Genomic DNA, 72,089 nt, shown 5'->3' on the forward strand with positions numbered 1-72,089 from the left:
TCACCATTCACTACCTCTGTCACTTTGTTCCCCCTTCCCCCGAAGTTCCGCATGCCGCAGGTGGAAATCTACGACGAACCTAAGGCTCCCCTAGATCACCTAGAGTCTTTCAAGACCCTAATGCACCTACAAGGAGTAGCGGACGAGATCATATGTAGGGTCTTCCCCACTATACTGAAGGGCCCTGCAAGGATTTAGTTCAGCAGGTTGACACCCAACTCTATTAGTACCTTTAAGGAGTTAAATGCCCAGTTTGCCTCACACTTTATCGAGAGACACAAGTATAAGAAGTCCACTGCATGCCTGATGAGCATTAGGCAACAGGAGGATGAGACGCTGAGGTCTTACATAACCCGCTTTAACAAAGAGGCCCTCTCGATTGATGAAGCTGACAACAAGATACTCGTGGCTGCATTCACAAATGGGTTACAGAAGGGTAAGTTCCTATTTTCTTTATATAAGAACGACCCGAATACCATGTCGAATGTACTTTACAAGGCCACTAAGTACATGAACGCGGAAGACGCACTGCTAGCCCGAAAAGAGAAGCCCAAGAAGAAGGAAAGATAAGAGGACACAAGGTAGGATAGAGGGCAGAAAATGGCTAGGATCGGAGAACGGGGGGACATGTGCTCCAAACCCCCCGCCAAGAGATTCCCAAGCTTCACCCCGCTAACTACCCCAATCGACCAAGTCCTAATGCTGATCAAGGACAAAGGAGCCTTGACATTTCCCGACAAATTGAAGAGGGATCCCAATAAGAGGTCCAGAGACAAGTACTGCCGCTTTCACCATGATCACGATCATAACACATCTAACTATTATGACTTGAAGCAACAAATAGAATCTCTTATCAGACAAGGAAAGTTGCAGAGGTTCGTCAACAAGTTCCCCAGCAGGAGAATGAGCGTCCTACGCTGCCCATAGGAGATATAAGAATGATTATGGGAGGTACTGCGACCTCTAGCTCATCCAAAAAGGCCCAAAAGACTTACCTAAGGATGGTTCAGAACGTCCAGCTGATGGGCTTCATCCCTAAGATAGCATGAATCAACAACCCCATCATCAAATTCTCAAAGGAAGATGCTCGACATCTCCACCACCCGCATGATGATGCACTCGTCGTTAGCATATGGGTAGGAGACTACAACACACACCGGGTCCTGGTTGACAACGAAATCTCTGCTGACATCCCTTACTACCTGATGTTCCAACAGATGAGAATTAATAGAGAACGGTTGGTTCCAACCAATGCCCCACTCGTTGGGTTCGGAGGGACAAAAGTATACCCTCTCGGTGCAGTCACGTTGCCCGTAACGGTTGGTGATTATCCTCAGTAGACCACTAAGGATGTTACGTTCCTTGTTGTCGACTACTCGTCCGTCTACAACGCCATCCTAGGACGACCTACCCTCAACTCGTGGAAGGCCGTAACTTCAACCTACCACCTGATGATCAAATTTTCCATCGAGTACGGAGTAGGAGAAGTACGTGGAGACCAAGTGGCTGCACGCGAGTGCTACATAACAATGTTGGAGATGGACGATCATCTACAGACCATGAACATAGAAGAACAGCAAATGGTGGCAAAGCCCATTGAAGGACTTAAAGAGATACTTCTCGATTACTCCAAACCAAATCGAACAAATAGGATTAGCACCCTCGCCAGTCTGCTGGTCCACCAAGCACTCACAACTTTTCTCAAAGAAAACTAGGATGTATTTGCCTGGAGCCATGAAGACATGCCCGGGATCGACCCTTTAGTCATGGTGCACAGGTTGAATGTGTTGCCCACCTTTCCACCTATTCGTCAAAAGAAGAAGGTGTTCGCCTGAGAACGAAATCGAGCAACCCCCTCTCGTAGGTTGACGTCCTAGTAGACTCTAAGGCTTAACACCAGTTACTGAGCTTCATGGATGCTTTTTTTGGATACAACTAGATCAAAATAGACGAAGCGGATCAAGAGAAGACTCCGTTTGTCACCAGCCAATGCCTTTTCTACTACAAAGTGATGTCATTCGGCCTCAAAAACATGGGTGCAACATATCAGAGGCTCATGAACAAGATGTTCGCACATCAGATTGGAAGAAATGTCCAAGTCTACGTTGACGATATGCTAGTAAAAATTGAAGGGAGGATGATCATTTGGATGATCTTAGGGAAACCTTCGACACCTTTCGCTCTTACAACATGAAGCTCAATCTGAACAAGTGTGCATTTGGGGTGATGGCTAGGAAGTGCTTAAGGTTCATGGTGTCTCAAAGAGGTATCGAAGTCAACCCAGACAAGATCTGGGCCATAATAAAGATGGCACCCCTAAAGAACGTGAGAGAAGTACAAAGTCTCAACAGCAAGGTAGCCGCACCGAACAGATTTGTATCACGGGCAACGGATAAGTGTCTACCTTTCTTTTGCACACTGAAGGAATCTTTTGAGTAGACGACCGAGTGTCACTAGGCATTCAAGGATCTGAAGGCCTACCTCTTTTCCCCACCATTGCTGAGTCCCTCCAAACCAAGGGAAGAACTGTACATCTACTTGGCTATATCCCCAGCTATTGTCAATGCGGCCTTGGTCAAAGAAGAAGACAAGGTACAAAAACCTATGTACTACACCAGCCGAGCACTTCATGGTGTAGAGGAGAGGTACCCACCGATGGAGAAGCTCGCCCTCACTTTGGTTATAGCAACCCGCAAGCTCAATCTGTACTTCCAGGCCCACACGGTGGTTGTCCTGACTGACAAGCCCCTACAACGAGCAATGACCAATCCTGAAGCCGCCGGACGAATGGCACTATGGGTAATAGAGTTGAGTGAATTCGACATACAATACCGCCCGCGTACTGCCATTAAGGGATAGGTGGTCGCTGACTTCATTGCGAAGTTCACTAACACGGAAGGTTAAGGGGCAAAAGAGTATCCTCGGTGGAGTATCCACACGAACGAATCATTCAACAAACAGGCTGGCAAAACGGATATTGTACTTCGTTCCCTAGAAGGGGACAAGATTGAATGCATGGTACGTCTCAACTTCCCTATGACCAACAATGAAGCGGAGTACGAAGCTCTAGTTGCAAGACTAGATCTCGCTAAAGTAGCAAAGGCCACGAGTGTGGTTATTCATTGCAACTCCTTGGTCATCATAAACCAAGTGAATGGTGATTATAAATGTAAAGGTGAGAGGATGAAGAAGTACTCGGAGCAAGTAAAGAAAAGGATGAACAACCTATAGGCCAAGATTGTTCAAATCCCAAGAAGAGAGAACAAGCAAGTCGACCATCTCGCCAAGACCGCATCAGCAGAACAAATGATCATCCCTGGCAAGGTACTTTCCTTTGTTCATTTTTCACCATTAATAGATCTCATTGATGTGCAAGAGATAGGTTCCAAAAGCAACTGGACCACACCTTTAGTCTCCTAATTGAAAAATGGCACACTACCCAATAGTAAGGAGGTCGTAAGGAAGCTAAAGGTCTAAGCAGCACGATTCGTTCTGATAAAGGACATCTTGTACAAGATAGGCTTCTCCCGCCGGTTCCTAAGGTGCTTAAGCCCCGAAGAAGCGGAATATGTGATAAGAGAAGTCCATGAAAGGATCTGCAGGAACCACTCTAGATCGCAATCGTTAGTACACAAACTGATTCAAGCAGGATACTACTGGTCTACTATGCAGAAGGATGCCCAGACATATGTCAAAGCCTACGACAAATGTCAAAGGTTCAGCAACATCATCAGACATCCAACAGAAAAGCTCATCCCAATGACGGTCCCATGGTCTTTCGCTCAATGGGGTTTAGACATCATGGGCCCATTCCCAATAGCAATGAGACAGTTGAAATTCCTAATAGTCGACATAGACTACTTCACCAAGTGAGTAGAAGCTAAAGCCCTAGCCACCATCACAAAGAAGAATGTGCGAAGCTTTGTTTGGAGGAACATCGTCTGCAGATACGGGATCCTTAAAGCCTTGGTCTCAAATAACAGGAAACAGTTTGACAACGACTCTTTCAGGGACTTTTGCTCACAATCGGGAATCAAAAACCACTACTCTTCCCCCACCCACCCTCAAGCCAACGAACAAGTTGAGGTCACGAACAGATCCTTACTTAAAATCATCAAGACTTGGCTCGAGGGGGCAAAGGATATATGGTCAGATGAGTTGCCAAGCGTACTATGGGCATATAGGACAACAACCAAAACACCTACAAGAGAAACGTCATTTCAACTAGCATATGGAAGCGAGGCAATTATCCTAGCTGAGATCGAGCTCACAAGCTACAGGGTGGACAATTATGATGAAATAAGGAATGGCTAGACCATGCGTCTACATCTTGACCTAGTTGACAAAGTCAGGGCGGTAGCTAAACAAAGACTAGCACGATACTAGGACCTCATGGCTAAGCACTACAACTCCAAAGTCAGGCGTAGAGACTTCAATGTCGGGGACCTCGTCTTGAGGAAGGTAACAAGCGCCACTAGAGATCCCTCCCAGGGAAAGCTCGGTCCTAACTAGAAAGGATCCTACTACAGAATCACTTCATGGCAGAGGAAAGGCACCTACCACCTAGAGACGCTAAACGGACAGAAGTTGCACCATCCATGGAACACCGAGCATTTCAGGAAATACTACCAATAGATGACAACATAAAGAGCGACACTCCTCATTTCCAATTTATTTCTTTTAGTTAATTTTTACCTACAGTACTTTCTAAGCCCAAAGGGAAGGTTTTTATCCTTTTTAAGAAAAAAAAATTTACTTATGCACACTTTTATCATAATAAGAGGAGTTATTCAAATATGACCTGTGTATATGTTTGTCTCTACAAAACTACTTTTGTAACTAAGTCCACAAGTGGAAGGGTGTATTACAAAGCCCACAAGTGGACAAGTTCATCCCATGAGGATGCCTTGAGATTACTTAAGTCCACAAGTGAACGAGTTCATTATTAAGCCCACAAGTGGATGAGTTCATCCCATTTAGGATGCCTTGAAATTATTCAATCCACAAGTGGGCGAGTTCATTATTAAGCCCACATGTGGACGAGTTCATCCCATTGGGATGCTTGTCCACAAGTGGACGAGTTCATTATTAAGCCCACAAGTGGACAAGTTCATCCCATTGGAATACCTTGAAATTATTAAGTCCACAAGTGGACGAGTTTATTACAAAGTCTACAAGTGGACAAGTTCATCCCATTGGGATGCCTTGAAATTATTATGTCCACAAGTGAACGGGTTTATTACAAGGTCCACCAACAAAGTGGACGAGTTCATCCCCTAAGGATGCTTTGAAATCACTTAAGTCTACAAATGACCAAATTCATTATCAAGTCCATAAGTGGACGAGTTTATTATTAAGTCCACAAGTGGACGGATTTATTATTAAGTTCTCAAATAGAGCCAGTTCATTTTCATGCCTAAAGGAGGATGAGTCCACCAAAGCGGACGGGTTCATCCTAGTTATTTACCAAGTCCTTTAAGGGACAAGTACATCCTAACATATAGGCACAAGAATGGATGGACATACGCATATCAACAAATAAATATCAACACACATGCTAAAAAGCGACGGATATAAAATAATACCATAAATAAAGTAAAATCTTTACAAACAAGGCCCAAAACATAGAAGGGCAATTAATATTGTGTACAAATTCGACAAAATACATAACAAATTATCATTAAAAATAAAAAAGCTAAAATAAGGGGGGCCAGACATCCTGAGGGTTCTTGTCATCTTTGGAAGGAAGATTGTAGGCATCCTGAGTAGAAGGGTTTTCAGGGTCTTGAGGAGCTTCAATGGATGGGATCAAAGAAGTGACAGGTTTCTCCACAGCAAGTTGAGCAAGAACAACACCATCATTTTTTGGATCCCACTCTGACTAGGTGGAGTCTTTGGTCTCCTCAAAGATGGTGTCACTAGCTAGGGTTGACGGCAGGGGGTTGTCCATGGTGACCTTGGATGGATCCAAGTGTGGGTAAACAGACTTGACCTGCTTTAGGCAGTTCTTAAACCCATTACCATAGTAGATGGCACAGGAGTCAATGAAAGGCTGTAAAGCCTTGAATTCTGATACAGCGTCAACCCTAGCCATCTTTACTTGCCTGAGAAGAGCCGTTAACTCCTTCTCCAAGGTTGCCTTGGCCTCTTGCTCCTTTTCCCACTAACAGGTCTCCTCCTTTAGCTTCTCATTCAATTTCGTCACCTCCTTGTTGAAAGTACGGAGGGCATCCTTGTATTGATCCTATTCGTTGGTCAAGGTTTCATTACACTTCCTAAGACGACTAATTACCCCCTCCTCAACAACACACCTATCTTGGAGCGCCTTCATGTGCACCAGTGCCTGAAAATGGATTACAACCATCAACTGACAAATAAAAAATAAAGTAAAATTGTCTAGGAGAAGAACATATCCTGGAGAGGTCAAAAACACCCGACGCTCACAGGTCCTCTGTCTCCTACTCGGCACAAGGATCCACGTCTGTCTCCTTGATGATTGATTCAACCATCTTAACGGCGTATCCTTTGTGCGTAAGAAGACGACAGGTTCCCTAGGTGACAGGGCCCGACGCCATCATTAAGCCTTTGCCAGTTCCACGGCTCGACTTGGGAGGCGACGGCTTCTTGGGTTGCTTCTCCCCAGGGGTAACTAATGCTTTCTTAAAAGGACGATCGTCCTTCCTGTCAGTTTTCCTTTTAGGCGCCCCCTTCCCGTCGACCTTAGGGGCTGGCAAGGACGCTCCTTCCTTCCCTTTGTCCTTCTTCTCCTCCTCCTTTTTACGCAACACAACTGACACCCTCACCAATGCCCTCATCCTGGCTACCTCCATTTCTGTAAGGGACAAATGACGGGAGTTAGACATCAAGATGACAAGGAAACGACGGAAAGAAATAGGTAATGAAGGAAGAACTTGCGCTGACGAGAGTAAGTATTCAACCTACTTGCAGCAGGCGTCAGCTCTAGGCCACCACAATAGGTGTGCAACATATCAAGAGTGATGAGGTCCCTACACTTTCGTTCCTCAAATGGGATCTCAAGAACCCGACATATAAAAGCCTCCTGCTCGTCAATTATGGGCGAACAAAAAATGGCTGAAAAAGAGGAACGACGACATTAAATACTTAACAAATAAACAGAGAAAGAAGTAAAAGGAAAAAACTGACGGCACTGAACCTGAATCTTTGACAATACCCCAAGTATTGTCAAAGTCATGGGGCATTGTAACCCATTTCTCTGGACTACATACCTAATCCGTGAACAAAGAAATATATGCCCTTCCAATTTCTATTGGAATCAGGCATATCTGACACAAGCCTAAGCTCTTTCTTCCGCGCAGCAAAGTAGTATATCCCTTGGGATGAGACGATATGTTGGGGTCTATAGCACCAAAAGAACTTGTCCAGCGAAAGTTGATGATTCCTACCACTTAGACAACCCCATAGGATCTCAGCTCCAATGAATATCCTCCAAGTCTTGGGAGTAACTTGGTTGATGGATAATCCAAGAATATTGGCCAACTGACAGTGCAATGCCGTCAGTGGCAACCTCAGTCCTGCTGTGAATATGGCATCATACATGCCGACGTCTGTGGTTTTCTCCGAGTAGCACTTCTCAAACTTCCCAATGAGACAAATTGGGATATGGTTAGGAATTTGGTAACGGTCCCCATAAATTCTTAAAGATATTGGCCGTCATCGTTGGCTTAAAGTCATTGACAGTCCACATTTTGGGGAGAATAAATGGATAAGTGTGGCCATCCCTGGGGCTTCCTAAACTTCCTTCTTTAGAGGCTCCCCATCAACTTCACCCTCATCCCTATCATCCTCTCCCTCCTCTTCTCCTTCATCATCCTCATCCTTACCCTCTTCTCTTTCTTCCTCACCTTCCCCTCCATAACTTTCCACACCGTCGTCAGGAGAATGGGCAGATGTTTCCCTCTCTGACGACCAGGAAAAGCCCTCCTCGAGCTCGTGACCTGACTGGAAGACTTCATCGTAGCCCGCTCCCTCACGAACTAACAACTGTTCACTCGTTGCTTCTCTAAACATCTATTCACCTACAAGCAACGGAGGTACCCTAAGAACCTAAGTTGATAGCCTCTCTAAAGAATTAACAACCAACTAGAAAAATGAAAATAAAAGGTAGAATGAAATAAAAGAAAAGAGAAGGACTTACGAAGTTAGTAGACAGTTCCTTGAGAAGTGACGGCCTCGACAAGATGATGGCAGCAAAGACTACGAGATCAACAAGTTGATGAAAGCAAGGTAGACAAAATGGTGAGCTCTCTCTCTTAAGATCAGCAAGGATGAAATAAGAGGAATGAGGGGATGAGGTGAGATATATAAGACGAAAAATGCACGGGAGATGAAGCAACACCCTTGTTCAAAAATGAGGCCAACTAGCTTGTGCCACATGTTTTAGCATTTAATAATGGCTGCTCAAGGAATCATCCATAAATACCCCTTTCTTTTTTCCTAAATAAACAAAATAATAATAATAATAATAAAGCTACAAATCAAACTCCATAACCCGTCAACTAGAGCAGACGGAGCTATGGAGTAAGGGGTAGTTGATAAGGGTAATTCTGAATGTTTGATAAATTCATTCACATAAGGCAAAGCTGACGGTATTAATGAAGCCCTCGACCTTACTTGTGCATTCATCAACATAAACAATGATATCATAAGCCAACAGTTCCACCTCAAGGCCGATGACTGCATCTCGAATGAGACGACCAGAATGCAGATGGGATAAGAAGCTGATGGAAGGAAGCTGAAGGGGATAAGTAAACCTTTGACAAGTCTGACATGGCCTTACTTGGCCTCCATGCATAAGTATATAAGGAAACATCTTGTGCCCCATGACTAACCACAATCAAGGGGATTCCTACAAGGAAAGGATCCTGCAAGACACACGTATTAATGAAGATCTTCCCTACAAGGAAAGGCCCTTTATGCCAAGGAACAGATGTCAACCCTATGCTACTATAAAAACCACAAAACCCTCACAAACCAAGGTATGCATAATTTACCCCAGCTCTGGCACTCTAGAGTTGTGAAAAGTTCTCTAACTTGACCTTCGGAGGGTATTTGGCCGATACCACATCAATACTCTTTACAAGGTCTTCCTTGTTTTTATTTCGCAGGTGTTGTCTTGAGCACTTGAGGACTATGTAACTTACTGATGATTTTTGGCATCATCAAAAGCCATGTTTACCCTGCACTATATTTAATTATGAAACTTCTAGAGTATATCATATATTTGATGGCTTATTTAAATGATTTCTTAACAAAATTTTGTTTGAATAATTTGATAAGTTGTTATATATCTTTTTTTATAACTAATGGTAGTTTAAACTTATGTGATAATACCTTTATAAGAGCATTCATGGTGGTGGTCCTAAAAAGTTTAGCTTTTAGCAACTCAAACTCCAATTTTACAATATAATACACCTAATATCAATGGTTCTATTTTTGTTTTTTTTTTACCACTTCATTTATATATTCTTTCTTTATTCTTTTTTAATTATTCATATATATTTCTCTCTCTCTCTCTCTCTCTCTCTCTCTCTCTCTCTCTCTCTCTCTCTCTCTCTCTCTCTCTCCTTTGAAGCAATAACAACTAGCAAGAAGCCAAGAACAACCACCCACAACCACCACCACCATGCACAATCCACTGCCAGCAAATCCAGCCACCATAAACCCACCAACCATACCACAAGTACACCACCACCAACTACCACATCACAACCCAGCAACCCAAATCAGCCAAAAACCACCATGCAAACCATAAGTCAGCCATACCAAGATCCAATCAACAACCCACCACACCCACAACCCACAACGTGACCCACCAACCCAACCACCATAACCCACAAAATATAAAGGCAAGGAAGAGATGAAATAAAAAAATATAAAGGCAAGTAGCAACTTGCTATAGTGAACAGTTTCTAGTTGTTAAATATTTTTAGATATGACACCATCATTGTAGCACAATTTTTGTTGTTTGTGGTGCTAAAAATAACTTTTTAGCATTTTAACATCATCATTGTGAGTGCTTTAATAAATAATTTGATATACAACTCTATGATACAAAGATATATAAGTTTGCCAAGATATGAGTGCAATAAAAACTCACAAATAAAATATAGACCATCTCGATCACCAATTAGGACAACCACCAACAAAAGATGCAATGTAAATGAAGTACTTTAGGTTTCAAATTGTACCTTAGGGTTTGAGAGAGCAACATCAAATTACTCAAAATGAAGAGAAGAGAAGAGAGATGTGACTATAAGAAAAAATAGGATGAAATGAAGAGAGACAGTAATAGAGAGATCAGATTTTAAGTGAGGAAGAGTAACGGTGACAGTTAAGGCTTTTTCGGTGAGAGGAGAGTGAAAGTTCAATAACGTGTACAAAAACACTTTTGAACGTTTAGACCCCCAAATACCAATTTAATCAACACACGCAATATGTTAAACAACTAGTGTGCGGAAACTTAACATATGCTATAACATGGAATTGATTAAACAACTATCTAAGCCACAACAAAATAAACCACAGCAGATAATGTAAAGGCAGAGATAGAGAGGAAGGAAGATGCAAACACAGCGATAACACCAGATATGTTATCGAAGAGGAAACCGAAGACCTCGGCGAAAAACCTCTCCGCCGCCCTCCAAGCGGTAATCAATCCACTAGAAAATACAGTTGGGATACAAGGACAGCAATAGACCCTCCAAGCCTAATCTACCCAATGCACCTAAGCCCTCCAAGCTTCTTGCTCCAACGAGGTTGCGCCGAACCTTTTTCTTTTCTAGCTTTCCGGATTCCGCTACTACACCGTAGCATCAACCAATGAATATTGGCTCCTTCCTAACTGCTTCCCAGAACTCCAAACGTCTGTCTCACAGGGATGATAATGGTGAGAACCAGGTTTGGTATAAAGGCCTCTCAAGGATTTGACAATGGAGAGGAAGAGAGTGAGGGATTTTGATGAGACTCTAAGGTAGAGATTGTGGGTAAAACAATCTGGTTTTTCTTTAGGGTTTCTCTCTCAAAATTCTCTCTGGAAGCTCTCTTTCAATCGTGGGTTAAAAGGGTATTTATACTGAAGAGGAGTGGAATGCGAAACGTCAGGTTTTTCCAAAACAGGGGTGGCTCGCGGCTTGACCTCGCGGCTTGACTAAGTCGCGAGTTCCAGTCGCGAGTTAACCGTATGGCCAGTTGTCCTGTTTTGTCCTGTAGTGCTCCAGCTAGCATGACTGTTCATCTTCCAGCATGCTTGGCACGTGTGCATCTTCTGGCGGGTTGAAGCCGTGAGTCCAGCCGCGAGTCCCAGCCGCGACTCTCTGTTTTCTTGCACACTCTTGAGCAATCTTCACACTATCTCACTCACTACCCTTACAACAATCCCACCTAAATACAGGGTTACTAAATGCTGAATTACAAGCAAATTTGGCACGGAATAAAGCCAATTAGATGGTTGAATAAATTCAACCTTACAATCTCCCCCTTTGGCTATTCCGTGACAAAACCCTAAAACAGACTCTAGACTTAACATGTGAGTTGGGAACAGTTGATCAAAACTCACTCACACCTAATTCTAGAAGCTGTGAAGCACTTGAATCATATGAACATAAACTCCTGAAACACAACAATACACCATGATCATTGTAAGCAGAAAATTATTAATGCATATGAAACAGGCAAAAAGAGATCAAGCATAAGATGGAGTTAATGAACAAACCATGGCTTGATCAACCAAGTGAACACCACAAAGTAGTGATCACAGTGTTCATTCACACTTGGAATGAACACAAAGACATACAAGTTAACAAGCACAAGGCAAGACACTTGTATGCTCAACACTCAACCAATGCATAGCACACATGGCATATGCATCTAGGAACAATCCTACAAGGGCACAAGAGTGACAGTACATAAACCACAATGCAGAACATTTAGATTTAAAATACTGATTTCACATAGCATAAAGGCTGCACTTAAGCATGGTACATACCACAAGGCCTACAAACTATGCATAAAACATAAACCCTCAAAGCTTACAAAAGCATATGGGTACAAACCAACAAATACCTGAATAACATCATCAAACATATATAAAAGTTTATCCAAGAATATATGAAAAGAGTTAGAAACAGTTATACACCAAAACCCAGTGTATTAAAAACATAAAAACCATAAAAACACTAATTACTCCCCCTCAACAAATTACTCCCCCTCAAGAGCTGCTTTTCTGCTTCAATTATCAATGAACTTTCTCCCCCTTTTTGACATGGAATGGCCAAAGGGTCACTGGTCATGCTGAGTTGTGAAGCTGTCAAGTGTAGCAGCCAAGACATCAATCTGGTCTTGCATGGCTCTCATTCTGTCAGAATGCTCAGTCTGAACTGCCCTGATCCCATCAAGCCTTTCCAGAATGATCTGGAAAGCATCTGGAGGTGCATCTGCAGAAGTTGAAGCTCTGGACCTCTTGCCACTCCTCCTTGGTGTTGAGGTGGATGCATGCCCTGCTGCCTCTGCATCAGTCTCCATTGGGACTTCCTCTCCTTCATCACCTTCATCTTCTTCTCCTGGAAGCCTAACACTGATCCTTTTGCAGGTAAGTTTGTTGATTGCAGAGGGTGTGGACATGTGACTGATGTCTTGAGGAATTTGAACACCCTTCCTTCGAAATATCCTCATTAGGAGACTGGGAAAGATCAGTTTTGGTCTAGATGTTGTTCTTGTCTCATCCACAATGATGTCAAAGATGTGGGAACTTATATCTATGAAGTTCTTCTCTTTGAGATCCATCAGAAAAATTGCTCTAGCACAATTGATTGTGGTCAACTTCCTAATAGGATAAAGGTTAAACATCATGATTATGGTTAGAACCCTCATGTCCACTGGAAAGGCAGTGGTATTCAAACACTTCCCTTCTCTCTGCCCACCTATTCTCTGTTGAACTGTTTCAATAGAGACACTCCTATCCTTGAAATTGACAAACTCCTCATCATCCAAACCCTCAAGCCCTAGTACATCATCTATGACATGTGCATCCAAGATGAATTCTTTCCCTCTAACCCAGCAATTTAACTCATTCTCCTTTATCACAGCATTTGAATAAAATTCTCTAATCAGAGGTTCACACACCAAAGGGAAATCACTCAAAAGTTTGTCCCATCCTCTTCCTTCAAAACAACTGGGAATAAAAGTTTGCCTTAGATCGTCCAAATCCACAAATCTCTCTTGAATGATTCCTGCATTCAAGAAGTTATCCTTGTATCTCTCAAAATGGTGAACTGACCTAAACAATCTAGGATCCATCTTAAGGCTTTTGTCAGCCTTCTTCGCAGTAGATTTCTTCTTCTGAGGTGAAGGAGCCATCTGTGAACAATCAGAAAAGGCCACAACAACATATAACAATATATGCGCATAACCAGTCAGTACCATGTAGTTAACAGAGAGAGATATCAATCAAACAAGTGAACTTCAAACACTTAAACAGCAAGCAATTTAGTTCAAACATATGGATAAACCAAGCCTAGGATAGGAAACACATGAACAACATGGTGAAGCTATCCTGAAGGCAGATGAAGGACATTGAGGCAGATTTAAGAAAAAAAATGATATGACAAACAAACAATATATTGAACCTAACAGAGTCTTCCCACAGAATATCAAACTAGGACATGCACATCTTGCAAAGGAAAACTCACAACCTCAACAGAACCAATAGTAACATCTCAACAGCTCAAAGTTCAGATTGAAATGAAAGGAATACTTAGCTAAGCACAAGAGCAATAGGACAATGACTATCATTAACACAACCTATAACAACAGAATCCACAAGCTAAGCAAGAACAAAAAGCAGAGACCGAACCACAAACCCATTTCAAAAACACAATCAAATGCGAAAAATCAAGGGTAAAAGCACAAAATCAAGTAGAAAAGAGTGAAAATCAGAAAACCCATACCTGGAACTCGACGATTTTGGGCTATAAGGATGCAACACAAGAGATTGGAAAAGGGAGCACGGAGTGTTTGGGAGGGAGAGTGTTTAGAGAGAAGATGAACAGTCACAAAAATTCGAGGGAAAAACTGAAAAAGTTTAAAAACTGCTCCTGTTTCTGTAAAACACGCGATTTTCGCGACTGGTTCAAGTCGCCACACAGTCGCCAGCTCAAGCCGCCAAAGCACTCAAGAGGAAAATTTTGAAAAATTTTTCTAAGTGTTTTTCGCGACTGGAAGGTCTACCCGCGAGTGAGTCGCGATCTGAGCCGCGAAAATCTCTGAGTGAATCTCGCGACTGGACCTTCCACTCGCGAACAAGTCGCCAAAACTGACCAGCGAAGATGCGACTGAAACTCGCGACTTGACACACCCGCGACTGAGCCGCCAAAACAGGGCAAAACTGTATTTTTGAAATTTTTCAGATTTTTCAGCAAAACACTTTCCAAAAACACCTAAAACACTCAAAAATCTTTTTGTGCTTGAATTAACAAAGATTGAGTATGTGAAAACACATTTTATCAAGTACAATCACACAAATGAATATGGCATTTATCAAGCATAAACTTGTGTGTTGTGTGTGGATATCAACAATGAAATAGTCCTTTGTCTAATGTGAAGCTTCAATGATCAATTCAACCAAGGCATACACAATTAGCACTAGATCATGTGACCAATCTCAATTATAGAAATATGAATATATGACTTCCCACACAACTTGATAACATAACTTGGAGCCTTTCATTTGACTCCACTTTCAGCCATAACATTTGATCTTTTGAGGCAATCATCTCTCATTGTGAGAGGGATAGACAACATTTTTCTTTGAAGAACAGGCCTTTGGCCTTTTTGAAAGAAATTTCACTTTTGATATAAGGTCGCTTACCCTTTTTCCTAGTCAAATACTAGAATGTGCGACAGGCTTTTGCAGCTCAATATCTCTTTTCATTTGGAGATTTACATTTAGTGAGCTCTTTTTAGCAAAAAAAAATAAAAATGGGAAGAGATATAGACACAAGTCTATGCAAGTTTCAAGATCAACATAACCATTCACTAATCATTCATGACAAGTTTGAAGATCTATTTACAACAATCACATAGATTTCAAGATTTTTCCCATAGTGATATGAGTGCATGAAAACAAGTAATGTTCGAAAATGCACAAAGCCATTAGCACAAAGGTACATGGCAAAACGAGTTTTAAGACAAAAACTCAACAAAGTCAATCAAGCCTTTTGATTTTCAAATTTTTATGTAATTTTGGATTTTTGACTCAAGAAACAAAAAGATTGATAAAACACAATTAAGAAAAATTCACAAACAAACAAACAAAATCAAAAACAACAAGCATATCAAACAACCATAGTCACAAAGCATAGGAAGTATTAATGCATGGACATGTTGTAATGCTTATGCATGAGTACCCCTTTTCACCCACACGACACTTGCGTTTGGGGTGATTTCCTTAGAGGATTGGGTACGGGAGTTAGGGCTTTCAAACCTTCGTGAGAAGCTTTCCAAGCAGTTGGTGAATGCACCAATCATCTTCATCACGTTCATCATTCCGGGATCTCCGTTTTGCTCTCTAGGTTGATCCCCTGCCCACGTTCTCCTATCAACTCTTGGTCCTCCTGACCTTTGAGGAGTAGCACTGTTCTTTGCTCTCAGCTTTTGGCAATTTGGTCGAGTGTGCCCTTGAAGTCCACAGTAATGGCACACATACATTCCTCTAGGACCTCTTTGTGGTCGAGGACGTGACTTGGCACGAGACTCAGACCTGCCCACATACTGATTATGATGATTCAGCATCCGTTGGTCCACCACATTCTTCTTCTCCTCCACCTCGAGGTTCACACTAGTAGAGTCAGCTACAACTGGATCTTTGGACTTCACAAACTTCACTTCTTTAGTGACATTTCCAGTTGAGCTACTTCCTCCGGTATATCCCAGTCCGGATTTGTCTGAGAAGCTCTTTTGAGATGATATAACATCATCAAGCTTCTTGGTGGTGACCCTCTCTATTTTTGCATTTGCTTGAACAACCTCATTCTCAAGGAATCTCACTTTAGTGTAGGCTTCGGACAGCTCACCATTAAGAGTTTCAATCTCGCATTTGGCCTCCCTATACCGGATTAGGAGACTTTTGTAGTCCTCCTCAGCCTTCTTCATCTTTCTCACAGCAGCCTTGGCTACCCTTGTGTATTCACCAGATTTCTCCAAAAGTGAGTTGTAATTTTCTTGAAGAGTTGCAGTGCATTCTTCTTCTTCAGCTTCCGATTCTTCAACAATTCCTAGTGAGTCATCCTCACTATGTTCTCCAAGGTCTTGAACAAGCAAATTCAATTCATCCGAAGACTCAACATGAGCAATAGTCATGAAAGCTGAGTAGTTCCCTTCTCCATCACAGCTCTCTTCAGATTCTGAGTCGGACGAGTCTGAATCACTCAAGGTCGTGGCATACACCTTGCCTTTTGATTTCAAATAGTTAGGACATTCCCTCTTGAAGTGTCCATGCCCGTTGCATTCAAAACAAGTAACACCTTGTGTGGATTGGGATTCTTTTCCATCTTTCCTTTGGAAATCCCTCTTCTCCCTTCCAGAATTTTGGAATTTTCTCTTATCATCAAATTTTCCATTGTTTTTGAATTTCAAAAACTTCTTGAAATTTTTAACAAGATAGGCTACATCCTTGTCCACCATATCTTCTCCCGAAGAGCCTTGATCTTCCACCTTCTCATTAACAGTCTTTAGAGCAATGGATTTACCCTTCCGTTGATTTGGCAGCGACATTTCATAGGTTTGTAGAGAACCAACCAGCTCCTGAACCTTGATGTCGTCAAGATCCTTGCTCTCTTCAATGGCTGTTACTTTGGCACGGAAGCTTTCCGGCAATGATCGAAGGATCTTCCTTACAATCTTAGAATCCTCCATCTTCTCCCCCAAGTTAAACTTGCTGACAACCACTTCATTTAACTTCCCATAGAACGAATCGAAAGACTCATCCTCACTCATCTTGAGCTCCTCAAACCGAGTGGTCAGCATTTGTAACTTGGTATCTTTCACCTTCTTCGTGCCTTCATAAGTTGTTTCCAGAATCTCCCATGCATCTTTGGCAATAATAATGTGAGAAATCCTGTGAAATTCATCTGGAGACACACCACAGAAAATAGCATTTAGTGCTTTACTGTTAGCATTAGATGCAGTAAGTGCTGCCTTATCCCATGTGGATTTGGCTGCTTCAGGTTTGGTCCAACCCATCTCAACAGCATCCCACACGGATTCATCAATAAAGCATAAAAAGGCTCTCATACGAACCTTCCAAAATGCATAATTACTTCCATCAAAATATGGAGGTGCATTAAGGGATTGAGACCTATCCATCTCAAAAAGAAAGGGAGTCAAGGATCACACAATGGTAATGAAACCAAACAGATGTGTACCCGCTCTGATACCAATTGAAAGTTCAATAACGTGTACAAAAACACTTTTGAACGTTTAGACCCCCAAATACCAATTTAATCAACACACGCAATATGTTAAACAACTAGTGTGCGGAAACTTAACATATGCTATAACATGGAATTGATTAAACAACTATCTAAGCCACAACAAAATAAACCACAGCAGATAATGTAAAGGCAGAGATAGAGAGGAAGGAAGATGCAAACACAGCGATAACACCAGATATGTTATCGAAGAGGAAACCGAAGACCTCGGCGAAAAACCTCTCCGCCGCCCTCCAAGCGGTAATCAATCCACTAGAAAATACAGTTGGGATACAAGGACAGCAATAGACCCTCCAAGCCTAATCTACCCAATGCACCTAAGCCCTCCAAGCTTCTTGCTCCAACGAGGTTGCGCCGAACCTTTTTCTTTTCTAGCTTTCCGGATTCCGCTACTACACCGTAGCATCAACCAATGAATATTGGCTCCTTCCTAACTGCTTCCCAGAACTCCAAACGTCTGTCTCACAGGGATGATAATGGTGAGAACCAGGTTTGGTATAAAGGCCTCTCAAGGATTTGACAATGGAGAGGAAGAGAGTGAGGGATTTTGATGAGACTCTAAGGTAGAGATTGTGGGTAAAACAATCTGGTTTTTCTTTAGGGTTTCTCTCTCAAAATTCTCTCTGGAAGCTCTCTTTCAATCGTGGGTTAAAAGGGTATTTATACTGAAGAGGAGTGGAATGCGAAACGTCAGGTTTTTCCAAAACAGGGGTGGCTCGCGGCTTGACCTCGCGGCTTGACTAAGTCGCGAGTTCCAGTCGCGAGTTAACCATATGGCCAGTTGTCCTGTTTTGTCCTGTAGTGCTCCAGCTAGCATGACTGTTCATCTTCCAGCATGCTTGGCACGTGTGCATCTTCTGGCGGGTTGAAGCCGCGAGTCCAGCCGCGAGTCCCAGCCGCGACTCTCTGTTTTCTTGCACACTCTTGAGCAATCTTCACACTATCTCACTCACTACCCTTACAACAATCCCACCTAAATACAGGGTTACTAAATGCTGAATTACAAGCAAATTTGGCACGGAATAAAGCCAATTAGATGGTTGAATAAATTCAACCTTACAGAGAGCAACAGAGTGAGCAAGAGTAGGGGATTTGGGAATTTTAGTTTCCAGTTTCCAGTGAGGGGGGAGTTAGAGAGTGTGAGAGGTTTGAGTTCCATTGTGAGATGACTGAGGTAGGGAGTGATAGCAAGGGAGAAAGTCAAGAGTGAAGGAGAGAGAGTGTGAAAAACAAATTTTCTATTAACTGATATCCGAGGTTTTTCTTTTTTTTGTTAAAACTCATTTCAATGAAACTCGATCTCCATAAAATCAAGTTTCACTTAAAATTTCTTTTCCACATAAGAAAGTTAAGTTCCACTTAAGTTAAACAAAGTCACATCAACCACTACCATGTTGGCCCTATTCACATAAAACTTGACTTTGGCAAAGTCAAGATGCAAGCAAAACTCAACTTTACTAATGTCGAGTTGCAAAAGAATGGTATATGCCTATAGGACATGGCTTGTGTCCTGTGCACTGCAATGGACACGTTGAGATTTAAACACGTGTCCAGTTTTGGACATGTGTTCGAATCTCAATGTGTCCAGTGCACTAATACACTAGGCACAAGCTTAGTCCTATGCTTATATAGTTCAAAAATGGGGTTGTTTGGCTACATATTTCGGGAAAAAATGGCTAAATAGCCATTTTCCCCAAGAATTTTGGGCTTAACTGACTGCAGTTTCTTGGTTTTGAAGGAAAAAAGATGTTAGGCTTAGGTAGTGATCGAATTAAGTAGTTTAATGTGGATGGCTTGAGTATATTTGAGTGGCGTTTATAGTAGGCAAAAAAGTAATTTCAGTGATGAATTCAAATTAAAACCAGTAATAACTTAACGTCTAAGATTTGTTGTGAAAATATGGTGAATTTAGCATTTCTCAAAAAAAATAATACACAAAAAATTTCACAACATTTTTCACAGCAATTAAGTTGGCAAACTTTTATCGGTTCTCATCTAAATCCACTACTAACATCATTTTTTTTTTTTACTTACCATTATCGATCTGTCACATCAACAAGTGTAAAAAGTTTTGTCAAATTTTTGTCTATAGACTTTTAAAAATAAAAATAAATTCTATATGATTTATGTTAATTAGTAATTTTGTATCTAAAACAAAATAATAGAGTTTAAGTAATATTTAAAATATAAAAAAATTAAACAAATCATATTTTAATATATAAAATGTCTCAATTCCATTTTCCCCTTATTCTTCCGTGCTCTTTCTCTGTATGATTAGCAATTTAGCATATATTATCCCTAAACAGAGAAAGGATGTCATTGGGCTTTGAGCCCAGTGACAATAACAATAAAATTAAAGGAAAATAATCTGACTACCATGACAAAACAACAAAAATTAGTAGTTTCCTATCAACAACAAAAATACAATAGTTCTTAGTTTATTACAAAGTCAAATTATTAACTGACATCATGATTGAAACATGACCAACGAAAGTGGTTCCTTCAGTATAATGAAGTTTCAAGGTTATTCAGGAAAGAGAAAAAATAAATAAAGATAGAAGGAAAGAAAGTGGCTGTTTTTTTAAAAAAATAAAAATAAAAATACTAAATATTTTTAACAAACATGTGAAAAAAAGGTTTTTAAAGGTAGTGGCTGTGTATTGGTTATTTATCAACTGCTACAAACCATACGAAATTTGTCAGGTAAGAAGTCAGTCAAAAATTTTAATTAGTATTCATATAGAAATGTGAAGTCAAGTAACCAACAAGATCTCATTGCGTCACACTGTTCAGTGTACTGTTCAATATTCACAAATCCTCGCACTCACCTACTATACTCTTGCGAAATTGTGCCGTATTAACTATCATTGTGAAAGTCATAAATAAAGAAGACCTGGGTCTTGTAGTTTTTAGTCAGTAAAAACTATGCATTTCCTTGGATCATACTTTTAAATCAGGGGTTGACTATAGCTTCAATCACCTAATCTAACTGCTAAAGCAGCTATAGAATATACAAAGTATGTGTTTTTTTTTCTTGGCATTACAAACCCTTACGATTGTTCTTGATTAACAATCATTAATTCATTCGTTGCCTAGTATCATTTTTCTAAAACTCGTTCATATCCTTTATTCATACATGGTGAAAGAGACCAATTTGCAGCATAGTTATGTCCCTATTTAGTGTTTGATTCTTACCTGTACTCATCCTAAGATCAATTTGAATTTAATGAGTTATGACAATGAGAGTTTGCCGTGTGACTACTGATTAAGTTGTAAAGGGATGCACTTTGTTATGGGGTTCATGGCGATAAGTCATTCGCCAATTCCATCCTTTACATGCAAACCGGCATGATTGCCGCAAATTGGTTAGTAACTTATTGACGAAACTACACTATTGGTCCCTGAAGTTTATCCTGTATGCGCATTTGGTCCCTCAAGTTTGAAGCGAGCACAATTAGTCTCTTAAGTTTTAAAACTGAATTGTATTGGTCATTTTACTAACTGCTGTTAACAGTGTTACTTACATGGCTAACAGAACAAAGACTTAACTTTTTTTTTTTAATTAAAAACATGCCACTCCATTAAATTAATTAAAAACATGATTTGTTTTTAATATCAGATTTTGTTTAATTTGTAACTTCTCGTGCGGCGGCAACATCTCGTCCTTGTCCAAATCGTCCTCGCGCCACAATCTCATGCGGTGGCAACATCTCATCCTCGTCCAAATCGTCCGCCGCCACGTCATCGGCAATCATCCCGTTCGGATTCTTCGCTGCCATCACCTTCAACAGCACCAGAACCTTCATCGGAGCCGACTGCCGGTGAAGCTACAGGTTCTCGTTTTGCTCGTTCTGGAACTTCCTGTTGCAGTTTAGAGCCTAAGAGAGCTCTCTCTCCAGCGGCCTTGGGATCGCCGGAATCGCGGAGATTGATGGCTTCCGACACAGAACTGGTCCGTCTCGGAAATTCCGGGACCGGTTATCGGTTTCCTGCAACGCCACGAGGATTCCCAAGCTCATTGATTTCTATAACTTGTTAGCTGATCATGATCGTAGTGATCGTCGTCCGTGAAGTCATTGGTCCAAAACACTTCAGCTTCGTTGAGCTCATCTCCACTGCCTACGTTGACGGACAACGATGGAGAGAAAGAGAACACAGTGAGAAATCGGTCGCTCGACGGTGACCGCCGGTGACGATAGCTGATAGATTCCATTGTTGATTTGGATATCAAAGAGTCTTTGAGACTCTGTTTTTGTTAAACAAATATCAGATTTTTTTTTTAATCCAGCCAATATGATTTTTCAATTTCATCTAAGAACTATTTTTTTTTTAATTTTTTAATTAAAAACATGCCACGTTATTAAAAAAAATGCCAAGTCATTGTTCTGTTAGCCACATAAGTAACACCGTTAATAACAATTAGTAAAGGGACCAATACAACTCAGTTTTAAAACTTAAGGGATTAATTGTGCTCGCTTCAAACTTAAGGGACCAATTGCGCACACAGGGTAAACTTCAAGGACCAATAGTGTAGTTTCACCTATTATAATGGTCTTTAGTCTTCACAACCTTCAGAGAACTCTAGGACAGGGGGTTTTCATGTTGATTCTTTTTGGTTTTCTAAGATCAAACGATTAATAAATAATAAGTTAAATAAATGAATTTTCAGAATAAAAAATGATGTTTCTTAAAGTGTGAATTACTTAACAATGACATGATATTCATTAAAAAAAAAATCATGCATAAATAAGTAAACAATCAAACATTGATATATATTCCCAAATTGAATCAAACTATCAACCACCATGCATCTAAAATTAGACGCAACTATTAGATTTTTTTTTTAAATACTGAATTATGCAATAAGTTTTCAAAATTGAAAAATTTTTATATGTTTTTATTCTTTATCAAAATAGCTTATCCAAGTTTCTAAAAAAAAAAAAAAAAAAAGCTTATCCAATAGGGCATTTGTAATTATGTTTTCTGTTTTGTGACGTTGGCGTTGTATGGAAAATGGAACGTGTGTTTTTTAATTAAATTTTCCAATGTTAGATGAAAATCATTTGTATAATTTTATTATTAATGAACAAGTATCAATTTTTTATCTGAGCTATTTCTTCACATGGGTGAAACCAAATTAATGCATTTCACACCAAATAATTTATTGCATGACTTATTAAGTGGCAAATATATGTGAAAATAAAATCATGTGAAAAAAATATGAGTCAACCTAAACCCAACTTGACTTAAAACCCTATTGACCCAATCCATTTCTAATCTGTTTTTTACCCGAACTTGATTAACTTGACTGACCTAACCTATTTGCTACGTCTAGTTAGAACATACATATTTCAAAATTTAATATGACATTACTCCTATAATAAGATTTTTAGTAAGCATATCATAAAATAATTTTGATTCAAAATATATGATCTATTCTTTGAATTTCCGATGCCTGCAAGTGATGCTCATAATAGAAATTATCTAATGTGAATATGTGGAATATATTATTTGATCATTAATTTGTTTGGGGGAAAAATCCAATTAATCTAAAACTGGATTATGTTCAAATGAAAAGAAAAGGCAATCACACGTGTATTTGAGTTTAATTCACTTGGTTTAGAACCTTATAGCTCAATTTGTTGTCATTTTTTTTATATTTCCAATTGAGATATTCAAAATTCAAATCTACCCTCCATTGTAACCATTGAATTATAAAAATAAAAAATTAATTCATTTGAAAATTAATCAACATTCATTATGATCATAAAAACAAACACACACAAAAAAAATTGTTTATAGCCCAATATTGTAACTATCAAATTATCAAATCTCTCCTCCTCTGTTAACTGTTGTAAAGTTGTAAGTTGTAACTATGGAATGATCAAAAGAGAGTTTAATATACGTGAAAATTAATCAAAATCTATTAGGATAATAAATAAATAAGTTCAAGCGTACATCAAACCAAAGAAAAGGTCAAATTTTGAACTTTTTGAGTTTTTTTTTGGTGGTCCCACACCCAAAAATAATAATAATAATAATAATTTTCCTTTCTTTAGTAGTACTTGCAATAATTAAACAACCAGCAAAAAATATCGAAACGCATACAAACGCGTATTTTAAATTGGTTCTAATCACTTTCAAGACAGTGATGATAATGCTTACTAAAAGGTTAATGGTCATCGGGGCTAGTCGCAATCCAGCACATGGTATTAGTTTTCCATTGCAGAATAGATAATAAACTTGCCAACTATTCAAAATGGGAAGTTTCTTGGAATAATCCCCTCTTGATTTGCTACCCATTTCTTGCTTTTTGTTGAATTCCATTCTATTTTCTCTCTCATCATCTGTTTTCCTTTTATTTTTTCTTTCATTTCTGTACTTTCAATAAATAAACAACCAACAAAGGATACTCAAATTCAATTCTCAAAACCACGCGTGCAAGGAAAAGAATCGTTTGCCAGATGATCAACTAAATAAATTAGAAATTTAGAAGTTTGAATGACTAATTCCAATGGAATATCTCTACATTCCTTACCTGCAAAATGACTCGACATGTTTGAATTACTTGAAGAAATACTTCATCTCTGACTTTTTTTTGTTAATTTATTGTTATTAGATTTTTTATTTTAGAATTCAATCATTTTCTAGAAAAAAGGAAATTGAGTGTACCTTTTTTTTTTTTTTTTGGAGAAACAAACACACACAAAACGATTGAATTCAATCATTTTCTAGAAGAAAGAAAATTGAGTGTACCTTCTTTTTTTTTTTTTTTGGGGAGAAACAAACACACATACAAGGGAGAGAAAAGGGGGTTCTAACATAAAGACACACCACAACTTCACTCAGAAGTCATAGTAAAATTGAGTGTACTTGAGGTAATGAGATGGATTTAATTACACTTATCATATAGAAAATTTTTAATCTAGCATGTTGAGAAGAGTTGGACTAGCCAATTCTTCACAAACAAAAGCCCCGTTTGGTATATGTATTTAAATACATGTTTTCAGTTTTTAAACAACATTACACGTATTTTCATACACTTTTTCACTCACATATATTTTCAAAAAAACTGAAAACTGTTGTTTAAATACACGTACCTAACAAACCCAAAAACTTGGAAGAAAAAGCAAACTTGTAGACAATCAAAATGACTCATTCTTCCTGGGTATAATAGTCATATTACTCTCCTTGAAAATTTGATGATAACTTGATAAGATCTCTTCACGTTGCTCTCCTATAGTTTCGTTGTTGATTCTGTCAGAGCAGAGCCATGACCAAATTACAATTTATAAATTTTATGGTCTTCTTAATTTATTAGATGTGCTTAGCACCCGTAGGCTCATAGCAAAATGATGTGCCGCACTGAATTGTGAAAGTCCATATACTAAAGACAAAGAACTAGAGTCCTTCGAGGAATTTCGGAAAATTCGATGTGTATTCTATTCTATATATTCAAATTAGTAATAGTGCCTAGGACGAGAAAATTTCTAAATAAGGTTCCTATAACAAACAAAATTGGAATTTGTAGATGAGAGAGAACGGAATGTTATTCAAAGTTTGAAAAATGAACAACTGCCAAAGACAGACAGCTCATTACTTATTAAAAATTGCAAGCTAAGTTAGCTAACAAAAGGGCCACTTTAAACCCTTTTTTGTTCCATGTTTGATTGCAACTTGAAAATGAGTTTTTTTTTTTTTTTTTAATTCACATGAAAATTTATTTATAATTTTTGTAATTTCAAATAATTTATATAAACAAAAACTTTCAGTCATGGAAATGTATCATAAATAGAAAAATGTTTTCTATTTTTTGGGTCATTTGGTTGTCTCAAATGGGAAAACAAATTCCAAATTCTTATTCTACTAAAAAAAAATGAGGTAGGAAAGGGATCAGTTTGAGCAAAATAAGTCATTTGAAACACACACACTAAGGATCCGTTTGGATACAGCTGAAAATTGAAAACTGAAAAACACTGCAGCAAAATAATTTTTAAATGTGTGAATAGTATCGTGGGACCCATTTTTAATGGAAAAAGTTGCTGAAAAGTGAAATTTGTGGGTCCGTGAATAGTACACGATGTGCTGTGATTGGCTGAAACAAATTAGAAAAGTCAAAATTTGCGGTTACTGTTTATTGAACAGTATATGAACAGTAACCACAGCACTCAAAAAGCTCAAAATCGCGTGAAAAAAAAAAAAAAAAAAAAAAAAAAAAAAAAAAACGCAGACGCAAACGCAAACGCCCTCTAAAAAAGGTCAACATTCGGGTCTGTGGAAGAGAGAAAAATAAAGGGAGAAAAGTTACCATTGGGAGAGTTTTTGCAATGTAAAGCTTTTCTTCTTCTTTTTTTTCTTTTCATTTTTTTTTTTTGGAGGGGTGAAGTAATGTGGAGTTTTTTTGTATTGGTATGTTGAGTAGGTAACATTCTGGAAAATATTTTCACAATTTATAGAGAAAAAATCATTCAACACTATTGGATTTGTTTCCCATCAACCACAAAAAATATGATTCATTTGAATGCATAAAATATAAAATGTAAAATTTAATATCAACAAAATACATTTTTATTGTACCAAGCACTAAAAAATGTATAAAACATTACTAAAACAAACGAGGCGCAGCAGCCATGTGGTAATATGCTTTTAGATTATTATACTTTTCTTTTCTAAATCAAGAATACCATTATAGAAAATATATTTAAAACCGATAAGTTTAACGCATACCATTTTGTAATACATGTTTATTGTTCAAAATATTTAGCTCAAAAGAAAAAGAAGACTAAAGTACACTTTTAACTTTTAAAGTTTAAATTTTTTTTTTTTTTTTCGTTTTGACCTTTTATATTTCAAAATTTTTATTTTGTCCCTTTATGTTTTTTATTTCATTTTTATAGTGGCACTGTCGTTCAAGTTCGTTAATAATCTAACCGTTCATAATATGTTTTACTTCTTACGAGGATTAAATTCTATGTATTCTACAACATTTTAGAGCTAATATTTTATATCAACAACCACGCAACACAAAGAGAGAGAGAGAGAGAGATATCTAATATTTTATTGGGAAATGTTAACGAATGACCTAAATACATTGGTATAAGAAGTACTTTTAGAAATTGTTTATGAAAAAAGAAAAAATGAACTAACTTTTTTACAATTTTTTATATTTCTTATGAAAATGGTATTAAAAGTTCCTTAAAATAGTCTATTACCAAATGTCTTAAGGACACCCTTTAACCAAAACCTATTTTATATATAGGAAATGCAAATTGATGCCCTTAGGACAATGGTTAATAATCCATTAAAGAAAAATTTTATAAGAAAAAAAAAAAGTAATTAATGTTTTGACAGCTTTTTCAATTTCCCACAAAAGTGGTGTTAAAACTTTCCTTAAATGGATTGTTAACTATTACCCTAAGAGCACCTGTTAGCATGACCCTTTATATACAGTTAAACATCATTGTTAGGCATTTAATGTCATATTACTTACTGAAATGGCGTAAAATCTCCTTTTTTTTCTTTTCTTTTTTTGCTGTAATTAATAAACACTCATTCCTAAAAATGTTGTCATCATTATTTCTTGTCTATAAATAATTTAAGTCCAACATCCCACAATTTAAATCAAGATCTTAAAGACCGTACAAATTTAAAATTTTAGATCTGAATTGTTTTAGGGTCTGTTTAGTTGGGAAGATAGAAAAGTGTGAGGATAGAAGATAGGAAGAGGATGGAAAAATGAGAGTATAGAAAAAATTTTATTTTCCCCCATTTGTGTTTGGTTAGGGGAGTGGAAAAGTGGGGGATAGGAAATATAGTTTGTCTAAATTTACTCTTATGTCCTTATTTCATTATATATAAGAAATACATTTCTTTTTCATAAAATATTACTTATTTATCAATTAAAATTAATAAAATAAGATTTTATAAAAATTAAAACTTTTTTTTGAGAAAAAATTAAAACATTATACCTATTATATTTTTTCTCTTTATTATTATATTTATTACATTTTTTTATAAAACAGTAGGAAAAGAAACGGGAAAAGAACAAGCACAAAAAGACAAAAAGAATGGGACAAAGAACAAGAGAAAAATATTAAAAGAGAGATGAGTTGTCCAACATAAAGAGGAGGTAAATACGAAACTCTACAGTTAAAACTTAGCCACCTGAGTTTTCTCTTCAAATTAAAGAGAAAAATTTTTGATGGGTTCGAAATAAAAAACACTTGAATTTCACCAAAATCCTTCTAACTTTTCACCTTCAAGGCTCCAATCAAATAGCCTCAAAATCACTTTTCTTTTCTATTTTATCTCCTTTATTTTCCATCCCCTATTTCATCCTTACCAAACAGACCCTTAAGTTATTTAAATATTAAAATCCTACTCTTTTAAATCTAAATCAGGATTTTAATTCTTCTCAAAAAAAAAAAAAAATAGTAAATCAGGATTTTAATAACCAATTAACCTTTACCCACCCCTCTATAGTATTATTGTCCACTTCCATGATTCCATGTAATCCGAGGACTACCATTTGAAGTTGAACAACAATAAAATATTATTAAAATAGTAGAAAGTTCAGGGAAATTTCACTCCTCTAAAAGTCCGATCGTCTAGAACCCAAAAACCCTATATATTTGTCCGTTAGCAACATTTGTCTTCCATAAAATCTAAAGTTTTCCTTCATTCATCTAAATCATTACTTAACCTTACCAGAAATTGAAATCCTAATACCTGTATTAAGACCCTTCTGCCTTTTCCATAGATTAAGACCATATCTGTGCCTTCTGTGTGGGTAGAATGTGGTTTTCACAGGTTGTTAAGTCCCTTTTTCTAGTAGTCCTCTTGGGTGGAACTCTCACTCAAGTAGGGTGCTTTAGTTTTAATTATCCAGAGTTCCAAAATGGAGATTCTCAACTGATTCTGTCGAAAAATTCATATATTGTGATGAATGCTATTCAAGTTACACCAGATGTTAGTAAAGCTTCTATTGAAAATCTTTCTGGGCGTGCCTTTTACTGGAAGCCATTCAGATTATGGAGCAAGAGCAAAAGTTTGACTACAGCAAATTTCAGTACCACTTTTGTACTTAGAATCAGTCCTCACACAACTCCAGGAGGCGAAGGCTTGAGCTTCATATTAGCTGCAGACACCACACTTCCACAGAACAGCGAAGGTCAATGGCTTGGGATTGTAAACGCAAGCACAAATGGATCCGCTAAAGCTAATGTGGTGGCAGTTGAATTTGACACAAGACAGAGCTTTCAAGAAGATATCGATGATAACCATGTTGGCTTGGATGTAAATAGCATCTACTCATTCAAACAAGTCTCTTTAACCAACCTTGGTGTCAATCTTTCTTCAGACTCTGATATAACGGCAACGGTTCAGTATGATGGCAAAAACATGACTGTGTATGTTGATTCCAAGCTAGTATTTTCTCTGCCTTTTAATCTCTCCCAGTATCTTCCGGAGGAGGTTTTTGTGGGATTCTCAGCTTCAACAAGCAATGTCACCGAACTCAACTGCATAAGATCATGGAAATTCTCCGGTTCGGATATTGATGATGATGATGATTTAGAGTTGCTGTGGTTATGGATCACAGTATCAGCTGCAGTGCTTGTGTTAAGCGGGATTGTCTTTTACTTGTATTGGCAGAGGAAACAGGCTTTATATGCAGAGGATCCATATCCAGGGCTAGAAGACCAGATCAAAGGGTCCTCTATGGCTCCAAGGAAATTCCTACTAAAAGAGCTGAGAAAAGCAACAGGCAACTTCAACCCCAAAAACAAGCTTGGAAAAGGTGGCTTTGGAACGGTCTATAAGGGACTATTGGCAAATAAGGAGGTAGCTGTCAAGCGAGTCTCAAAGAATTCAAGTCAAGGCAAGCAAGAATTTATAGCAGAAGTCACAACAATCGGCAGCCTCCATCACAAGAATCTTGTGAGATTGATCGGATGGTGCTATGAAAGGCGTGAGCTCCTTCTCGTTTATGAGTTCATGCCAAACAGTAGCCTTGACAAGTTTATATTTGGCGATGAGAAACTAGGCATGGAGGAACCAACACTCACCTGGGAGAAAAGGCACATCATAATTCATGGGGTAGCTGAGGCACTGGATTATCTTCATAACGGATGTGAAAAGACAGTGCTTCATCGAGACATAAAAGCTAGCAATATTATGTTAGACTCAGAGTTCAATGCCAGGCTTGGAGATTTTGGACTAGCTCGTACTATTCAACAAAGGGGAAAAACGCACCACTCAACAATAGAGATTGCAGGAACACCAGGATATATGGCTCCAGAAACGTTTCTTATTAGTAGGGCAACTGTTGAGACAGATGTCTATTCATTTGGTGTTCTTGTACAAGAAGTTCTCTGTGGAAGGAAGCCAGGAAATCAAATTGAATTGGCCGACTACAACAACAGCATTGTGTATTGGCTATGGGAACTTCACAGTAAAGGAAGGATCCTTGATGCTGTTGATTCAAGATTGAACAAGGAATTTGATGAGGAAGAAATGTCATGCATGCTTGTTTTGGCATTGGCCTGTTGTCAACCAAATCCACACAAGAGACCCTCCATGAAAACCGTTTTACAGGTACTTACAGGGGAAGTGCCTCCACCGCTGGTGCCCACAGAAAGACCTGCTTTCGTGTGGCCTGCCATGCCTCCTTCATTCAAAGAGGACTCCGGAATCTCTTTCTCCAAAAGCCAACTTTCCCCTTTCACAGAACTCTCAGGGAGATGAACCTTGCCAAAGGCTAGATTAAGAAAAATGTCCACTTAAAGTATCTATTGTTTTTATTTGCATATGTTTGACCTGTCTATACAGCATTAGTTTCCATGGCAAGAAGATTGTGATTGCATCAAAATAGTACACTTTTTTTCGGCCCTGTACATATAGGTCCCAGGTTTCATGTAAAAAGAATGTAAATTAGGATGTGAAGAAGCTTGTAATATAATGGCACTGTCAAGTTCTTATGTAGGAAAATAAGTGTCGTACTTTCTTGTTCTTTTTTTGTTTTTTTTTTTTTTTTGATGAACTTACTTTCTTGTAAGATGCCATGTTTATGGCAACACCTTTTTTTCCTAAAGTATCTAAATAAATAAAATAAGTTTCCCTTGATGAAAGAGTGTACTAGTAACAACAGTGTAATGAGCAACGACGATACTAAACATTAGTCCAAAAGAAAGACATTGTTTCACACTCATTTCTACGTCGTCCACAATTACACGCACGATACACACAATTATTGATACCTTCATTTAAAACATGAAATGGGGTGATATGCACCAACGAAGTGTGAGATAATTAATGTCATCTCAATTCACAAGCAAAAACTCAAAGGCCTTAATGAATCAACTTGGTAAGCCTCTGGTTAAATCTATCCTTCAAGCGTTTATTTCCAATTAAGACTCCACTTTGTAACTACAGGGTAATGACGCTGGTCCTAAATAATCTATTAACCACTCAAAAGTACACAACAACCAGAGCATCTACCATGGTACTAGAAGGCTCCATCCAGCCACCCAATGGAAAACGATTCTTCACCTTACATTCTCTAGAATTTCCAGAATTTAAAAAGAAAACGCATCACATAAATTTTATAACCATTAAGATATTGATGGTCATATCTTGAAATCCCTGAATATGTACAGACATCGATAAATCGAACTTGTTCTTCTCACACAGGTAAAATAGGCTTAGGAAGGCAATGTGATGAGAAGAGTTTAGATCTGGGGTAAAAGAAGAGCTTACAAAGAAATTCCAGGAACAAACAAAACTTAAAGAAAGGAGAGAGAGATAATAGGATTGAATTTGGGACAATTCAAACAACAATCTATAGGTTCAAAGAGCTCAAGAATATTCAAATCGAAAATTTCATAAAGCAGATAAGTGCCATCTCCAATTACTCAAAAGATGGTATTTATAATCACCAGTCTTGTGTTTTGTTTAGAAATTAAACTCTTCTACCGAAAGAAACCACACTATGTTGTGTGACCTTAAGCTACTTTTGAGAATTCAAATATCAATACTTGATGATTAGAGTAAACCACATATTCTTGATATGCCAAGTAGTGTTGATTGCTCACACCTAAGCATAAAAATCCAAGTCAATACGCTGAATAACATCGTTTAGTATCAATTAGTTTCTCACTAATAAATTACACTGGCCTTCCTTTCTTACAAAGAGCAGCCCCTATTCTTGTGTGTGAAACATCACATTGCACTCCACAATAAAAAGTTTCCCAAAGTTTGGTAGGGCAAGAACTGGAACTTCCATCATCAATATTTTGATCTGCTCAAATCTCTTTTATGCTACTTTAGACCATTGAAAATCAACTCCCTTCAAGCACTCAATGAAAGGACTCGTGATATAGCTGAAATTTGTTCATACAAAACTTCTCTAAAATGATGCTAATACATGGAAACTACAAATATCACCCATGATTGTGGCACAAGCCACATTTTGATAGCTCGCACCTTCTCAGGCAAAATAAAGCCAAGAAACTCAACCTCATGGCAAAATGAAGAGCATATCCTCAAACTTACAAAGAGTTTCTAACCTGTAACACTATGCAAAAATGATATAAATGCTCCTCTAGTTCGACTATATATCAATATATCTCAAAATAAACAGTTGGATATGAGCTCAAGAAAGGTTTATATCTCTATCGTAACTCATATGAAAGCGCTTGGTACGTTAGAGAGTCCAAATAGCATTACTAACCACTCCTAAGTCCATCCAATGCCTTATCATTATCCGATTTCCATGAGTTTAGTTTTTCCATATAACTTTTTAGCTTATTTAGCATTACTAACCACTCCTAAAGTCCATCCAATGCCTTATCATTATCCGATTTCCATGAGTTTAGTTTTTTCATTTAACTTTTTAGCTTATTTTATCTTGTGTAAAGCTTCTAAAACTTTTTTTTTGAAGTACAAGTATAACCCACTTTTGACAAAATGGATTAGACTTGAATTCTCTATGGTGTGGGAGGGAGGTGGGGCAGAGGGGAAAGGGAAGGGGAAGTCCTGGTGGTTCAAATGTTGGTCTATCAAAGTATGGAGGCAATCCCATTTCAGATACCATTTTCTACATCTTATATCCAAACACCCTTCAGGTATTTGACCTCTTCCTAAAGGATTTTAATAGTCCAAGGTGATTCAGTGAGAGATAACTATTTGACCTACAAGGTAGCCTGTATATATGAAAGAAAGATGAAAATAATCTTCATAGAGAAACCTGACTAATTTTTCCAATTACTTGAAATGAAGACAATTACAAGAATCACTTATCCCTACAAAGAGCCATCATTTACTGTCCCTTTTACTGGCGATACACCCATTTGTGATGACAAGTCAACAACCAATAACATTTCCTTATAAAGGACTTCCAATCTACAATTAATCTCATGTACCACCATGTTATAAACCAGAATCAATGTATCTAAGGCCAACAAAATAATCATACAAAAAAGAATATAGGAAATCTCAGACATCATCAGTTTGCAGGGTCAATTCCTGTATACCCAGATCATGGTACAAACCATGCACGAATTGGAGGACTGCACGATCATCCATCTCTTTCTTCACCTGTAAGTTGTCATCCAACAAATGAAACCACTAAATTACAGATTCAAATGCCCTACCAGAGTGAGAAGAACAATCAATGTAATGATAAACTGATTTGTTTTCATCTTGTTTTTCTTTATTAATAACTTAATTTCATCCAAAAAAAAATCAATGTAAAGGAAAATAGTAACTATACTACAGGGCAATAAATTGACTTCCATAAGACCAATTATATTCAAAAACTCACCTGTATTGAGACAGAGCCAACAACGTGACCAGGGACTAATTCCCAAAAACGAGCTTGAGAAACCTCCGATACATCTTCGTGGGTAGTAATCTAATGTCAAAAAATTAATACACTTCAATGAAAAACGTCTTTTTTCCTTCTTTTTTTTTTTTTCAGGATTTGCACTTAACTAAAACCCAGTGATCTAAAAGAATGGAATCACCTGTCTCCAGCATTTGCTCAAGGCTGAAGTTGGAATACTAAGTGGTGCCATTTGAAGCAAGATGCCTCCAGTTGCTTTAAAGAGTGGCATGACAAGCATAAAAACTGCAACTGAAACTAGTCCCAAACACAATACTTCCGCATTCTGAACCCTGAAAAAAAGTAGAAAAACAGAAATTACGAAGGATATAAAAGGGGTCAACACAGGGGAGAGGGATAGATTCCAACTTTGGGAGATTTATCTTTTCGAAGGAGGGGCAGTCAAAAACTAAGCATGAAGAAGTAATTACCCAAGGGACAAAAACCAAGACGCCAATATCAAACCTGCACTGAGAGACAAGCAGAGTAGAGCGGCTTAAGATGGCCATAAATAAAAGGAAAAAAAAATAGAAATAGAGCAAGGGTGTGTGCCCACATGCAACCATATGTGTATAATGCAAGAGAGAGAGCATATTATACCTGCGAATGGAATCTGCAAGAACATGCAGGCAAACTGAGTGGTAGTTCATATCTTCTGCATTTCTGTAGACTGCAAGCAAGTGTTATAAGAAGAAACCCTTTTTTCCTTTTCTTTTTGATTTCTAACCATGTTCTTGAACATAATGCATTAATACACAAGTAAATATATTCCAAGTTAAATCAGGGGAACAAAGCATAGAAATACGTAATAACAGAAACATGTAGCATACTTATGGGCAGCTATGTATCCCCACAAACTTAAACAAAATTTGAGCCATGATAACCTCAAAATAAATCTTCAAATGCAGCAATACTTACCAAGATTTCTGCGAGCATAATTCCGGAAGAACCAAACACCAATGAGGTTCACCAATAAATTTGTCACCGCAGAAACAATCAAGTAATGCCTATAAGCAGATGGTTAGCAGATGTACCAAAAAAAAAAAATTTCATATCTAGGGTCCATTTGGGATCCGCTTATTTTGCTGAAACTGAAAATTTTTTGCTAAAAGTACTATAGATAAAGGTAAAAGTTAACTAAAATAGTACAGTAGGACCCATGAATAGTACCCAAAAGTGCAGTGGGGCCCATGAATAGTACCAAAAATAAGTTAACTAATAAAATAAGCTGCCTTTTTTAATTTGGAGCCAAACGCACACCTAAATAAATACAAACACGAAAACAGGAAAAATGAAGGTAGGTTCAATATGTAGGAAGCAAGGATTGGATCATAGGATCACATCAAAATAGATTCAAAATGAGAGAATGACAAATTGAAGATGACGATAAAATTGTTTGGTAATCTTATCAAATCAGTGTTAAAAGAGTTTCTTTTTCAAACCCAAAAACAATAAGTGTTTAAACTGTTTTAGTGAGCTTACTTTTTTAAGCAAAACAAGCTCATCCAGACACACTAATGTGTGGCTGTAAACCCCAACTCTTAGTAAGTTCAGGGGTCCAATCCCCTGGCCTTCCAATATGAGTGTCCGACTTACATCACATTAACTACTGTGGTACTTTATTTTAGTAATAATAATAAATAAAAGAAAGGACTGGCAGTGCCAGCTGATCTATGACCACCATTACTAGTTTGGCGTAATCCTAACACATTTTTTTGTAAAAGATATTCCCCTTTCCAAAGATTGAGATAACAATTTTACAAAAGAATCACCGCAACATTTAGGTAAAAAGAGCTTGTCATCGAGCTCTGTCTAAGACAAGCTAGCTAGGCCTCATTTTGTAATATTGCATAAAGTTTAACAAGAAAAGATACAATTTTTTACATGAGGATATCCTGCTTAGAAAATGAAGTAGACTACAAGGACTCTCACATGCCTTATATAGATAACTAACATGCCATGAGAGATGGCAAGACCATCTCATCTTGAGACACAAGTTCACAATGGAAACATTCTAAATAGACAAAACCTTGTAATCATATAGCACATGAGCTGATATACAACTGTATGACACAAAGAAAAAAAAGTCCGCCAAGATATTAGTGTAATAAAGACAAATAAAATATAGACCATCTCGGTCATCAAAGTCTGCATAATCGACTTACTTGTGCTCAGATTCATCTTGGATGAATGCATGAAGTCCTTCCACAGCTAAGGAGAATGACATAAACAGAAGAAACAGCTGTCTACATAGGCAGCAGGACAAAAAAACATCCGCATGTTAGCCCAGATAATGCAGCTAACAAGAAAAAGATCAATTAATATTGTGATAGAAATTCCCATTTTACGAACGCTGTGCAACTTATAAGAGATTTAATTTTAGGTAACAAAAAATAATGTGTCTACAGTTGCCATTCTGGACAAGTTTCCATGTTCTAAAGCAATGCTTGCATACAACTTTATCTCCACCTTTGGGAACTATATTATACACTAAAGATAGGGTTTTTTTTTAATTGGTAATCTACACCTATGACCTGAACCTCAACCCATTCTGTGGAGGAGGAAGAGCCATTTGAGCCAGGTCATTTTCACTTGTTAACTATTTCTTCTTTCTTGACATTGAAATACAGTGCTTACTAGCAACAAAATCCTCACTGAACCTCTATTAAGTGACAATTACCTCTCCATCTCCTCCTAGATGTTGTGGTTCCAAAGTACATCTTTCTATACCATTAATAACATTATAATCATGTCAACCATACTTAAATCACAGGCTTAGCATGTATCAATATATGGCATAGACATGAATTATTAAACTAGCAGCTTTGGTACATAAAATACTGTAAAACCAGTCTCAGTGTCCAAAACCAGTGTCAACACAATTATTCGTGCATAAAACAAAGCAAAAGACACTGCAATTCAAGTGCACTTAATATTTTAATCTTATGAAAGAATCATTATGTAATAAAGATTTTTTTTTTTTTTTGGGTATGATTATGCAATAATGTTTAAAACTGCAATGCAGTGGGTGAAGTCAAATACTTACAGCATTTGTAAAAGCAGATAAGACTTCTAGCCTCTTGTACCTGATAGAGAGAAGAATTACAATGAATCAAATTCATTTCCATCAAATCAATTATATATAGTCTAGATGACATTATTGGAACATAATATGATGAATTTCCAAAATGTACATATTCCAGGGGGACAATTGGGATGAACTCATGAAAGAGAGGAAGAATGAATGGTCCAAAACAACAATTTACAGTCAACAGTTCTTGGCAGGAAACACTAAATAGATTAGATGAAACAACCACCCTACAAAATTCTCGCATCCATTCCAGTAGAAGCAAAAGAGTGATATCAACAAAGTGACAATAAATGGCTTTATTCAGCTAAATCAAAAGGTTCAATTCAGGTTGATTTTCTTGGTATGATGACAGTTTTTTTTATCTCACCCATAAGTGTAAACTCCATCTGGTTTATTTCTTGAGGCAGCCATTGCAAACAATGAAAATGTCAACAGGCCACAGCCAAAAGTTAAATGAAAGGCATCAGAGACCAAACCTGGAAAGACACCAACAACCAAGACAAGGAAATTAATATAGAAAATACATTTAAACTTATAGATAAAATCATAAATAGAAAGAGAACTACAAAACTTAAAATCAACAGAGAATTCTCTATTGACCCCAGGTGATTTGAAATAGCCTAACCATTAACATCTCATGTAGAATTTAGAAATGAAACAAAAAGAACACTTTAGAGACAGCTAATGAAGTTATAACGAAAAAGGAAAGAGAAAAACTGAGAGACAACAAAAACATTACAGAATGACTGAAGCAACAAGCTCCTTATAAAGCTTAGGGGACTCTTTGGAATAACACAAAACAGACCAGCCACATATATGATCTATCGGGGGGGCAGTTTAAGTTTAGTAAACCTAATAAAGCCAACTACATGGTTCTGCTTGTTCTAGTTTAGGACCTAAAACTGGATTGAGTACATAAAAAATTTAATGCTATTGAGCACGAGGAGAATAAATCATAAGAGAGCAAGGGAGAGGAAGGGGAATAGTTTTTTTATATAAATAAAGAAAATAATTATTAATTAAAAATTTTATTAGAAAAAAGGGAAGCTCATCCCAAGCCCAAGAAAAGGAGCGCTGCAGTAGGTTGACAGCCAGCATAAAATTTAGTCATTCTATTATGAATGGAAAGTAGAAGTAATAAAAAAAGACATGTCAATTAAGGAAATAACAAGGAATATGACTTAAAATAGAATAGAATGGAGGAAAAAAAAATACATGTGACTGACCCTAACTAATCTATTGAGGATCCATAGCCAACCCCAAAATTTTGGGACTTAGGCTTTGTTGTTAATGTTATTGTTATTGTTCTTCTTCTTCTGTTGGATTAAGTGGAGGTGGGGGGATTTGAACACAGGTTCTCTCCAATTTCTCCCGATGGAGAGAACCAGGCAATCATAAATCCAAGCAATCCATGAAATCTACTGAAGAATACATAATTCCCTCAACTTAATCCAACATTCAAAAATCACCAAAATAATATACTTGATCTCAATAATAGATCTCTCATTGTCTTCAAAGGTTCAATTGTTTCATTCTCTCTGAATTGTCCACATAAGGCAGTGTGAAGTTCCATTCGGAATAATTCTATTCGTAAGCCTCCCATACATCCCCTTCAAACAAGAGTACACTTCAATTTCCTTCTTTGGCAACACCAATGAACCCAAAAGCCAAAAACACAGCACCACATATCATGAGCAAAAGAGTAATGTAACAAAAGATGATACACAGTTTCAGAGCTACCCTTTTACATATAAGGCAAAACTACAATGTTGGTCCCTCAAGTTTACCCTATGTGCACAATTGGTCCCTTAAGTTTCAACTGAGCACAATTGGTCCCTCAAGTTTAAAAAATGAGTTGTATTAGTCCTTTTCCTAACTGTCATTAGTGGTGTTACATATGTGGCTAACGGAACAATGACTTAGCATTTTTTTAATAACATGGCATTTTTTTAATTAAAAAAATTACAAAAATAAATTCACAAGTAAGAAATTGACAAACCAATACCAAATTAAAACCAGTATTACAACTTATTCTATAATTCACAAACCCACGCTTCAGAGAAAAAAAAAATCACAAATCCACCACAATAGAGAGAAGGGGAAAGAGTGAAGAAACCCAAGCACTAACCCGCCGGAGACTCAAGCCCTAGCTGCTGCCAGTGACAGCCACTGACCGGCAACAACCATTGACCCGCATGCACGTTTGTCACCTCTAATCTTGCATACATAGCTTATGAGGTTTAATTCTTTAGTTTGTGATGGACCATCCAAGATTTGGATGCAGCAAGTTGAAAATCCAACCTAAGAAGAGTGTTATCAAGAATATGAATCTGGATGATATATAGTAGCTATCTTTTGAATCTTTTAGTGAGCAAAATTGCTTGGCCTCTGGCATTGGGTATGTCTTTAGGTGCAATCCAAGAGTCATGTAGCTTTTCTGGATGCATTCTAGAGAATAATAGTAAATGGTTTAAAGCTTAGAAGGGGATTTACATTGTCATTGGTGGAAGTATTAATTTCATGAGATCAATCCAATGCAGCATCCATATTCATAATCTGCCCAACAAATGTTAATTTCTCTGTAAGCTTCACTAAGGAGTTGCAATGGATTGATGAATATGGATGCTGCAATGGATTGATCTCATGAAATTAATACTTCCACCAATGACAATGTAAATCCCCTTCTAAGCTTTAAACCATTTACTATTATTCTCTAGAATGCATCCAAAAAAGCTTCATGACTCTTGGATTGCACCTAAAGACATACCCAATGCCAGAGGCCAAGCAATTTCACTCACTAAAAGATTCAAAAGATAGCTACTATATATCATCTAGATTAATATTCTTGATAACACTCTTCTTAGGTTGGATTTTCAACTTGGCATATCCAAATCTTGGATGGTCCATCACAAACTAAAGAACTAAACCTCATAAGCTATGTATGCAAGATCAAAGGTGACAAACGTGCATGCGGGTCAATGGCTGTCAACAGCGGTAGCTAGGGCTTGGGCTGTCGTCGGCGGCGGCTAGGGCTTAAGTCTCCAGCGGGTCAGTGCTTGGGTTTCTTCACCCTCTCCCCTTCTCTCTCTCGTGGTGGGTTTGTGATTTTTTTTTTCTTCTAAAGCGTGGGTTTGTGAACGACAGAATAAGTTGCAATACTGGCTTTAATTTGGTATTGGCTTGTCAATTTCTTACTTGTAAATTTACTTTATAATTTTTTTAATTAAAAAATGTAATGTCATTAAAAAAAATGCCAAGTCATTGTTCCGTTAGCCACGTAAGTAACATTACTAATAGTAGTTAGTAAAAAGACTACTACAACTCATTTTTTAAACTTGAGAGACCAATTGTGCTCAGTTGAAACTTAAGGGATTAATTATGCACACAGGATAAACTTGAAAGATAAGAATCCTATTTTGAAGAAAATGGAGAAGAAACTTTTTGGGTGGAAGTGTCTCTATTTATCTAAGGGTGGTAAGCTCATGTTACTAAAGAGTACTCTCTCAAGTCTCCCCATGTATTTTTTATCTCTTTTTACTATTCCTAAAGCTGTAGCGGCTAGATTGGAAAGTATCCAAAGGAATTTCCTTTAGGGGGGTCTTCTGAGGAGTGCTTCAAATATCCTTTGGTGGCTTGGGATAAGGTGTGTTTACCCGTTGAGATGGGTGGTTTGGGGATAAGAAATGTGGTGCCATTTAATCAAGCTCTATTAGGGAAATGGCTATGGAGATATGGTCATAAAGTTACCCATCTATGGCGGCGTGTTATCTCCTCAAAATACGGCAAGGGTCAAGGGGCGTGGAGTACTAATGTTTGCAGGAGGTCTCATGGGTGTGGCCTATGGAGAAGCATTAATGAAGGATGGGAGAGTTTTTCTAAGCATCTGTCTTTTGTAGTGGGTGAAGGTACTCGTGTCCGCTTTTGGCATGATAGGTGGATTGGTGACACTACTCTAAAAGATCTCTATCCTAAGCTCTATGTGCGTTCAACGGTCAAAGATGCTTGTATCTCTGAGGTTTTGTGGATTCCTGAAGGGGGTACTATTAGAGTGTGGAATTTAACGTTTTATAGAGCTTTTGAAGATTGGGAGTTGGCTGCATCGTATTCTCTACTTCAGCTCATCCAAACTTGTATTCCTCAAGGTAATACGAGAGATACCCTTTACTGGCGACTTAAAGGGGATGGTAAGTTTGACACTCGGTCTTACTACCTTGCGATCCGAGGAGCTTCGAATTCTTTGTTTCCTTGGAAGAGGGTTTGGAAACCAAAGATTCCTAAGTGTGTGGCATTCTTTTTGTGGACTGCTGCACATGGTTGGACCCTCACTTTGAATAATCTAATGCTTAAGGGTCGCCCTTTGACTAATTGGTGTTGTATGTGTTGCTGTGATGGGGAGTCAGTAAACCACCTTCTTCATTGTCCTGTGACCCATTCCCTTTGGACTTTTATGCTTCAGGCCTTTGGTATTCTTTGGGTCATGCCAGGATCAATGGCAGATTTGTTATCTTGCTGGTATCAGTGGCATGGGAAGCATAACTCGAACATTTGGAACTTGGTTCCAGGGTGCTTAATGTGGATTGTGTGGTTGGAACGAAATCGTCGTTCCTTTGAGGACAAAGAGAAGACGTTGGATGAGTTAAAGCTTTTATGCCATCGTAGTCTTTTGGAGTGGTCTCGTTGTTGGGGTTTTACTGATTGTTCGTCTCTCTCTGAGTTTTTGTCCTCCCTTAGCTTAGTTTCCTGATTACCCTTGTTGTTCATCATCATGAACTTCTTGTATTTCTCTTTTTTCTATCATTTATAAAAGTTTTCTGCTTACCTATCAAAAAAAACATTGTAGTTTCGCCTACATATAACACCAATTGACCAGCACAACTTTCCCTTTAATAAGATTGTCCAATCAAAAGGGGAGAGGGCACTGGAATAGTTCTTTTTAAAAAATAAAAAGACAGAAAGCAGTAGGCATCCTTGCTCTTCTCCTCTCCTCTCCTCCAAACATAGAGTGTGGTTCCACTTCTCTTCCTCTTTTTAATATCTTAGGTATTGGACTCACCCTAACTCTACCAAGAAAACCAGCTTTGCAACCTAAATTCAAAACCCATATACAACTTGTTGGATTTTTCTGAGCAGCCATGTTTACATGGCAAGAGAAATTCACATTATTCTCTTTAATTTTTATAATTATGACACCATAAGTGAAATGGCTAATTACTCTTTCTTCACTTCCTCGTTGCCATAACCACAGGGGATTCGATTCAGATTTTGTCTTATGCTTCCCCTACATTTTCTTGTCTTTTTCTAAGAACACTCTTACATCTGTGAAAGTTTCCATCACTCTAGCTTGGCATTCCCAATCAGTTTGCAACGAGTATATGGACAAACTTCTTGTTCTTCCAAAAATTGTTAACAGCAACAATTGAGAAGTTGGAAATAGAGAAAACATCAGCAATAAATAAGACTAAGGAAGGTTTATACGAAACAGCATTTACAATAGAACTAGAATCTCAACAATATTTTGAAACAAACAGAAATCAAATTAAATGGTATCCCCAAGTAGATTGACCAACAATTGAGAAAATTGTTAGACTATTCTATAAAGTAACAGCAAAAACATAAACATATTCAAAGTTTTAAACTTTTTAAACCCAATTTCAATTGCATTGGATTATCATATTTCAGCTAAACTCAATCAAATTCATAGCTTATAGGTACATAATCTAAAAAATCCAAGTACCCAACAGATTTATCATGTAGAAATTGCTATAGTGAATTGAAAAAACAAGGATTAACGTTGAAAATTCTTACCAACACGCCCCGTAAAGAGGCCGATAGCTAATTCCGAGGTGGAATACGCAACATTAAGCGAAATCATGAGGAACAACCTCTTCATGTACCTATTACCAGTCCTTAGGATCCGAAAAACCGAGGAAACGAACAACGAAGCCGAGAATTTCTCCGCCGGTCCTTTACTTTCACCGTAAAAGTTGTCGAATCCAGGCGGAATGTCTATGCTGGAGACGCTACGAGAGAGCAGAGGCTTCGATTGTGCGAACGAAGCTTGACGCGAAAACGCCAATCTCCGATCGGTTGAGCCGAGTCCGAAATCCGAATTCCTTGAATTCTGGGAATCCTTTTCCGATGATGTGTAGTACTTGAACGAATCGCTCTTGTCCATTTTCTCAATACCCCCAAAAAACCTAATCAATTTTCTTTTCTTTTCTTTTCTTTTCTTTTCTTTTACGAGAAAAACTAATTCACCAAGAGAAGGAAAACTGTGACTTATTAAGGACGTTGGAATTTTCAAATGATTGACTTGAAGATTTTAAAAGACCGTGATTTTCCAAGCTTCGTAATGTTTATAATTCCTTTTTTTTTAAATGTGTATGAGATTGAGATTTGTGGATTTGAATGGAAAAAAAAAATGTGAAGCTGAAATGAAACGAACGTAATTGTGTTATTGTGATATGAAATTGAAATAGAAATTGTACGAAGGAAAGTGGTTGGGCGAAGTCAAGTAAAGGAGAGTGTAGAAAGGTCAAAGGTGTAAAGAGGTTTTATATATATATATATATATATATATATATCAGAGCCACCCTAGTCGTAAAGTGAATTCTTAGGACCTAGCTGTAAGGCCCGTTTGAGCCAAGAGAGGGCGTGTAGGGCATGAGAGGTATGAGGTTGGTTAGGGTATGTGTTACGAAATGCAACGGTTGTGAGAAAAACATGATAACTGAGTGTTGATCCTAGGATAGTATGGATAAGTTGTGGAGATCCAACTCCTCTATCAGCTCCAGGACTAGTTGTCCTCCTGATATTGTAAATGAAGAAGATCACACTATTGATGATAATGAGGTGATCCCTGATTTTAGTAAGTGGACTATTCCTAAAGTCGATACTAAAACCATTTATAAAACTAGTTTTGTTGAAAGTGTTTTTCATTCTGCTTACAAAGCTAGAACTGTTGAACAAATTTTCTCTATTTCGAGAATTCATGAAAAATGTTGTTTGTTTACTAAAAAGAATATTAATGACTTCCTTGCTGCTAAAAATTTCAGTTATTTGCATATTGGTATGGTTCAAGTTGCTATTAAACCACTTACTCGAAAGGGTATTAATGCTTCTGTTCTCATGTGTTTAAGAGATGCTAGATTTAAGATTTTTAAAGATAGCATTCTTGGAATGATCACTGCTTCTTTGTATGATGGTCCTGTTTATTTTAATTGTTATCCTGATCTTACTCTTGCTTTGGATGATCCTAATATTGTTAAAGCTTTAACTTTGAATATTGCTTCATCTGGATATCACATGGAAGAGGGTAGTAAGCCTTTTGCTTTGATTTATCGCATTTATTACAAACTAATGGGTACTCAAATGAATCCTTATGCTATAATGCCTAGAGAACCTTCAGGTAAAACCATGTTAATTAAATGTTCAACTCCTGATGCTAAAATCCAAGTTCCGAAGATGATTCAATGGCAAGATGTTAAACTTCCTAAGGATTGGTTGTTAGAACAAGAAACCCCTCCTGCTAAACCTATTTTTGATGAGCTTGATCTCACCCATATTCAACAATATCTTGATGGTACTGTCAAAATAAGTTTTCAAAACAATCCACCTTTGAGGATCAACGAAGGAAGACATTCCTTTGCTGGATCTGAAACTATTTCAAAAAGAGACCACGAGATCAATGAATTTTTGAAAAAGAATTTGGAAACATCCTCTGATTTAAAGCTAAAAGCTATTTCAAGTGATAAATCCCAATTTAGCTCTGTTTACTATTCAACTAAACCTGAAACTTCCACTCCATTTAGTAAAACTGCTAATGAAGATGAGGAAGATACTGTTTCTGTTACTCCATCTGATCTTGATTCTCCTATTGAAACTCCTCCTGTTTACCAAAATCAACTAAGAGTTTTGACTGCTTTAAATGATGATTTTGAAATTGATTGGGATTCTTTGTACAATGAGTTTATGCTTGCTTCAAACAAAACCAAGAGAAAATATTTCCAAGATAAGTTTGCTCAGTCTGATAAAGACCGTGTTAAAAGAAAATGGTTGGAAATGATGAATCAATTGAAAAAACATATTTTGTTTTTTGATTTTCTTGAAAACCATTATGTTCCAAATAATGAGATTTCAAAACAACATTTGAATGTGATAAAGAAATCAAATTTTGTTAAGATTGATAAAACCATTGTTAGGTCTAGTCATCCTCCTCTTGATTCAATTTTGATAACTACAAAAAGAGATGAAGAGGAAGTGAAGGCCTCTCCTTTCAAAATTGCGGATGATCAAACTCCTATTGATAGCCTTATTGAACAAAACAATTTTACTAATCAATCTTTGCATATTATTGGTCAACAGCTTGACCGCATTGAAGAAAAAATTGTTGAAAAATCTGAGAAACCTTTGATTGATTTACCCAGTCAAGGAGAAAAAGTTGTGTTCAAGACTTCTCAGTCCAAGACTCTTGAAATTGTTGAAAAAATGCTTTCTGATTTAAAAGTCAAAACTGAGGGCGCTTCTACAAGAACTCCAACTGCTCTCACTATTTCCAAAAAAGAAATTGTTTCTGAAGAAATTACAGATTCTGATACTGTGTCCTCTGTTTCTTCTGTTCCTGTTGATGAACTTTATGAATGGAATATTGATGGTTTGTCTGAACTAGAAATTGTTACTAAAATAATTCACATGTCTATGGTTGGTATTGCTTATCAAAATAACCATAATCTTGATCAACCGGATGTTATTAACTTACTTGTTACTGGGTTTTCTGGTGCTCTTCGTGGATGGTGGGATTCATATCTCACTGAAGAATCCAGAAAGTTTATTAAACATGCTGATAAAAAGAATGATGAATGTTTGCCTATTTTTGATGAAAGTATTGCTTGTAATGGAGTCAATACCTTGGTCTGTACTATTATCAAACACTTTGTTGGTACTCCATCCAATATTTCATCTCATGATTATTTAAATAATTTGAGTTGTCCAACTATGTCTGAATACAGATGGTATCAAGATGTTTTTATTTCCAGAGTAATGCTCCGGAAAGATTGTCTTAAGTCTTATTGGAAAGAAAAGTTTATTGACGGTCTGCCTCCTATCTTTGCTCATAAGGTAAAACAAGAATTAGTGGGTAAAAATGATTCTATTGATTATAATAATTTAACCTATGAAGATATTTTTAGTACTATTAAAAAACTTAGTACCAATAGGTGTAATGATAAAAAATTGTTAAAACACCAACTAAGGTACAGATATAACTTTGCTAAACCTAATTATTTCTATGCTAAGAAGAGATTTGTTAACTGTGGAAAATCTGGATACTTTAATAAAAATTGTAAAAGAAAACCTAGAAATTTAAAAGACAAATCCAACATATTAAATATTAATAATTCTTCTGATATTAAAATTGGTAGTAGAAATTCTTGCTGCAATGTTATTAAAACCAATGTTCTCATTAAGAGTAAAGAGGATAAAACTTTGGAAAAATTTAATAAAAAGAAAGCTAAAGAACTAACTGTTAATGATTTACAACATGAAATTAATATTATTAAACAAGAGATAAGTGACTTAAAACATGATTCTAAAGATGTTAAAGGTGATAAAAATAATCTTAAACAAGGTCTTGAGCATAATGATGGAGACGAATCCTGTCAACAAGCTCTTCTTTCTGGTAAAGGTATCCCTGATGATGTTACTATTTCTCAACCTGCTCTTGTTAATAAAATAATTCCTCCAAAATGGTTTACAAAAGTTAAAATTGTTGTTTCCCTTGATTATCATTTCACTGTTATTGCTATGATAGATTCAGGGGCAGATATGAACTGTATCCAAGAAGGACTGATTCCTTCAAAATACTTTGAAAAATCTACTGAAAGATTGGTTTCTGCTAATGGTTCTCAGATGAAAATAAAGTATGAATTGAATAATGCTCATGTATGCCATGCTAATGTTTGTTTCAAGATTCCTTCTGTTCTTGTTAAAAATATGACTGATAAAGTGATTCTTGGTTTGCCTTTTATAAATGCTTTATATCCTTTTCTTGTTGAACATGATGGAATTACTACTGATCCTTTTGGACAAAAAGTAAAGTTCAAATTTGCTTCGAAGTTTGATATTGATACTAATACTGCTTCAAACATGATTCATGCTAAAATTAAACATCTTCAATTTCTTCAGCAAGAAGTTAGATACAAGAAAATTGCTGAACAAATTTCTGATAAATTGTTGCAATCCAAAATTGATAATTTCCAGAAAATGCTGATTGATGATGTTTGCTCCGATGTTCCTAATGCTTTCTGGCATAGGAAAAAACATATTGTTGATTTGCCATATGTCAAGGATTTTAATGAGAAAAATATTCCCACTAAAGCTCGTCCTATCCAAATGAATGTTGAAACTGTTGAATTTTGCAAAAAGGAAATCCATGATTTGTTGCAGAAAAAATTGATTAGGAATAGCAAGTCTCCTTGGTCTTGTTCGGCCTTTTATGTTCAAAAAAATGCTGAAATTGAAAGAGGAACCCCAAGATTAGTCATCAACTACAAACCACTAAATAAGGTTTTAGAATGGATTCGGTATCCTATTCCCAACAAGAATGACCTTGTCCATAGGTTGAATGAAGCCGTTGTGTTCTCTAAGTTTGATATGAAATCTGGGTTTTGGCAAATTCAGATTAGTGAGAATGATAGGTACAAAACTACTTTCACCACTCCTTTTGGACATTATGAGTGGAATGTTATGCCATTTGGCCTTAAAAATGCCCCAAGCGAGTTTCAAAATATCATGAATGATATTTTTAACTCCTTCAGTCATTTCACCATTGTTTATATTGATGATGTTCTTGTTTACTCTAGCTCTATTGACGAACACTGGAAACATTTGAATTCGTTTCTAGATACTATCAAAAGAAATGGTCTCGTTGTCTCAGCCAAGAAGGTTAAACTATTCCAAACCAAAGTTCGATTCCTTGGCTATGATATCTCTGAAGGACAGATTCGTCCTATAGATAGAGCCATCCAGTTTGCTGATAAGTTTCCTGATGTTATCATTGACAAAACACAACTCCAAAGATTTCTTGGGTCATTAAACTATGTTGCAGACTTTTACAAAGATATGAGGAAACAATGCAAACCTCTGTTTGATCAATTAAAAAGTAATCCTCCTCCTTGGTCTGATGTTCATACTTCTATTGTTAAACAAATCAAAACTCATGTTAAGACATTGCCTTGTCTTGGCATTCCTACTGTTGGAGCTTTCAAAATTGTTGAAACTGATGCCTCTGATGTTGGTTATGGTGGTATTCTAAAACAAAGAATTTCTCCTGAGTCATCTGAACAAATTGTTCGTTTCTATTCTGGTATTTGGAACAATGCACAGTTAAATTATAGTACTATTAAAAAGGAAATTTTATCTATAGTACTATGTATTTCAAAATTTCAAAGTGATTTGTTAAACCAAAAATTTTTGTTACGGATTGACTGCAAAAGTGCTAAATATGTTATTGAAAAAGATGTTGAAAATATTGCCTCAAAACATATTTTCGCTAGATGGCAAGCTATTTTAAGCGTTTTTGATTTTGATATTGAATATATTAAGGGTTCTCAAAATTCTATCCCTGATTTCCTTACCCGTGAATTTCTGCAGTGTCACCATGACAAGTAGAAGACCAAAAGATAATCCTCCTGCTGAAACTGATAAACAAATTGTTAAAAAGGAACCTGCTTCTCCTCTTGAAATAACCAACCGTTTCACCACCCTAGGAACCATCCCTAGGATTAATTACTCCACTGTTCTTGCTTCATCTTATGATCCTTATGCCTTAACCCCTGTTAACCGACCCATCAAAACTGTTTATCCAAAAAATTCCCCTCAATACATCAAAAAACAATATTTCCAACACCTGTTTTATATTGAACCCAACAGAGCCTCTATTTCTGATCCGCTCAGACTTGCTAGGAGTTATTTCCCTCCAAAGTTTCATTGGATTCCGGAGCATAGGGAAAAGAATTTAAATTACTATTCTGATCTTCTGCGCCATGAAAGATCTATTATTATTAACACCATTTCTGATCACAACGATGCTTCCAAAATTATTTACCACAGTGTTTACCTGGCCAATTTTATTTCTGAAGAACAATGGGGCTCTTCTCTTACATCTACCAGAACAATGCCAAGTTCCCCCATTCCCTATTCATATTATGATTATATCATGGCTTGGTCAAGATTCATGCTGCACCAGAATGAAAACATGTCTCATTCCTGGTTTGTTAACTTTGACAAAGAATTCACTGGTGATTTGCCCCTTTGGTTCAACCGCTGGTGGGCCCAATTTGGTCCTATTGTTGATTTATTTCCTGCACCATTGCTTGAAGCTTTCAACAGTTTCAAGAAATGTTTTAGGTGTGATGCTTATGGAGCCAAATTTCCTGCCTTGCTTCATTTTGTTAAAAGATATAAAATACCTTGGATATTGAAATGGCAATATGAGAAAAATGGTGATGTTCTCTCCAGGCATTGGTATGTAAAATGGTGGGGAAAATTCCCTCACACTCAAAAGATCATTACCGCTGTTGCCTTTATCTCCAGAGAATCTTCATCTGCTGCTGCTTTGCCCATGACCAAAGATCATTCCCCTGTTCAAACCCCTGCTCCTGTTGATGCTCCCTCTTCTTCTTCCGGCAAGAATGTTCAAACTAAAAGCTCCTCTATTGACAATTTGAGAAAGAATCCTGATGCTCTTCTAGCTTTACTCAAATGGGCAGAAGAAGCTGTTGCTAATCAGGAAGAATCCAAAGAGTCCTCTGAAGAATCTGTTGCTCACAACCCTTATTTCCCATATGACCGGGAACTGTTTGGACATGATGAAGATACTCCAGATCTTCGAGAAGATTGAGCTTATTTGTCTAGCCTGCATAAAGGCCAAATGCTACACTGTTTACTAGTGGACTTTCACTGTTAATCTCCACTCCTGATGATAATGTTCTGAAAAGTTAATTCTCCGTGTTTCCCGTGACTTTTAGTCACACCAAGATTACTTTCAACAATTTATCTTTTACTGTTAACTTTTACTGTTCATGAGTACTGTTTACTCAAAGCTTTGCCTATTTAAGGGGGGGATGTCCCTGAAAGTTTCAACAGAAGCTAAGTTAGAAGCAAAATATTTCTCTTCCCTTAGAACTAGCCTTCTTAGAGAGAGAACCCACTTGCTTCTACTACTACTACCTTGTTTACAACCTTGTTCATCCTTGTTCACTACAAGCCTTGTAATCCTACAAACCTTGTAACTAGGACTAGTTCAAGCTTTGTAACTGTTGAAATCTTGTATTCACTACTACTACTGTAAGTGTTTATCTTACTTTCAATAACAAGTATTTTCAGTTCTATGTTCATTACTTTACTTGTTGCTACCACCACCTTGGACGGATTACCGCCATACCGGATGGTTTTAAATTGCTTTCATTTATTTTGAACTATTGTTCTTATTTACTTTGAATTATTTTGATATATACTGCTTGGCTGGTTCTACCGCCTTATTATTGTTCTTACATTCAAGTTATTTATTTTCAAGCTATTTACTTTCAAGTTCTTTACATTATTTCCATTTACAATATTACTGTGCTTCCGTCTCCTTCTCTTCAGCAGCGTGTCCCCTTCCCCTTTATGGTATCATATATATATATATAAATCAGACCGTGGCTAACGGTGTAGATACTAGAGAAATATGGGAGGTGTTTTAGTTCGTGTTTTCCAATAACCATTTTAAGTTTTTAAACCGTATTATACAGATTTCTATACAATTTTTTATACACACGTATTTTCATAAATATTTTTAAATAATAATTTATAATTTTTAAATACATATATCAAACAGGGCTTTAGATTTTCAGTTTTTAATTTTTAATTTTCAATTATATACAGTGATATGGCCCATCAAAAAGAAAAAAATTATATAAAGTGATGGATCAGCTGCGACCAGGGAGCTGCCTGCCATAGGAGAATGAGAATGTATCTCCTATGACTATGACTGGGTCTCTCCCAAGTATCTAGGTTCCACTCTTTTTTTCTAATTTGTGAGATGGGTTTGTAAAGTGTAAACAAGTCGAGACCAGCCGAGTCCAGAATTAAAAATTCAAGATTTTTTTTTTAATTTATTTTTTAACATTAGTCAAGTCTAAGCTTATTGCAAAACAAGATTTTATGTTCAAGTTTAGCTCATTTTTTTGTTAAGCAAGATCGAGATTATTCATGAGCTACTTGATCAGTTTTTTTTTTTTTTCCTATATATTGTGAAATCATTACTAAAATATTTTACCTCTTCACAATTTTATGAATTTTTACTATGATTAGATTGTTTATATCATCAATAAACTACAAACAATAAATTAATATCATATGCATTTATTGATGAACTTGTACCATCAAATTTTAATTTTATCTATTTATACTATATATAAGAGTTTCTCCCTCTTTCAACCAGACTTTTATGTGATTTAAAAATACTCACACTAATAAATGGTAACTTCATTAGAAACAAGGTCATAAATATCAAATAATAAATTTCATTCTGAATTCAAAAAGCGAATTCCTAAAATTTAGGATTTTTTCTCTTCACATTCAAAAAGGAAATTATAGTTACAACTTATCTCTAAATTTAATCATTTTTATTTGTTTGAAAAATTAAAAAAAAATATTTGTAAATTATAATAAATGCAAATTGTGGGGTCCAATAGTTTATGGGTCCGGCCCACGCGCTTATGGGAAACCCACCGGTCCTAAACTGAAGGAGGCCAGGGCCCAAGCTCGAAACTAGGAAACATAAAAAGTGGCCCGAAGACACAGCCGAGGACAGTTTCGTCCTCGGCAGGTCCAAAACCTCATGGATAGAAACGGAACACGAGTAAGCTAGAAAGATCAGAAAATATCCTGGGGAAGTTGTCTTTAATACCCTTCCCTGACATGACACTGCCCCTAACAGAGCCGGGATCTTAGGCTTTATGGATCATCTCCAGCAATTTTGGGATTAGACTGATGGGACAGATATCTGTCCTGGAAAGATCGACCCTACACGTGGATGAAGGACAACGAACGTAGGCTAGTATAAAAGAGAATGTTATGTGACCAAAAGAGGGATCTCTTTCCCATCTAGCTTCTGGAGAAAGACTTGATGAAAGAGAATGCCTGGATAATATACGCCGGACACCACATAAAAACCCACCGACGGGTAACCGGGGACAGCACCATCGCCCCTCGGACATGATCTGAGGAGCCAAATCCTCCTAGATACAAGATTGAAGGGCCTGAATATCCAGCCCAAAGCTCTTTCTCATATTGGTTCACCTATAGTCCGGCCCGAAGTGTCGCCCTGTGATCCAACGCTGGCCTTTCAAGCCCACTCTCTACAAATATTATTGTGAGGGACTTTCCGTGTGCGAGCCCAACATCGTTGTTGGGCCGTTAAAGATTTTGTGCCCTTACAATTGGCGCCGTCTGTGGGGAGGCTTGCACGTTGGCGCGAGTGGCGCATAAGTCAGCTCTCTAGCAAGCGGAGATTCACGAGTCTTTCTCATTTCCGGCGACGTGCAGTTGTTGCTCCGCCATAAACTTCTGCAAGGGGTTACGCCTTGCACCGCTAACGGCGCGGGTTTCTCTAGGGGCTTCCGACCCCAAGTCTGCTCCCCCCGTCATGGCCAAGGGGCTGACCTCCAAAAAAAAGAGATCTCAAAAAAGTTTTGGACAGAACCAAGGCATTGCATGGTCCTCGGACTCAAGCCTATGGGGAAACCAAATACAAAAAAAGTTTTGGACAGAACCAAGGCATTGCATGGTCCTCGGACTCAAGCCTATGGGGAAACCAAATACAAAAAAAAAATTTTGGACAGAACCAAGGCATTGTATGGTCCTCGGACTCAAGCCTATGGGGAAACCAAATACAAAAAAAAATTTTGGACAGAACCAAGGCATTGCATGGTCCTCGAACTCAAGCCTATGGGGAAACCAAATACAAAAAAAAAGTTTTGGACAGAACCAAGGCATTGCATGGTCCTCGGACTCAAGCCTATGGGGAAACCAAATACAAAAAAAGTTTTGGACAGAACCAAGGCATTGCATGGTCCTCGGACTCAAGCCTATGGGGAAACCAAATACAAAAAAAATAGTTTTGGACAGAACCAAGGCATTGCATGGTCCTCGGACTCAAGCCTATGGGGAAACCAAATACAAAAAAAAATTTTGGACAGAACCAAGGCATTGCATGGTCCTCGGACTCAAGCCTATGGGGAAACCAAATACAAAAAAAAAAAAAGTTTTGGACAGAACCAAGGCATTGCATGGTCCTCGGACTCAAGCCTATGGAGAAACCAAATACAAAAAAAAAATTTTGGACAGAACCAAGACATTGCATGGTCCTCGGACTCAAGCCTATGGGGAAACCAAATACAAAAAAAAAAATTTTGGACAGAACCAAGGCATTGCATGGTCCTCGGACTCAAGCCTATGGGGAAACCAAATACAAAAAAAAAGTTTTGGACAGAACCAAGGCATTGCATGGTCCTCGGACTCAAGCCTATGGGGAAACCAATACAAAAAAATTTTGGACAGAACCAAGGCATTGCATGGTCCTCGGACTCAAGCCTATGGGGAAACCAAATACAAAAAAATTTTGGACAGAACCAAGGCATTGCATGGTCCTCGGACTCAAGCCTATGGGGAAACCAAATACACAAAAGCGCCATCGGAGTTCCCTACTTCCCAGTCGATTGCTCGGATGGATTATTTAGAAATCATCAGCCTTGGACGATATTCACGCGCTTGTCACAGAATATCCAACTGATATCCCGGTTAGTTTCTTAAGTTTGATTTATTATGAATTATCGATATAATGCCTGGTAGTGTTAGTAAATTGGAATTAGTTAAATTATGCTTCAAGCCATTTTGCTCTAAATATTCTTGAAGAAACGCACACATAGGGCATACCCATTCAAGAAACAGTGTTGTCAAAGAAACAATGTTCAAAACAAGTAAAGAAATTTCCATTCTTACTAAAACAAAGAAATAGTACAGCGTACAATGAAAAAGCAGGAATCAGTTTGTGTCGAAGCTCACTACATAACCAAGAAGAAAGGAAAATACAAGAGAACAAAATGAAGCTGAGGAGGTAGATCAGAGGAGAGGTTGGCTACAACTCCAAGACCTTGTTCTTCCTCAATGCTTTCACATGCCCACAACTCAAACAGTAAAAGAGACCCAACTTGAACCTGACACCGTTGAAGGAAAGGTGCAGGGAGTTGGAGGTGGTGGGCCTTTCTCTAAATATACGCCTGCCGCAAAGCAGAGGCGCTGATAGCGGAAAATCTTTCTTCTGCCACACCAAAATTCTGGCATGGACAGAACCTGCTTCGGATTTTGACTAAAAGAGGGGAAGATTCCCTTCCCCCTCGGTCGAAATGAAGTATTCTCCTGAACTTAAGCTTCCTGTGCCCATACCGTACTATTCTGAGTCTCATGAAGGCAGGGTGCATCTGCGGCGGAGAAAGTTCTTTCTTCCCAACTCTTGCCTTAAACATGTTATGCTAAGGGAGGAGAGCTCCGGATATGGAAGCTGTGATGTGGGAGAAAATCTGAAGGATTTGTGCGTGTATAAAGCAACTTTCTCTCCCTCCCATTTATTGGAAAAGACAAGGTGATGGCAGTCAACTCACGTGGCGTCCCAAGAAACGCTACAGACAAAACAGCCCTGGCTCAACTTCCAACATCAACTGCAACCACAAGATTAAAGAGCCTCGTAAAGGCGCACCTCGGTCACCGTGACATCAGAGAGTACCACGTGGCCAGAAGTTGCAGAAATATCTCTTAATTCATGGGCTAAGTGGATTCGTGGCCCCGGGCCCGCTTTGCGTAAGGGCCCAGGTACTGTGGCCCACGCCGAGCAATGGCCATGGCCGAGGACAACCCCTGCTCGGCGCCTTGGGAAATGCCTTATGAAAGGGAAAACCAAGTACTGATGCAGACATTGGTCTTGGACAGAACCTAAGGCTTGCATGATCCTCGGACTCAAGCTAAAAGGGAAAACCAAGTACTGATGCAGACATTGGTCTTGGACAGAACCTAAGGCTTGCATGATTCTCGGACTCAAGCTAAAAGGGAAAACCAAGTACTGATGCAGACATTGGTCTTGGACAGAACCTAAGGCTTGCATGATCCTCGGACTCAAGCTAAAAGGGAAAACCAAGTACTGATGCAGACATTGGTCTTGGACAGAACCTAAGGCTTGCATGATCCTCGGACTCAAGCTAAAAGGGAAAACCAAGTACTGATGCAGACATTGGTCTCGGACAGAACCTAAGGCTTGCATGGTCCTCGGACTCAAGCTAAAAGGGAAAACCAAGTACCGATAAAGACATAAGTCTCGGACTCAAGCTTAAGGGAAAAATCAAGTACATAAGATAAAACGCATAAGTCCTGAACAAAACCCAGGTTTTGCAAAGTCCTCGGACTCAGGCTTCTTGGGAAATCAACTGCCCGAATGAAGAAATTGCTCGGCTTAAATACTGGAAAAGGTTAAGGCTCGCATATCATGGAGATGGCAGACCAACCTAATGATCGTCAACCTAAGGAGGCCATTCATCCGGTGGGTAACATGTCCTCGGATAACTACTTCTTACACCTTATCGAGCATTTAATACCCATCACGGCTAATTTTAAGATAAGTCTCATTCCTCACTGGTCGGATTGTTATGTTGAATAATAATTTTGTTAAAGTTATCGTGGCATCTTTTTATCAACGATTACTTTGGCCTTAGTTATTATTGATTCAAATGCTATACTATTATGCCGAGCAGCGCTTTCACATTTGTTAGAATATATAAACAAGACATACGAAATAGAGTAACAATAACTTTTATTAATATGAAAAATTGTTACAACGTACAAGGAAGGGCTTAAACAAGCCTATACAAAAAATGAACTGCTAAAACAGTGACAACATCCGTAATACAAATAAGTGAACCATCAGGTGTCTTCTGAACTCGCCTTCAAAGTCTCTCTGAAATCTATGCCTCAGTACTGCTCATATCAGGAGAAGAACCTTATACAAAAATAATGAAGGAGAAGGAAGAAGAATTGGAACACATGGAAGCACTTCAGCAAACTCTTGCCGCTGAAGAATGCAAGGGAAAAAGAAGATGGAGGACATGAGCGGGAAGGAGGAGAAGAAGAGGGAAGCAATGAAAAGAAAGTAAAAGGAGCAAAAGAGGGAAAAGGGGAGCCATATTAGGTATGCTCATGAGAGAGCAGATGGAGATGACAAGGGAGGTTTTTGACTTAGTCACACCAGAAATGGGGTGTGACGAGTCCCTGCTTCGGATTTTGGCTAAAAGAATGGGGAGGCAAATCTTAAGCCTCCACCATCCTTGCCCCGACCGAGCCATCTCGAGTTTTGTTAGGACATGGCGTTTTTGGGAAAGGAAGGATTTGTTCATGGTGGATTACTATAAGAGAGGTATTATTGAATAGGGAGTAACCGGAAGGAGGAAGTGGATTCTGGGAAGAACGTGAGGGATTCGGATATGAAAAAGTCACCCTCTGTCTTCTCTCTTTATATAGGGGACGAAGAAGAGGGTATGTAACGCACTCAGATCCCCAGGGAAATCCAGAGTATAACGCGCCGCTTCGTTCTCCCACACCATCAGTAACCGTTATATCTGGGAGGTCTCGTAAATGGGAAGATATTAAAGACACGCTGCAGATAACCACGCGGCATAACGGCAACGTACGCAAATCCAGGAAAAACGGCTCGTAGACCAGTACGTTCCTTGGGGAGGGGAAGAGTCGCCAGTGTTGATCAAGATCCAAAGAAAGTGAACGGCAATAAGGGCTTGACATCATCAAAATCCACCTGTCCTACCATGACGTTGGACAGCAGGATTTTGAGGGGCTAATGTGGGGTCCAATAGTTTATGGGTCCGGCCCACGCGCTTATGGGAAGCCCACCGGTCCTAAACTGAAGGAGGCCAGGGCCCAAGCTCGAAACTAGGAAACATAAAAAGTGGCCCGAAGACACAGCCGAGGACAGTTTCGTCCTCGGCAGGTCCAAAACCTCATGGATAGAAACGGAACACGAGTAAGCTAGAAAGATCAGAAAATATCCTGGGGAAGTTGTCTTTAATACCCTTCCCTGACATGACACTGCCCCTAACAGAGCCGGGATCTTAGGCTTTATGGATCATCTCCAGCAATTTTGGGATTAGACTGATGGGACAGATATCTGTCCTGGAAAGATCGACCCTACACGTGGACGAAGGACAACGAACGTAGGCTAGTATAAAAGAGAATGTTATGTGACCAAAAGAGGGATCTCTCTCCCATCTAGCTTCTGGAGAAAGACTTGATGAAAGAGAATGCCTGGATAATATACGCCGGACACCACATAAAAACCCACCGACGGGTAACCGAGGACAGCACCATCGCCCCTCGGACATGATCCGAGGAGCCAAATCCTCCTAGATACAAGATTGAAGGGCCTGAATATCCAGCCCAAAGCTCTTTCTCATATTGGTTCACCTATAGTCCGGCCCGAAGTGTCGCCCTGTGATCCAACGCTGGCCTTTCAAGCCCACTCTCTACAAATATTATTGTGAGGGACTTTCCGTGTGCGAGCCCAACATCGTTGTTGGGCCGTTAAAGATTTTGTGCCCTTACACAAATTATTAACCTTTACCCAAAAAAAATATATAAGAGCCTCTTAGTACGCATATGCTCAAAGGCTAGTCTACAGTGGTGGCTCTAGAAATTTTTTCCACAATGGACATTAAAAAACTTAAATTATACCATATTTAATAAAAAAGATAGCTATATCTCATTATCAATGTTGCAAGCTATATCTCTTTCAAAATTTTATCTAAATAAAAAAAAAAATTGGATTTTTCATTTTGTTTGTAAATGCCCAATATATTGTTAAAATGATCATTTGACTACAAACTTATTATAGCCTAAAACTACAACTTTTACTAAACAAATTAACATGACTACATATTTTGAAAATCTAACCGTTGAATTGTATGTTTTTTTATATTCTAAAAATGCATGTCAAGTTTCATGTTAATCGGATGTTATTTGCTATTTGATCTATAAACTTATTTTTTGCGTATAATTTTAGACTACAAAAACTCAAAAATTAAATATTTGATTGATGACATAAGCTATTTATCTTTAATCTTCTTGAAGTTTTGCAAGTATGAAGCATATAAGAAAAAAAATGTAATCTAATTGTAGAATTGTTAAAATTCATATCCAATAAAAAAATATTGAATGAAGTTGTAGCCTTAATCTACAATCAAGTTTGTTACTAAACTTTGTCCAAAATTTACTTATATTGGACCTAAAAAAAAATTTAGGGTGGTCACACATTTTTTTAAGGTAAAAAAAATCATAAAATTTTTAAATTTTATATATAATAATGATTTTTTTTTTTCAGGCTAGGGTGGTCCTGTGACCACCCTGACTCTAACGCGGAGCCGCTAGTGCTACTCTATACTATATATAAGAGGATCCCATTTTTTCAACTGGACTATTATGTGGTTCAAAAATACCCTAATTAATGAAGGGTAACTTCATTTAGAAATAAGGTCATAAATGTCAAATAACAAATTTCATTTTGAATTTAAAATTCAAATTCCTAAAATTTAGGATTTTTTTTTTCTGTAACTACTTATCTCCAAAATTTATCCTTTTGATTTGTTGAAAAATAAAAAATATATATTTCTAAATTATAATAGATATAAATTATTAACATTTACCCAAAAAAATAGAGCCTCTGAGCACGCGCTCATGCGCGTGCTCAGAGGCTAGTATAAATATATTATGATTCTCCTCTTTCAACTAAACTTTTATGTGATTCAAAAATACCCTCAATAATATAGGGTAACTTCATTTAAAAATAGAGTCATAAATATCAAATAACAAATTTCATTTTGAATTTAAAAAGAGAATTCCTAAAATTTAAAAGTTTTTTTCCCATCACGTTTAAAAAAGAAATTACAATTACTACTTATCTCTAAAGTTTATCCTTTTTTATTTGATGAAAAATAATATATATATATATATATATATATAAAAATTATAATAGATGTAAATTATTAACCTTTATCCTAAAAAATAGAAGAGTCTTTGAGCACGCGCATGAACATGTGCATGCTTAGAGACTAGTATTATATATAGTTAAATGGGGTCTTTGTGTTCATGAGCTTATTCAGGAACACATTATTATGATTAAGTTTCGCTCATTTAATAATCGAGGCTAAACTTATGGCTTAAACTTAACTTATTTTCTAAACAAACGAATATAAACAAGCTTTTTTCCCAAGTTGAACTTGAGCTGTTCATACTTCATAAACAGCTTCTTTCATTTACAACCTTACGTGAGAGATCGGCAAATAAGATAATTTTCACTGCCGAAAGGTTTTTTTCTTTTCTTTTACTAATTGACATGAAATCCTTTTCAAAATTTTGGAAAAAAAAATTACATTTTAAATCTAATAGTTTTGGACTTTGGAGAGTTGAAAAGGTAACAAATTGAACCTTGAAGCCAAATGAGATGAACAACATTAAGTTCAGGGTAGGGCTATACAGGTGGCAATTCTTGTTAATGAGTCATGTTCAGGGTAATATCAAGATAATGGTATTCAAATACATAGTTCAATCCTAATCCGATTCATTTAATAATTGTGTCAAACTGTCTCAATCCTAACACAATATGCTTCTTTTTAAGAAGCACATCAGCTCAACTTAACACATTTTGACCCATTTAATATAAAAAATATAGTTTTTTTTTCTTTGTTTGGGCTAACATTCTTTTTTTTTTTTTTTTTTTTTTTTAAGGTCATCACATCTATTTCTATGTAGAGTCAGAAAATGACAATGTACAATGATACATTTACGTGCATTATCAGATCCCAAGATAAGGACACGTGCCCTTTTTGCCTGCTTCAAATTAGAAGGAATACTAATTAAATAAAAGTAACAAAATGTTCCCATATTTTGCAATTAATTTTGGTGATGAGCAATGCTACCGTGACAACAAATTTCATAATTTTTTTTTACAATAATTATGTTAACAAGCTTTTATTAGTTCTTATCTTGATCCACTACTAATATCACTTTTTTACCTACCGTTAACAAGATATTACATTACAATCAGATGTAAACCTTTTTTTTTTTTGTCTATAGAATTTCTCCTCAATGAAACCAACTTATTTAAATAAACATTAAAAAAAATTAAAAAGTTTTAGACCTTGTACAAAATGGAAATGGTTTTTAGTATCTCTTTGGATTATTATTTTCTTAATTAGTAAACGAATAATTTTACATAGAAAAAGTGAGATTTTAAAAAGTTTTATATAAATAAATAAGTTAGATAATTTCTCTTAAAAAAAAAAAAAAAAACAAACAAACAAACAAAAACCTATTTCTAACACATAGATACAAGACAACACTTTTGACAATGGACTTGTAAATTTGATTCATCTTTCATAAGAAGGTAACCACCCCCATTAAATCAAACTTCAATTGAGAGGTTTATCTCTACCCCTTCAAAGGAAGAAGGTAACCACCCTATTAAATCAACAATTGGGAGGTTCATCTTTACCCCTTCAAAGAAAATTATCTTCCAAGGAGATTTAGAGCTTGTTTGGATGGGATGAAAACTAAGGTGATGTTTGGATTAGGAGAGTTTTGAGTAATATCGTCCTGTTTTCATAACTCACGATCCAAAACTGGCGGGGCCCACGGAAGAGCACTTGTTTGGACTCCATGACTCATGATCCGTGATTCAGTTTTCATCACTCAATTCTCTGATTTTTGAGTTATGAGTTATGGAAACTAAAAACACATTTTAGCTGTTTTCAGTTTCCATAACTCATAACTCAATGGCATTTTTGTAATTAAACATACATGGAGAGACCCACAGCCGCAACTTTTGACCTTTGACTCTTTTTTTTATTCCTTTCTTCTCCTATGTTCATTCTTCTTCTTCTTAAAAAAAGAAGTAAAAGCTACACAAGATACATGTATGGGGCCCACAAATAGTTGAAAAATATTGAGTGATGACAAGTAAGTGATGGTGCCAAACGGGATGGGGTGTTTTAAGTGATGAGTGATAAGTGATGAAAACTGAGTAATGGGTGATAAAAACTGAGTTATAAGTGACCATTTTTTTAAACCAAACAAGGCCTAAGTGACATTACTCAGTTTTCATAATCCATCATCCAAATCGAGTGGGTCCCACGGGTGAGCATATGTTTGGCTTAGTTTTACATCACTGTTTTCATGACTAAAAGACTCAAAAAAAATGGATGTGGATGATGGAAAATGAAAACAGGATTTTGGTGTTTTCAAAACTTGAAAACTGAAACTTAGTGGCAAGTAGCGTAAATAAGATGAGATTGTGGGCCTTGAAGCCAGTGCATTGTCATATCAAAGTCAAGCTTTGGGTTATTACCGTTGGAACTCCCCTATTTGATTTCATTTCTCCCCCAAATTTTCAGCAAAATTTTTCCCTCTTCTCACTTCCCTTTCTCAACCTCTTCTCATTTTCACTTCCCTCTTCATCCCCAGCGAGCTAGCTCCATGACGAACACTCCATGATCGAAGCACTAAACCAGGCCTAAATCTTCACCAGCGAGTCTACCAAGCTCTATCACCGTGTTCATACCTCTCTCTCCCTCTTCCAGGTGCAATATATATCTCTCTTTCCCTCTCCATTTTCCATATCCATGGTTTGATTTGGATTTTTTGTTGGATGTGAAAGGGGGTTTTTGATTTAAAGTACTGATGTTGGTTTGTGGCTTGTGAGACAGCATTCCTCTTAATCTTTTGAAATATTATGAATTTCTTAAGTCCTACCTTCGTTTTGATCCCGAAGTGTTAAATCCTTTGGCACTGTGAAACATTTTATAGTATTGGACTATTAGATGCATTAATAGATTACTACATAAATTGATTGGCTTGATAATCTAGAAATCCTATGTTTAACTTTGGCATTTGTTTATGGTTTTAATTCAAATTGGTTGTAGCTTTGACTCCTGGTTTATTGAGATATCTTGCTTAAGCACCAAGTTTGATGAGCCAAGTCACATGTAAATTGTTTCCTTGCACTTTGGTCATGTGGTGGCATGTCCTATTGGTAATTATTCTTCTCCTCACATGGAGGTCATGCCATTATGAATAAATGCACATTTTTTTTACTAGGTTAGTTGAACACTTGAGCTTTATCAGATTTTGATGTTCGTGGATTTGTGGTTGAAATATCCTACTGGTTATTTATTAACCTTGTTGTGAGAGGGCATGCCAATAACCTTCTTGATAATGTCCCGAATTTCTCAAAATTTAACATCTTTGGCCAAATCGCTTTGTTAATGAGAGATGTAATGCAAAAGAAGGCTTCTTGATATAGTTGGAAAAAATTTTGGAACCTGTGTCTATCAAAAAAAAAAAAAGAAAAAAAAAAAGATGAAGAACATTGTGTTAGAATTAAGATGGAACAATATCATATTGTTGCTTCAATTTGTGTCCAATAATAACTATAGTCCAATCTATGAACCCGCAGTACTACAATATTTTTTTCCCCTTTCAAGCGTAATAGTTAGATTTTAGTGACCCAAAAAGTGATGTGATATCTTGCCAAATACTAATGGGTGCATGAGTCACAGTCTCTCACATATACATGGAATAACCATTGTTGCTGGTACCACTACAATGTGGCTTTACCAAAATATGCTAGGTGATATGTTCACTAATATGATATACTTGGTAGTATTCAACATAGGGAATGTGACAAATTCCCATATGAGTCCTATGCTTCAAATGTAAAGAACCTAGATAACCAATTCAGAAACGAGAAATCATTGGAAAAAAAAGCCATAGCCAAAACAACATACCCTATAACAAAACATCTCAAAACAGGGCTATCACAATTGCCATAGGATGACAAAGAACAGTATTACTATTTCATTTTCAACTGCTAATAAGGTATAATTTTATGGCAGATGAGTTCTATGTTAATCACTTGAATGACTATTAATTAAAGTAGGATTGATCTGTTTCTTTATTGCTTGACATTTTCTTCCATATAGCATGTTATAATGCACACCTGTCTCATTATGGATACTCTATTATGTCTTAAATATATAATGCATAATTATCTCTCTATTGATAATCTGTCAAACCTTTAGTGAGAAATTCACCTTGTAAGAATTATGAAATTATAGAGTAGAATGGAAAGTTGTGCAATAGTTCATAGTGAGATATTCATTTTTTATGTTGAACCTTTTTTCCCTGGGCAAGTAGCTAATGATTTCTTCTTTATATACTTTGAAATAAACTGGTAGTGTTATTAACCCAAACTTATCAGACAACAAGTCCTCTGTTTCTGGGCAAGTAGCTAATGATTTCTCACCCCATATGATATGACTTCTATCGATGCATCTTTAATTTCTGTATCTGGGCTGTTCCAGGTTACTGCCTTTTTGTACTTGTAGACAACTATGAACTGTGTAGGGATATGTCTATTGTTTTTAGAAACTTGCATGTGTTATTAGAAACCTTTCATTCTTATATGTGATTTTATATTCATGGGGTTGTTTGCGAGTCTTTTATATTTAATTTTACCATTCTGCCTTGAAGAGAAATATGTGGTTTTTCTTTTTTTACTCCATTCTAATTAGTTGGTATGTTTTAGTTGATTTTCTATGCAAATTATGTCAGTAACAGTAGGTAGTATATTTTCCCTTTGATTTCTTTACATCTTAGTACTGCAGCTGATTGTAAAACTGGCACCTGAAGAATTATGAAATAAATTGCTTTCTAAATAGGTTTTCTTGTCTTCTTCACTTAAGTTGAGTGGTTGGTTAGAGATTCAAGCGCCCCATTCATAAAACTATTAATATACATATAATACATATGCAATTGTGTTGGGAAATTTATATTTTGATATCTCAAAACTGCTCAGCAACAATCAGAGTAGTTCGAAAACACTAGGCAAGTGCTCATGAAGTTGCTGTAAAATATTCCAATTATCTTTTTGAATTCCAATTATCTAAGAAAATTTGGATCTTCCTTGTAAAGACAAATCCAATCATGCAGTTCAACCTGATCGATTTACATTCTCTTCCACAACATGCTGAATTTTCACCTCCACAATTGTGTGTCAGATCATCCAACATCATGGATTGATATCAAGGTTTGATGTTGAATTCACATGAGATGAATGGATTTTGAGAGTCCAAAGATATACAGTGACTATACCAGATTCCAGGACCATTATCCAACTAGACTAGTAAGTTTCTTTTAGTTCCTAGTTTCAAATGTGAACCAGGCCCTGCAACCAGCAAAACATAAAATCATACAACCCAAACATATTAAGGGTATTTTTCTATAATGACCTTATGCGACATTGTTAAAATAATGAATTGGAGAGAGCAGTTTTTATTAGATATTTCAAATTTTACTAATTTATTAATGGAAGACAGAGCACATACAAAAGACCAATACAAGGTCACACCTGCAATTTCATTATAAAAAACACATTGACCCATCACTAGATAGCCTCAAGACATCAATTATGTCACACATGCAGAAACATCAAGAAAATAAAACTATTTCAAACCAAACTATTGAATATATCCCTGTTCCTAGAGGACTCACCATCTTGTCAGGATTGTAGATGATAATCAAGAGTAAAAGCACGAATATCAGAAGGACTTGTGCCAGGCCTGACAATAACCATTAGCAAAGAATCATATATGAGAAACATGAACGTCATTCAAAAATTCAAGATATTCCAGGTTCAAAACATTCATAAGAGTCGAATTCCATCAAACTCAACAAAGCCTTGCATCAACTATTTATATCGTGCAAAAGGATTTCAATAACAATTTTAAGAAGCATCTTGGGGATGGACTCTAATTAGAAGCATTGGACCTTCCAATGAAATTTCCAAATTGATCTCATTCACTCCCTCATACATCAAAATTTCAAAGAACTGAAACTCCCCCTTTTTCTTTAAGCTTCTTTTCATCCAATTCAATTCGTCATTTACCTTGGCTATCCTAATTTTTCAAAGAACCCTAAAGTTTCTACCACCAATTGGTTTACTCAATACACTCCAATCTTTTGTATTACTTGCATTAAGAAGTTTATTAAAATAATTTTTCCATCTCTTTAATCTGTTCTTATACTAACACATTTTGATCGTCATCTTTAATGCACTTGAAATCATTCAAGTCTCTTGGTTTCATTTCCCTTTATCCCTTGTCTTAGCAAGTTTATAAATATTCTTTCCCCATCATTCATCTCCAAAATAAGAATGAGAATTGTAACTAAAACTGAATGTATGGAAACTTAAACTTGATTTGGCACATAAACAAACAGCATGACCATAAACGTATAGCATTGATCAAATAGCACATAATTGACATGCATTTGTATTTTATCCTTCACCAAAAAAAAAAAAAAAAGACTGTAACATTACTTTTTCCTTGTTCATTAGTTTAGGGAACCAACTTATGCATTAAGGTACCAGAGTTAAAAGTTTCCTCCCAAAAAATTTGAATAAATCTCTACCTCTTTTTGATTGTACCATAGTGGAATTTTGGTCTTCCAGCTTTAACATCTTCAATATACTGCAGCCACAAAAGATATGACAACAGGATATAAGATTTATGTCTGACGAAGAGTTTAATAATAACGATAAAGTTCCATTGTTCAAAACTGGTCCATACCAAATTCAAGGTAACAAACATTGATGAGAATGCCAGGGAATTAAAAGGTATATCATTGAGGGCAAAAAGCTGGCATTCTGACGATTCTGGACCTGGTGAGAACTGGGGCTTCTTGAGCTTTGCCAAGAATATTATGTAAGTCTGTTCCAAATAAGGTATAATGAATTACGCAGACATCTTTAGCAAGTACACAAAATCCATATGAGCTAAGTAAAAAGATGTTGTCCCTTACTTGGCCAATAAGAGGAATATCCAACTGAGCAAAAGGAGACAGCCCTTCCACTTCTGCATTTGCTTCTTCCCAGGTTTCCCTGATTGCCCCTTCTGCAGCAGATTCCCCTATTTCCATGTAACCAGCAGGAAGAGTCCTATTCAATAACACCCAATCATCAAATTAAGATTATGGTTGAAAACAATAATACTAGAGGCAACCTTCATCATAACAGAAAATGCGTAAGTACCCCAGTTTGTGTTTTGGAAGTTTTTTTAAATAATTTTTTTATTTGTTTTAGGAAATGATTGTGAAGAAGAACCAAGATGAACAAATAGGTTAGTCCTTCCCCAACTAAAACTACAAACATGTACATACATACCAAAGACCATAAGATGGTTGAATCTTCCGCTTGCAAAGTAGGACCTTGTTATCATGCTCAATGAGGCAACCCACAACCTATAAGTATCAATTGAACAATTATAAAGCAAAAGGAAACCACATTAAGAAGAAGGTAATTAGACTTTGCATTAGAGCACAAATAAGAATGAGGACCGAACATAAATAACAAACGCATTAGCAGCAAAACTTTACCAATCCATTCATACTTATAGCTATAAATAAATAACCCAACTAAACTATCAACCATATTCATTTTTTACATCAGTAACTGACTTTATTAAGAACTAAAATTATAAAGGATAGATATACAACAAGAATAGGTGAGCATGTCATACAAAATTGGCTGAGTAATCCATAGGACAAACCAATTTCTATCGAAAAAAGAAAGAGAGATGAAGAGGCTCAAAATCTAAATTTACAATGTGGACACTCTCATCATCATTGTACAATTTCTTGATACTGATTCACTGCTCTATAGATTGAATCCTTGAAAATTCAACCAGTGTGGCCTAGGTTGTGGAATAAGTGCCTACAAGCAACAAATGAAAGAAATTCTTGTCCATCAACCCCTGTGTTAGCAAACAGCATAAAGTTGCTTTCTAAAATCTAGCTAAGCAATCACAATTTTATATTTCTTTTTCTTTGATAAGCATAAATTAATGTAATTACTCATGCAAAAAGTATACTGTGGTATCTGGTTTAAGCTTAAAGGGAGGGTAAAACATTATAGGACTCACAACAGTTATCAAAGTTGCTGGAAAATTGCTAGGTATCTGGACATCTAGCATAGAATTCACTAATCCACTGTATTTTACTTTGCATATGAAAACATTAGTAGTTTCGTAAAGAAAACAACAATTAATGTATCTATGACAACATTTACAGAGATCCTAATATGCTGTTTTGTAAAGCAATAAAAATAGACTTATTTTGATGCTTAAAAAAAATTAATTGATTTTATTTCAGTAGGGATCCCATACACCTTGAAAGGAAAAATTATAAGTTATAAGCAAATAAAAGTCCATTTATACCAAGAGCCTCATGGCTCAACTGGTTGGCACATCTTGTTGTTTCCAAGACATCCAGGATTCAAATCCCCCCTCCTCCATTGTAACCATCAAATTATCCACACACCAAAAAAAAGTCCATTTATTTCTGGATTAGCAATTTCACAAATCAAAAGAGAGTTTCATCCTATAGTAATTGTAATTGAATAGTATTACCATTTTTGGGTTCTGATAGGCAATCTTCCCACAAACTGTGCAAATAGCTCTCATCTTCTCCTCTCCAGAAGGTATCTCGTGCTTTGTTGTGCCACCACACCACTGACAGAAACTGATCTTACGAACATTTCCCTGCATTACGGAAACTAGAAGAATGAGAAAGAGTAGAGAATAAACAACTGAAGAAAATTAAAGAGACAGTTAATCAACAGTATAGGATTTATGGTTTACATTTTGAAAACTTTTACAGGACACATGACAGATTAGAGTTTAAATAAACCAGTAAACAATGATCTTTGGCAACAAGAAAAATTGGATTTGTAGATAATTTGACCACAATCATGTGTCCCAACATTCAAAAGTAAGGTAAACCTCACACCTAGAAACACACCCACAATCAGACAACTTAATCATCAATTCTTCTTTCACTTATAAAAGAACCAAAAGAGATTGCATAAAAAATCGAGAGCAAAGAAGTTTTGGCAAAAAGCAGAAAAAGCTATTGATCATGTACTGATGTAATGTTATAATAGCAGAAGCTCCGATACCAATTTGTTGCATGAACAGGCATCCGAATAGTACTCCCACACAAGATAATCCATACAAAATTGCCAAGCTGAAAGCATATACTAACATCTATTGAGGCTCTACAAAAAATAAATAGTTATAAAAGGTACCTAAGCTGAAGTTGGCATCTTTTCTTAAACCCATTTGAGTCAAAATTCTTTCAACACATTCGTTATTTAAAAAAAAAATGGCAAAAACTCAAATCCCTAGCCAGTATCCAACCAAATCCAATAAACATGAAAGAGTTTAAAAAATGACATAAAACAATAAAACCACCTAGCAAATTACAAGAGTAGCTTCCTTCACCAACCAATCATTAAGAAAACTCAATAACCAGAATGTTTCTTAAATTAAATTGAACCTAATTATGCAACCTCGGCATTACCAACATACCTCAAAGTCACTATGTTATAACCCACCAATTCAATTCAATTCAGAAAACCCAATTGAACCCATCAAATATAAAGAAAGTAGCTAACAGAAAATAAAACTCACAAATGAAGAAGACTGAGAAGCAACCGATGCTGATGAAGAAGCGGAAGCTGCATCTGGGTTTGACTCGGAACAAGCACGAAATCTTCTGAAAGAAGGAGTCTTGCAAGCTGAAAACTCATGCAAAAACGAACAGTTGTTTGTTCTTGCTGCTCTTGTAGAAGATGAAGATGAAAATGAAGAATATGAAAATGGTCTAGTAGAGACAGAAATGAAGGAGAACCCACCACTGGTACTGGTACGAGGTTTCCAAAGTAACCACCCAGATGAACTACAACCCAAATTCTGTATTGCTCTCAGCATATTATTCCAGAAAAAAAAAATAGAAATAAAAACTAAAACTTGTAACAAAAGGGAAAATGATTATGGGTTTGGAAATGGAATTGGATTTATATTTTATATTAATAATAATATTTGAGTTGTTGAGTCTGGTGTGAGAGTTTTGTACACTGGTTTTCTGCACGAATGCTTGCTTTTACTGGTTTGATCTTTTTCCAAATTTGGATGAAGTGTGCCTCTTGATCTTGATGACCATTGTTTGTTTGATTGTTTTTGTCTCCTTTTGTTGTGGCCTTGTGGGCCACTTGCGGCCCCCTATATTGTAATTTGCAGGTAACGATTGACCTATCAAATCTTGCCACTTGCATAATTAGCACCACATCTCCCAAACTTTAGACCCACAATTTTATCCTTAAAAAAAATTCAATTAAATTCTAAATTTGATTTTAATTGTTGTCAAATTTTGTGTTTTATTTAATTTTTTTTTCTAATTGAGTTAATGTTAAGCAAAAAATGAAGAGTCTAGTATAAATAAATCATATAAAAACCCAATAAACAAAAAATAGAAAAAAAAAAGAGAAAGTAAACTCATGTGTATATATTAAAAAAAAAAAAACCAAAATAAAGAAAGAGAGAGTAAAACTCATCTGTCACTTAAAAAATATGTAACTTTTACACAAATCATAATTTGAACTCATATATATGTGTAATTGTAATTGTTTTAAATTGTATCATATATATGCACGATTTATACACTAGTTTATTTTACTATAAGAGCCTTCTAAGTAGTTATCATACCCGATCCATCCAGTTAGACTAGTAACCTAGTAAGCTGCTACCTAAATCGGTATGGTTGTTTAATTGGACCACTTATACAATTGAACCAATAAAACCTAATAAAATCCAACAATTTTCTTCCAACTCATGCAATCTATATGGGTTGTTGTGACCCATCTGGTTTTGTAATTTTGAATAAAATTACATCCATGGGTTCATTGTAGTACATTTTTTTTTTAAAAAAAAATTGGAGCTTAATGAAAACAATATATTCTATAATGAGGTTAATGGTTGACATTTCAATAAAGATAAAGCTTAATTTTAACTGAGATTTTTTTTTTTTTTAGAAGAAATTTTTAACTTAGATTGTAATTCATAGGAATATAGCAACTAGTGAGATATGCAATATTCATAAAATATGACTTTGACATTTAAGATATGCTTTTATTCCTACAATTTTGAAAAATATAATGCAATAATATATCATTTAACAATTAGACTTGGCTAAAATTTTATGATATCCTTTTAATTTTATATTTTTCTAGTGTTATTACTTGTGAAACCTTGAATTTGAATTATATTAGATGGCTTGTTTTATACATAATTTTAATTAATAATTTAGGCTTGCCTATTTTATCAATTTTCATATTTATTTTATGAATTTTTAACGTATTTTTATATTTTTTTAATTTTTAATTTACATAACTATGTAACTTGGCTATTGTCCAATTGTTGATCTAGTGACTGATAACCCAAATCTTAGATCGGGTTAACTTTTGATCTGAGTTTAGTAACTATTTGCAGCTCAAAAAAACTAAATAAAAAAAGATAATGTCTCTGAAATCTGAATTTGTGTTCCTTCCAACCTTCTGCACTCATGCCTTATCTATGCAACCAGTCTACAACAAACTGACAATCTCAGAAAATCGTTATGTATCATGCGGAAAAAAAAAATGGTACAACCGTACAAGAGCATTTATTTTCTTCATAAACTAAATCATTACTTAGCAATATTCATGGCATACAGTGTGATATCAACTATGATGAATTTCCTAATGGATGAAAAAATTGTGGTAATTGTTCCAAACATAAAAATTTATTCTTTGTACATTAATAGATTTAGGAAATAAAATCTTACAACAAACGGAAATTCACTTACTTATTATAGTTTGTGTGTATTGTTTTGAGTGACACTATTAGCTTGCGTTAACAAATCAATTAATTGTACCTCTTTCTCAGAAAACGAACTGTAACCAAGTTTGCGAGAACTACTATTCCCCTGTACTTGTCTTTAGGTTCAATTATATCTGGTCGAAGTCTGTTGCACTTTCTCTCCGTCTCTCAATTAGGGGAGAGTGATTTTTATTTTTATTTTTCTATTTCTAATTGAGGCATATACAATGTCATTTTCCCATTTCTAGTTTTTTTTTTTTTTTTTTTTTTTTTTTTTTTTTTAATTTAAGCTATTTTTTTTTTATTTTGAAATAAATAATAATTTTATTTATTAAATATTTGGAAAGCACCAAAACAACACCTTTGACGACTAAGTTTAATGAAGGGCTAACAGGAGGCCTTAAAATTGGAGATATAAAATGAATTTTTGTGAAATTTAGAAGGTAAATTTTACATTTTTGCCAACTTTTAAATATATTAATCAACAACAAAAAAAAGTGGCAGATGTGTGAAAGACAGAAGGAATACAAGTATACAATAGGTAGACGTTATGTCCAACTTTTGACTTTTTTTATTCGAAAAAAATTGCGCAAAAAAATTTAAAATATCACCTCTCAATCAAATAGAATTATTCTCCTACAATAGGTCATGCTTATTTACTTTATATAATATTACTGTGATAATTAGATGGATATAAACCCATGATTAAGGTCAAATCATTCTATGCAAGATAATCATAAACTTAAAAATATGTTGGTAAAAAAATTGTGAGTAACATTAAGATGATTCTAGCTTCTGATCACGCATCTTAGGCTTTTTTTTTTTAAGGGCTAATACTTTCTATTTATCATAATTCGGGGTTACTGTGTTTTCCAATTACAAAAATACCTAGGATATAATGAGATCTAACACACAGAAAATAAATTCACACACAAAAGGCATAAATATTTCTAACAATATGTTTATAAATATATAAATAAAATTAACATATTTTATAAGTTCAAATTTGTCTAAGTACATTAACCTAATGTAACGTATTACATTAAAAAACACATTTTACAGATTTTTTTTAAAACATTTTTTAATTATGTTTATTGTAACAGACGAAACACCCAAAAACTCTTTGTTATAGCCAGTACAGGCTAGTACATCCCAATATTGTACTTGATACATTCCAGAAGAGTACCAATACCAATTTAATGGCTGGTATAAAAATGAATTTATGTACCGAATAATAAAAACAATTGAAACAAAATTTGGTGCACATATAACTCTTTCTTAATGTTACACAAATGTTTGATTGCATTAGTATATTGAAAATTTCATCATTTGATTATATATATTTTATATGCCCTTAATATACTCGTCAAATTTTGTGTCAATAGAATGTTATTTACTATTCGATTAATAACTTTATTGTATATATTATTATATTAATAAAGTAGAAGCTAATGTTTTTTTTTTTTTTTTAATTTTTAACATTTTTTAATTATGTTTATTGTAACAGACGAAACACCCAAAAACTCTTTGGTATAGCCAGTACAGCCTGGTACATCCCAATATTGTACTTGATACATTCCAGAAGAGTACCAATACCAATTTAATGGTTGGTATAAAAATGAATTTATGTACCGAATAATAAAAATAATTAAAACAAAATTTGGTGCACATATAACTCTCTTAATGTTACACTA

General features: G+C 36.5%; 3 protein-coding genes across 4 annotated transcripts; 1 reads left to right on the forward strand and 2 right to left on the reverse strand.

Annotated features, from left to right (window-relative positions):
• The first annotated feature begins 28,174 nt into the window (after positions 1-28,174).
• Positions 28,175-30,536, forward strand: LOC126692892 (probable L-type lectin-domain containing receptor kinase S.5). Its single transcript, XM_050388695.1, has one exon. It carries the CDS (start codon positions 28,320-28,322, stop codon positions 30,267-30,269), a length of 1,950 nt encoding a protein of 649 aa, XP_050244652.1. The 5' UTR covers positions 28,175-28,319; the 3' UTR covers positions 30,270-30,536.
• A 2,220-nt stretch (positions 30,537-32,756) lies between these two features.
• On the reverse strand, positions 32,757-43,022 carry LOC126692893 (metal tolerance protein C2). Its single transcript, XM_050388696.1, has 10 exons — positions 42,302-43,022; positions 36,864-36,972; positions 36,452-36,491; positions 35,571-35,647; positions 34,324-34,412; positions 34,006-34,075; positions 33,837-33,875; positions 33,548-33,698; positions 33,346-33,435; positions 32,757-33,119 (listed from the first exon to the last, which is right to left on the reverse strand). Exons 1-10 carry the CDS (start codon positions 42,669-42,671, stop codon positions 33,018-33,020), a joined length of 1,137 nt encoding a protein of 378 aa, XP_050244653.1. The 5' UTR covers positions 42,672-43,022; the 3' UTR covers positions 32,757-33,017.
• A 20,435-nt stretch (positions 43,023-63,457) lies between these two features.
• LOC126692895 (nudix hydrolase 23, chloroplastic) lies at positions 63,458-68,694 on the reverse strand. Of its 2 annotated transcripts, XM_050388698.1 has the most exons (9): positions 68,394-68,694; positions 68,170-68,276; positions 67,108-67,239; positions 65,865-65,941; positions 65,504-65,639; positions 65,272-65,412; positions 65,114-65,172; positions 64,196-64,263; positions 63,458-63,869 (listed from the first exon to the last, which is right to left on the reverse strand). In XM_050388698.1, the coding sequence occupies exons 1-8, from the start codon at positions 68,467-68,469 to the stop codon at positions 64,203-64,205; spliced, it is 789 nt and encodes a 262-aa protein (XP_050244655.1). In that variant the 5' UTR covers positions 68,470-68,694; the 3' UTR covers positions 63,458-63,869; positions 64,196-64,202. The 2 variants fall into 2 exon arrangements, with proteins under 2 accessions (XP_050244655.1, XP_050244654.1); XM_050388697.1 differs by having other exon boundaries at positions 68,170-68,694.
• Positions 68,695-72,089: the final 3,395 nt, after the last annotated feature.

This window comes from Quercus robur, chromosome 7 (genome assembly GCF_932294415.1).
Source record: "Quercus robur chromosome 7, dhQueRobu3.1, whole genome shotgun sequence".
Lineage (NCBI taxonomy): Eukaryota > Viridiplantae > Streptophyta > Magnoliopsida > Fagales > Fagaceae > Quercus > Quercus robur.

What these genes read in the sequence shown, in the direction of transcription:
- LOC126692893 (XM_050388696.1), bottom strand. Translation starts at nt 42,671, where the DNA reads ATGGACAAGAGCGATTCGTTCAAGTACTACACATCATCGGAAAAGGAT. An exon ending in TCTTGGTTTTTGTCCCTTGG is followed by an intron (nt 33,699 to 33,836) that starts GTAATTACTTCT and finishes ACTTTTTTTCAG; the next exon opens with GGTTCAGAATGCGGAAGTAT. An exon ending in TGAGCAAATGCTGGAGACAG is followed by an intron (nt 33,436 to 33,547) that starts GTGATTCCATTC and finishes TTTTGACATTAG; the next exon opens with ATTACTACCCACGAAGATGT.
- LOC126692895 (XM_050388697.1), bottom strand. Translation starts at nt 68,469, where the DNA reads ATGCTGAGAGCAATACAGAATTTGGGTTGTAGTTCATCTGGGTGGTTA. An exon ending in CAACCATCTTATGGTCTTTG is followed by an intron (nt 65,640 to 65,864) that starts GTATGTATGTAC and finishes GTTATTGAATAG; the next exon opens with GACTCTTCCTGCTGGTTACA. An exon ending in ATATTCCTCTTATTGGCCAA is followed by an intron (nt 65,413 to 65,503) that starts GTAAGGGACAAC and finishes TATTTGGAACAG; the next exon opens with ACTTACATAATATTCTTGGC.
- LOC126692892 (XM_050388695.1), top strand. Translation starts at nt 28,320, where the DNA reads ATGTGGTTTTCACAGGTTGTTAAGTCCCTTTTTCTAGTAGTCCTCTTG.